The sequence below is a fragment of the Trichoplusia ni genome, unplaced genomic scaffold (assembly GCF_003590095.1).
Source record: "Trichoplusia ni isolate ovarian cell line Hi5 unplaced genomic scaffold, tn1 tig00004132, whole genome shotgun sequence".
Classification (NCBI taxonomy): domain Eukaryota; kingdom Metazoa; phylum Arthropoda; class Insecta; order Lepidoptera; family Noctuidae; genus Trichoplusia; species Trichoplusia ni.
Window position 1 is genome coordinate 1 of NW_020800519.1, and position 58,448 is coordinate 58,448.

At 38.7% G+C, this 58,448-nt stretch overlaps 5 protein-coding genes and 1 long non-coding RNA gene across 6 annotated transcripts; 2 read left to right on the forward strand and 4 right to left on the reverse strand.

The window, feature by feature from the left end:
* Positions 1-6,344: 6,344 nt before the first annotated feature.
* LOC113508218 lies at positions 6,345-7,192 on the reverse strand. Its single transcript, XR_003402000.1, has 3 exons — positions 7,095-7,192; positions 6,907-7,011; positions 6,345-6,735 (listed from the first exon to the last, which is right to left on the reverse strand). It is a non-coding gene; the product is annotated as an uncharacterized LOC113508218 (long non-coding RNA).
* Positions 7,193-7,312: 120 nt separating this feature from the next.
* On the forward strand, positions 7,313-8,887 carry LOC113508217. The gene is made up of 3 exons (XM_026891172.1): positions 7,313-8,020; positions 8,189-8,305; positions 8,392-8,887. Coding segments are annotated over exons 1-3 (462 nt in total). The 5' UTR covers positions 7,313-8,018; the 3' UTR covers positions 8,735-8,887.
* Positions 8,888-12,983: 4,096 nt separating this feature from the next.
* On the reverse strand, positions 12,984-13,619 carry LOC113508221. The gene has a single exon (XM_026891175.1). It carries the CDS (start codon positions 13,617-13,619, stop codon positions 12,984-12,986), a length of 636 nt encoding a protein of 211 aa, XP_026746976.1.
* Positions 13,620-26,927: 13,308 nt separating this feature from the next.
* On the forward strand, positions 26,928-29,624 carry LOC113508219. Its single transcript, XM_026891173.1, has 3 exons — positions 26,928-27,089; positions 28,377-28,509; positions 29,433-29,624. The coding sequence occupies exons 1-3, from the start codon at positions 27,040-27,042 to the stop codon at positions 29,601-29,603; spliced, it is 354 nt and encodes a 117-aa protein (XP_026746974.1). The 5' UTR covers positions 26,928-27,039; the 3' UTR covers positions 29,604-29,624.
* A 940-nt stretch (positions 29,625-30,564) lies between these two features.
* Positions 30,565-32,628, reverse strand: LOC113508220 (putative nuclease HARBI1). The gene is made up of 6 exons (XM_026891174.1): positions 32,192-32,628; positions 31,934-32,114; positions 31,616-31,806; positions 31,372-31,507; positions 31,119-31,260; positions 30,565-30,988 (listed from the first exon to the last, which is right to left on the reverse strand). The coding sequence occupies exons 3-6, from the start codon at positions 31,750-31,752 to the stop codon at positions 30,570-30,572; spliced, it is 834 nt and encodes a 277-aa protein (XP_026746975.1). The 5' UTR covers positions 31,753-31,806; positions 31,934-32,114; positions 32,192-32,628; the 3' UTR covers positions 30,565-30,569.
* A 2,219-nt stretch (positions 32,629-34,847) lies between these two features.
* Positions 34,848-40,352, reverse strand: LOC113508223. Its single transcript, XM_026891177.1, has one exon. It carries the CDS (start codon positions 40,350-40,352, stop codon positions 34,848-34,850), a length of 5,505 nt encoding a protein of 1,834 aa, XP_026746978.1.
* Positions 40,353-58,448: the final 18,096 nt, after the last annotated feature.

Below are 58,448 nucleotides of genomic sequence, written 5' to 3' on the forward strand. Positions count from 1 at the left end.
AAAATTAACAAGAGAAAATAAAGCATTTCTTAAAGCAATCGGTTTACTAAAATGAATATCTTAGATTTTATCCGCACCAACCTACGACAATACTGTTGAAGGCATCGAATACCATTCATATAAACCGTACGTGACTAGTTTTAACAGGAATGACGAGATACGCATACCTATCAACCAACAGGACTTGTATGTACTACCGTCAGCAAGCACTTTGTATTTGGAAGGAACCATAGTTGTTAATAAAAAGGATTCAAAAGAAGCCGCGAGCACTGTTCATTTTACTAATAATGCTCTACTCTATCTTTTCCAAGATATAAGGTACGAATTAAATGGCGTGGAGATTGATAAAATAAAAAATGCGGGAGTTACTACCACCATGAAATCATTAATATCGATGAATGAAAGTGAATCAAAGCTATCTCACGCATGGGGCTGGAACATTGATGGTATAAAAAATATTAATGGAGGTAATTTTTCCGTTTCTATACCACTATGTAACATACTTGGTTTTGCTGAAGATTTTAAGAAAATTGTTATAAACAGTAGACATGAACTGATATTGCTAAGAAGTAACACGAACTTAAATGCAGTGAAACTGAATACTGGTGAAGTAATTGACGACATAAAGATCAATAAAATTATATGGCGTGTACCGCATGTTAAAGTATCGGACAAAGAAAAAATAAGTTTGTTAAAATTGTTAGAAAAAGATCGACCTCTTCAGATGATATTTAGAAATTGGGATTTATACGAATACCCAGCTCTACCAAAAACTACGAAACACACCTGGTCTATAAAAACTTCATCGCAAATAGAGAAACCAAGATACGTAATTATTGGTTTACAAACAAACAGAAAAAATAATTCAAGTTCTGATATGTCACAGTTTGATCACTGTCACGTTCGGGATGTTAAAGTATATCTAAATTCGACTTACTTCCCGTATGAAAACCTTAATATTAGTTTCGCGAATAATAGAATCGCTTTATTATATGAGCAATACATCCGATTTCAACAGTCTTATTACGGACGCCGTTCGGAGCCATTATTAAGTCAGAAACAATTTAGAGATATAGCACCACTATTTATAATCGATTGCTCTAGACAAGCGGACAACGTAAAAACAGGGCCTGTTGTCGATGTGAGAGTAGAAATTGAGTGCGAAGCTGAGATACCAGACCAAACTTCAGCATATTGTCTCATATTGAACGATTGTATCATTGAATACAAACCCTTAAGTAATACTGTGAGAAAAATATCATGAATCCAAATACTATCATAATAGATGTTCAAGGTTTTAAAGATCTTTATAACAATTTCATAATAAAGGAATTGGCTTTTGCTACTCGAGAATATACTCAAACATTTTTAGTAAAACCTCCATACTTGTTTAAATATTTGACAAGCGACGAAAAGAGACAAGTTAAATGGTTGGAAAAGCATAAAGGTATTTATTGGAACGAGGGATACATTGACTACAGAGAGTTTAAACGAATAATTGTTCCATATCTAGAAAATAAGGAAATTATTGTAAATGGCTTTGAAAAGATAAAGTGGATAAATGATCTTTGTGAGGATTGTGTGGTATCAGACCTTGGAACAACACATTGTATCAATTTCTCAGAGCTGTATAAAAAATATTGTATTGGTCAATCTAATTTTAATTGTAATATACATGCAAAACATTGTGCACTTAAAAATGTGTTATGTATAAAAAAGTATTTAGAATGGTAAAATGTGTACCTACTCATTAAGTAAATAGTTTTGTAAATAAAAACTAATTTTAATTGTAGTGTACACACTAAACTATGTGCTCTAAAAATGTGTTATGTTTGAAAAAGTATTTGGAGTGGTAATTAAATGTATTATTTAAGATATATTTTTTAAATAAAACAACTTTTATCTATAATTGTATTTTTAATTCAAATTATACATCGTATACAAATTACAAAATTAAATTGAAACGAATAACCAATATAAATAAGATTAATAAAAAACTGAATATAATTCTAGATCGATATCATCAAAAATCACTGTCTATTAAAGATTTAGAGATCTTTTTAACTAATGATTCTGTTTCATCCATAACACTGTCCATGGCATCCCTGACAATATACTGAGCACTTATCACAACATTCTCGTTTTCACTATCGCTGTCATTTGTTTGAGAACTATTGTTGTTGCAGAGATCAATAACAGCAATTTTGATTAACTTAAGACCTCGTCGTTGTAATCGGCTGACAACAAAAGATTTCGTGGCATTCTGTTTTTTTAAAGTTTCTCTGCGACGCAGCTTCTGCTTTTTTTCTTTGGTTTTACATTGTTCTGGTTCAGTGCGACACAGCTCAGAGAATCCTTCGTAAGGATCCTGAGCATACTGGCTAAACACAATTTCTGAGTCAGATATCTGAAACAAGAAGATACGCAAAAATAAATAATCAATACTGGTGTACATAATCCACTAGTAGGTTAACGTTAGATTATAATATCTAACTTACCGTTGACATGATGATGTATAATGTCACATATACTATATTATAGTAATAGTCTGTAAATAATAAAAACGCAACCAACAATCAACTTTATATAAGGCTTTAAAATTGTTAGCTTTGCATTTATTTGGGTCTGTATATAAATTGTTTGAAAACCACTCTTTCGTAAATATACTTAGAGTTCCATATTACATAACGGTTTTAGACTAAAGTATAAACTACAATCTTGCATAATATTTTACTTGCAACATAGCACAAGTGTCTACTCGTCCTACTACAAACTTATGTATTATATTGAATCATTGCAATCACAAATATTACAAGACATATGGAAAATAAAACACATGTCAAAAGTACAGGTATTATATATTTAACTCTTCTAATTCAATAAAACAAGTTTGTACTCAACAAAATTTAATTTATACGTATTTACAATCTGTTTTACAAACAAGTATTTTATTTAATAACATATTTGTTTCTATAATATTACAGCTCATTTGTATCTTAAATAATATAACTTATATTATGTACGTTAAATGATAACACATTGAGATAACATCAAGTCAAATAACCTTTTAAGATGGAAGTATGTCCCCACGCTTGGGTTGCAACATTGCATTTGGATATTAAACGTTTATCATCGTTACTTGATAGTGCTATTTTATTCACACTTTGTGTAAATATTTCATGTTTAATTGATTTGAATAAGATATTTTTTCGATGGATTATGTCTCTATTAAATAATACATGCTGATAATTATCAATAGTTAAATCACGGACCACACAAGACTTAATACCTTTTGCTTTCTTAATGACATTGTTCATCGTTTTTATTGAATATAATTTTGACCTTAAACCAACAAATTCGGTAATCAGCTCGCCACCCATTTCGTCTTTAAATAATCCCGGCACTTTTTTATTTATTTGCGGTATCATAAATTTATTATTGATGTTATAGTTGCTAGTATCGAAGTACTGTAAAAAATTATATTTTATATCGTTATAGAAATCATCCGTGTATATAATATATACAAAAGAATCCGTGTCAGTGTAGCATAATTTTACTCTATCGCCGTAAAAAGGTTTAACTATGTTATAATGAAAATGATACATATGTGATTTAGATAGTTCTAATACAGTAAAGCCTATGTATATCGGTTTATCCAATATTAAACGGTCAGGTTTCATTTGTATTGCTACTAAGTTTTCCGATAAAACTGAAGCACTATGAAAATAAGGATTGCTTATGAGTTTTTCAGCACAAGTATATTTTTTGGTTTTATTATTTGGACTATTCCATGAGTTCACTAAATGAACAGTCACCCTTTTTTCTGTATTTTCTAAAGTTTTACCAAAAACGCTATTGTTTAATAACTTAAAGAAATCCTGCTCAAAAACACTTTTTGCGTTTTGTCGTAATTTGGTATTTAATTCGATGTACTCCTTTAAATATGCACTTTGTCGAAACGTAATGACTCTATGTATTTTACGTAATAATAAACCATGCTCAAGACATTTCTTTAAGTGTACATAATGAATCACGTATTTATACTTATTGTAGAGATTTGCAATAAGTTTTTCTGTTTTACCGCCCGGGGGTTTACATTTTTCAGCACAGAAAGGTAAGTCGTTGTGTAAATTATGTAACGTTTCAGGGTATAAGAGATCTACTTCAAGTATAAAACCCCATTCCGCGTTATCTTTAATATTTTCTACGACTAACTGATCTATTTCGTGTTGATTTAAAAATCGGAAACCTGAGTGAGGTAAATACTGACACATACTATAGCCGTAAAGATTATTACAGTCTAAATAACTTATAAAACACTGTGGTTCCACTGCATCATACGATGACATATATCTATTATTAGCTTTTGCATAGCGGTGGGAACACATACATAAACCTCCTCTTATACCGCTTTGAATCATCCGCACAATAGATAAGTCTGTTATAAGTTCTAATTTAACTCCCGTCTTTAAAAGCATAGCATCAAACGATAAACTAGGAGCAGTAATATAAAACGCAGGGTCGAGCTTATAATGCACTTTACAAGTTTTTCGAAAATTTTGAAATATGTCCGTAAGTAATAGTACATCAGTCTTTAAATATAAGTCAGTATATTCACCCATTGTTTTTATGCCAAATTTGGTCCATACCGAGTTAGCGTGGTTATAGTCCTCCTGTGAAATATGCTCATTACTTAACGAATTGAAAAATAAATGTTTCGGTGGTAACGTTTTTTCTTCATAGCAATTCCAATTGCTCATGTAATCGTAAGGATAAATGCCTTTTCGGGTAAGTAAATTAAACTGATCATTTATAGGGAAATGAAAGCGCAAGCTAATAAAATCCTCAATTCGCATAGTCTTTGATAGCTTGTCTAAACTAGTGCCTAAGAAATTAAATGAATCTAAAAATCTAATTTGTACGTATTCATTCTCGTCGATATGTATAAATTTGGAAAATGATATATATTTTTCTTTGGTTCTAGGGATGATATTTAATTTGCCAGGCGTTTCACCTAACTTTTAATAAAAAGGTGACAGTCGTATCCTGATAAATTATGAAAAAATATTGGTATGAACATAGGTAGCTTATGTTGTAAATTACAATGTCGATGAGCTGCACCGCGATATCGACCAGTAATATGACAGTGATCTCTTACTTTATTATTCCATAACAGATTATCGCATATGTGACATTTCCAAGCTTTTTTGTAATCAATTCCGTCTTTCTCAGAAAATATAATCGAAACATTTTGAGTTAATATGTTATAAATTCTTTGACGTCTTCAGTAAGGAACTCTATAAATTTCGATACACAATCAATTCCACGATAAGTTTTGATTCATTAAAATTATCATCGCACGATGAAACAATATTATACGCGAAGGCTGAAGGAACGTGTCGTTGTAAGCGTGACGTGTTAGCGGTGTCCGATTCATGGCCGGAAATCGGTTCGAGTAATGTTTCGAAATCAGCGTAGATTATGAAAGGAATGTCTTGTTTTTTTATTATAATTTTTGAATTGTAAAAATGTTCCTTTATCAGGCAATACAGTAATAACTCCTGCACACAAATGATTTTCAAAACGTTCTTCACTTGAAAAAAACACTAAACAGGTTTCGCAGAAATATATCTTACTATGATGTTTTGTTATTTGGGTTTTAACGAGGCGTGGTAAATCTTTAATGAGACAATAGTGAGATGAATTCGAATTTTCTAAAAACAGTAAATGAATTTTCTTAGATTTATGATTAATTTTCTCAGATTTGTATAGAGGTCCTGTTATAGTCTTACTACCTCTTAAACCGTAAATATAAATATTTAAAAAAGGATTGTTCCTTTCAAAAGTATCTATATCAGAAAAAGTGATTGGCAATTGAATATCATTTACGTTCAAGACATCGCGGAAATGAGGATACGATGTTATTCTTTCAGGATGTCTATTCGTTGGGTATAAAGCAGCAACTACACACCACAAAAAACAACACTCGTCATTATTTTGAATATTCAAACATGCTTTCTTATTTTTAATATATTTAGGTAAATCTATAAATTGCGATCCGCTGAGAGGTTGATATTTATTAATATTTATTTCTAGATGTGAATTATTCAAAAACGTCCATCCGCTGTCCCTTTCTTGAAAGTCATCAATTTTTTTTAATATTATCGATACAGCTTTTTCATAGAAAGATTTGAAGTTGTAATTTAAATGAATAATAAAATTTTTTGTTGCAAAAGACTTTAACTCTTGGAGGTCATTTTTAAACATTAAAAAATTAGCGAAATATTCAAAATTAATTTTAACAGAATAATGTTTTTGAAGCGAACTATCAATTAAAGATTTAACTTGATCATTAATAATGTTTAAAAAGCTTTCTGGGTAAATATTTATTTCCGTTTTAGGTGTAGCTATCCGGTAACTTGTAATACGTCCTTTCAAACAGGAATGTATTATTGCGACGTTATCATTGATGTGAATAGTACTATTATTTTTATGCTTATTAGTTCGCAAATGGTTACTCCAACGACGAAAATCCACTTCAATGTTGCAAACCGAACAGAATGGCATTTTATCTATTGAAACTTATAAAAGAGTAATCGTACCTGCAAGGTATATTTTTCGTGTAAATACTACTTTAAAAACTAAAACTTAATCACAGGATCTGTTGACTGCTGCTACTATTAGACTATGGTATATTTTCATCACAAGCACCAAAGTAACGGCTCTATTCTGCTTCTGAAAAACCATAAAACTTAGGTTAGAAATAGTGTACACACAAAAATGTAATTTAGACTAAAGTACGCGGTACAAGAACCGGGGTCATTTCTTTACATAAAAACCTGTGATTATAATATTATTATTTAAGATAGCTCAAATCTATTTTAAAAACCAAAAGAAAATCATTACCTCCTTTTTTATATCGTATTTTTAATCGTAAATTGTAAGATCTTATTCAATGTGCGACGATCTCTGTTTCCCAAAGGTATTAAGGAATTTTAACATTTAGGAGTCCTGAAAAAACAAAAATACATGAGCTTAAGTATCCATAGGTGTTAATGATCGTGAAGCAATTAGTTAAATAGTTAAAGACTTACCTTACAATGTTGAGACAAGAGTTTCTTCGAATTACAGGTAATTCATGAGATTTATTAATTTTAGTTAAGTTTAGTAAGTAAACTGTGAGTGAAAATTATTTATTATGACATAGGTCTAACATGCAGCAAAAATTACGAAATTATAAATGTACCTAAGTTTCAAATTGCAATTATTGTTGTTTGCATTGTTTTACGTAGGGTTGTCGCACAAAGAATATAAATAATATTATCATTACAGAAATAACAAGTTGTAGCTTGTTAAAAATAATGCAGAATGAATGACTAAAGTTGAGTACTTGTTCAAAACTAATTATTTTTAGCATATTAAAATCTGCGATCCGTTTGGTCAAATAGATATTAATAAATTTTTACTTTGGCAAAAAATCTCACAGACGGTGTTATTTGTCTACTTTAGATTTTCATATTCTCCTATCAGCCTAATAACTATAATTCATAAAATATAATCATAATATAATTATATCTATAAAAATGATAATCCTTACGAATTGCTAAATTAGCAATGAGTAAAAAATCATACGATGTAACGTGATCACATAAAGCGAACTATTGCATTACAATAAGAATCCCTTAGTCGATACTTTTTTGGATTTACACGAGTATAATACGTACATAATAAATTGTATTGTCGTTTATAATGTTTGCTTTGATTGCGAACGTTTTTAATTATTCGAGGTAACACTTCACATTTGCTTATAAGCAAAGACATGTTGGTTAGCGATCATTACTTTCTAGTGCTGATATAATATTTGGTTCAATACCATACCCCAGCTACTGGTTTTCAGCTAAAATCTAGAAAGTAAATCGTTCAACAAAACAAAAGTTTTACTTCTGAATATCTTTAGTGTAAGTTTAGTATACTCGTACTTCATCGCCACCTAATTTGCCAGAATCACACCAGTAAAGATGTAAGTACTATATTATTACTCGATTAATTTCTATCTTGATTTTTCAGTGTTTGATGTAATCGAACCTTGTTCAATTTTATTTAAAACAAACGTTTTATATGAAATTAATGTGTAAGTAACATAACGTTTAATAAATGTTTATAATTAATTGATAAATTAAACTTTCAGGTCGGACTGCGAGAGTGACATCGTTCCCTTCAACAATGAACGTAAAATAGAAAGTTCCCATAAACGGACAACATCGACAGGCAAACGCAAGACACCCACAAAATCTGCTATTATAAGGTAACTATACGGTACAATAAAATTACCGCTAAATTATAATGAATATACGAGTACGTGTTAATATTATTCTTTACTCCTTGTTGCAGCAAAAAAAACAAGACAGATATATTCGGGCTCCGACATGAACGGAACGATGAATGTGATGGCTCGTCAACGCCTGTGTTGTCTACGTTCTTCGTTACAAGATTAGCAAACGGCAACGAGCGCCGGACTGCAAACACCTCCGGCGAGTACTATATTGACCTCAAGGTGTATCAAACTAATGACGCTCGTGAAACAGACTCTCAAGAACTATGGAGGAAAGCGCTACTTCGATTAAAACTCCAGACTGACGGTGACACCATCCAGTGGCGGAAACTCCAAGCGTTCGTGCAGTCTGCAGATGAGCTGTTTATGAAGCCGCCAACGTTTTTTTCGTCTAATGCATAAGATCAATTACTTGTGTCATATTTTAAATACAATTTAATCAATATATTATTACACTTTTAGTTTGTTTTTTATTATGTGCCTTGCGATGAAAAAGCATACTGCGTACCAGTCTGTGTTACAGACGATTGTACCAGTTGTGAGCGCGCAATAGCATATTTAAAATACAAACATTGCCTGTTGGTTCCTATCGTTATTGCGATGAAAAAGCATACTGCGTTTGAGTCTGGACCAGACGACAGAACCAGTTGTGAGCGCGCAAAAACGAAAACATTACAAACATTGCCTGTTGGTTCCTATCGTTATTGCGATGAAAAAGCATACTGCGTTTGAGTCTGGACCAGACGACAGAACCAGTTGTGAGCGCGCAAAAACGAAAACATTACAAACATTGCCTGTTGGTTCCTATCGTTATTGCGATGAAAAAGCATACTGCGTTTGAGTCTGGACCAGACGACAGAACCAGTTGTGAGCGCGCAAAAACGAAAACATTACAAACATTGCCTGTTGGTTCCTATCGTTATTGCGATGAAAAAGCATACTGCGTTTGAGTCTGGACCAGACGACAGAACCAGTTGTGAGCGCGCAAAAACGAAAACATTACAAACATTGCCTGTTGGTTCCTATCGTTATTGCGATGAAAAAGCATACTGCGTTTGAGTCTGGACCAGACGACAGAACCAGTTGTGAGCGCGCAAAAACGAAAACATTACAAACATTGCCTGTTGGTTCCTATCGTTATTGCGATGAAAAAGCATACTGCGTTTGAGTCTGGATCAGACGACAGAACCAGTTGTGAGCGCGCAAAAACGAAAACATTACAAACATTGCCTGTTGGTTCCTATCGTTATTGCGATGAAAAAGCATACTGCGTTTGAGTCTGGACCAGACGATAGATCCAGTTGTGAGCGCGCAAAAACGAAAACATTACAATCAAGTCGTTTCGATGGTGTATCACCGTTGGAACGCAATACAACAAGTCGTTTTAATGGTTTAATATCATTTTAACGCAATTCAATGAATCAAGTCGTTTCGATCAAGTTGGAACGCTATACAACAAGTCGTTTTAATGGTTTAATATCATTTTAACGCAATTCAATGAATCAAGTCGTTTCGATCACGTTGGAACGCTATACAACAAGTCGTTTTAATGGTTTAATATCATTTTAACGCAATTCAATGAATCAAGTCGTTTCGATCACGTTGGAACGCTATACAACAAGTCGTTTTAATGGTTTAATATCATTTTAACGCAATTCATTCTTTGTTTCTTTTAATTCACACAATTTTTCAAAATTTGAGAATCAAGTGAATTGCTCAAAACCCATTGGGCGTTCTATTCCATGATATGTGTCGCTCATAACCTATTGGGCATTCTGTCCCACGACGCGAATGCGCATGCATGAGCGAAGGAGTGGGACAGAATGCCCAATAATATACTACTAACAACTATCTCGCCAATCATCTACGACGGTTTAGTGATCAATCTCAGCCCGACTATCAAGAATCTCGGCTTCTCGATTGACTCCACTCTGAGTTGGCGTGCACAAGTTGCTGGCGTCTCGCATAAAGTCACCGGCACACTCCGTACTCTATACCGGCTAAAAAAATTCCTCTGTCCAAGACTAAGGTAATGCTCTTGCAAACACTTATTATCCCAGTTGTCGACTATGGCGATGTGTGTTATTTGGACCTGAATGCAGATCTTCTCAACAAACTGGATAGACTTCTCAATAACTGCATTCGATTCGTTTTCAATCTGCGAAAGTATGACCATGTGTCTGCTTATCGCACCACCCTTGGCTGGCTTCCCATCCGCGAGCACCGCAAGATACGGGCTCTCTGTACACTTTTCTCTTTCTTAACGTCCCCCTCTCCCCCTGCTTACTTATCACCTTATTTCCGCTATCTGTGCGACAATCACAGCCGCGATCTCCGGTCTTCCAATAATCTTCTTCTCCTGTGTCCTTCCCATAGCTCTGATTTCATCAACTCTTCTTTCCCTGTCCAAGCCGTTTTACTTTGGAACTCTCTTCCCCCCGAAATCAGGATGTCCACCAACCGTTTGGCATTTAAAGTAAGGGTTCGTAAACTGTTGCTGGAAAGTCTAGCTGAGTTGTCCCTACAACCTTCATCTTCCTAATTCTTAAATTTAAGTATGTGTATGTAATATATCTTACGTATTAGTATCATTTTCCTTAGTATATAAATGAGTAAGTCTACATATTGCACTTTATGTATGATGTATAATTAGGATTTTATATTATTTTTTAGGTACACCTACCTCTTGATATCTCCGCATCACCCTATGGTTGACTGATAGAGAATGCCTCAGGCATTAAGTCCGCCAGTGTACAAATATTGTATAAAAAGTCAATCAATCAAATCAATCAATCAGCCAATCATAGTCCACTGCTGGACATAGGCCTCTCCCAATTTACGCCACAACACCCGGTCCTCCGCCTTCCGCATCCGTATAAAAAGTGTAAATAAATAAATAAAATAAATAAATAGAGAGTTTTACCATAAAATAAAACTTACCTCTTATTTTTTCATCAATATCCGGAATTCATCTTGAGTCAAGTACGCGTCTTTTTAGCCTTTAATCAGCAACTTCCGCTACCTCTCCGATACTAGCGCCCTCTATATCACACTCTTGTAGTGGGGATAGTTAGTGCGCGCGGTAGGTGATCACATTATTGTATGTCATTATGGAACTCAGGATGCACCAGGTAGCCCTTACCTGGATTCCGGATATTGATGAAAAAATAATAGGTAAGTTTTATTTTATGGTAAAACTCTCTATTATTTGTTTTGTATCAATATCCGGAATCCATCTTGAGTGATGTGTTTGTTATCACCTGGTGCGCTAAATACAATGATGCTATAATGTGTAGCTATGGTACCTTAGGGCAATGATCAATAAAACTGTAAAATATTGTAATTGTATTTATGTTCTTACTAATTACTTAATCGAGATCAAACATAAGCACATTACATATGTAATCATATAGGGAACAGTTATAAACAAAAATAATAATTATATATCCAATTCAATTAACTGGATCAAAATAATTTGATAGTGATATAGAGGCATTTGATTCATGGTTGATTAATTCCCTTTGGTAATACTTTTGGAAAGTATGAATCATTTTCCAATTACCAGTTGAGAGAATCTGATCGATTGGAAAGTTTTCCACAACATTGAGGGAAGCTACAGCTGATCTTACTGAGCCTGGAGTCGCATTGATACCAGCCATTCGCAAAAGAGACTTCACCCAACCGCCAATAACAGTTCTGGAAGCAGGCTTTACATCTCCTATAGCGGTAATAAATAAAGATTTTATTGTATTTCTTCGATTAGCAGATATTTTTAGAAGTTGTCGTAACCAAAATACGGCATCCAGATTTTTGTCTGGATGTACCTTAAGCCTCCATCCAGACTGTCTATGTCTAACGCTATCAGTCTTGGAACCAAACGCTGGCCATAGCACAATAGAGGAATCGTTATCTATTAGATTATTTCCGTCAATGCGCAAGAGTGTGAGGTCGTGTACCCTGCGGCCTGATGCCAGAAGCAGAAGAGTAGCAACGTGTCTGGATACTTGATGGATGTTATTCTCGTCAAAGCGATAAGTGCTCATGAATTGCAATATAGCCTTCGGGTTCCAAATAGGTGGTTTTGCTGGCGTTTCTTTTGCAAGAGAAATTGCTCTTAAGATATGCTTTATAAAGAAATTAGATGACAAATTTATATTAGATGTTAAGTGAGTAAAAGATGAAATAACAGACTTATGAACCAAAATTGTCCTATATGCAAGACCTATATCACAGTGCAAATGCGCTAAATATCGAGCTACCTGATCTGCATTAGGCTTCAGGTGGTTTACCGAGTCGGATTCACACCATTGCTTCCATCGCCTCCAAGCCGGTTTGTAGGTGTTGATAGTTGAGCCTCTCCAGCTTGACATCAGAAGCTTTTGCTCTTGATCAGTCCACTCTGTCATGTCAAATGTCCTGCCACCCGAAATCAGCCAGGCCTCCAGGTTCAGGTCTTGTACTTGCGGTGAATGCATTCCGGTTCTCGTGTCTATTAGATAGTGGACTAGGTCCGGGATCAGATAAGGAGGCTGTCTCGCTCGCTGACGTACGTCCGCCTGCCAAAACACCTTGTTCCAATTAGTATGTAATACCCGCTGGCTTGATTCAGATGTCTCAGAACTCGGGGAATTAGATTTGGGGGAGGAAACAATCACGCTAGGCTGTAGTGCCACTGATGACAAAAGGAGTTGTGGTGTATCGCTTCTTGATCGTTCTTGTCTAATGACGCAAATATTGGTACAACGTGAGCTGTCTTTGATGCAAACAAGTCTATCTCCGGAGTGCCCCACATTTGAAATATTTTTGATGTTGCCGTCTCCTTCAGATGCCATTCCGGACACTCTCGTTTTCGAGAAAGAGCGTCCACTTCGGCATTGAACCGGCCCGGAAAATAGTGCGCCGTCAAGTGAATGTTCTGGTCGTCCAAGATTGTAAAGAGTTGGCGAGTTTGAACTAGCAGCCTTTTCGATTTTGTTCCGCCCTCCTTGTTTATATATGAGACTACTGTCCAATTGTCTGTTTGCAAAGGCACATGCGCGTTCTGAAGTTGACATCGGTTCTGGAGTACAGCAGCGTAAACAGCAAACATCTCTTTTTGATTGGCATGCCAAGACTTCTGCCGTTCCGTCCAGGAACCCACAACGTCCGAATCGTTGAGTTGGGCTGCCCACCCTATGTCTGATGCATCTGTCGTTAACAGATGTGTTTCCGTGTTTAGGTGTATGGACATTGACCTCCTTATAGATTGATACCACCATTCCATCTCCAAGCGAACAGGTTGTGGCATGCAGATCGCTCGGTACGGGTGCTGCTTCGACAGCTGTCGACTGTAGTATTGCAGTGTACGACAGTGAAGCCGACCTCTCGGCGTAACAAAGGTCGCGAAATTGTGTCTCCCCAGTAGTGTTTGGTACTATTTGAGGGACCATTTGTCTTTCTGGAGCTGTTGGCGAAGTGCTTTGCGTAGCGTTAAGCACTTCTGCTCCGACAAGGACATTGCGTTGCGTTTTGTGTCCCATGTTACGCCCAGGAATTCGAGGCATTGTGTCGGAGCTAGTACAGACTTCTCGAAGTTTATTGTCCATCCTAGTAGCTGCAGTGTCTTTATCGCAAATGCCACGTCGTCTTCTAGCTGAGATTTGGAGTGGCTCACAAGCAAGAAATCGTCTAAATATACCACACATCTGATATTGTGACGTCTCAAAAACTCTGCAACCCAATTGGTTATTGAGGCAAAAGTTTTGGGCGCTGAAGACAGGCCGAACGGTAAACAAATAATTTGCAACAGTTGATGCCGATAAGGATTTTGATGGTAATTTAGTCTGAGAAATCTGCGATGGTGCTGAGAAATAGGAACGTGAAAGTAGGCTTGACTTAAGTCCAGTTTTGTCATCCAGTCTTCTTGTTGTAAAAAATTTGGAACTTTGAAGTGATTGAATAGTTGGAAGGGTTTGGCTTTTACAAAAAGATTTAGTTGCCTTAGGTTGAATATAGGCCTGTATGTCTGGTCTGACTTTGGTACTAGAAAGAACGTGGACAGGTAACTTGGAGTTAAGTCTGCCGTCTCTAGCACCCCTGATTCTATCATACCCTGGATTTGTGAAGTCATATCGGCGGTAGTTTTGGTTCTATAACACTTCATGACCCTGGATGTTGGGAATATTAATGGCGGCTTTAGAATAAACGGTATGCGGGCCCCGTTCAACAGACTGCATATCTTGTCCGGAGCTCCTAAATTGCTCCATGCAGATTGAGATTGCTTTAGACAGCCGCCGTGAAATAACCGATAGTCATTCGCTACGCTTGTTTTTAAAAGAAGAACGCGATTGCGTTTTGATTCCGCGTGGCTTTGCCCGGTGGTCATCAGTTTTTCTTTTACTTTGATTCGCATGTGATTTTTGTTTTTTAGTTGTAGTGTCTCGACGAAAATTCCTATCATCGGCCTGCTTACTAGTGGAAGGTTTTTGATTTTGGTAAAAAGAGTCAGAGTTAGAATACGATTGGGGAACCGGCTTACTTGTTGTGGCTAATTTGTCCACCCCCCCAATTTTTTGAAGGTAGGTTTCAACTGCCTGCTCATCGAAAAGGGTTTCGGTACTTGGTGGAATTTTGTGCAGGATGTCGCGGTGAAAAGATTCAGATATCTGGCGTAGTAACCCTTCTCTTCGAATATTTATTAAATCGGCTCTTCTACCACAAACTATTTGCAACAGGTCCTCGGTAACCTTACTATACGCGGAATCCTTCGAGAACAACGATTCTAACTTGTCAAATAAAGTATTTGGTGTCAATGTTTCTCCTGAACTAATTGCCCAATCCACTAATGATTTTTTGACAAAGAAGGGCATTTGTTAATCCAGCAAAGGAGCGTTCTAATAAATACGAACGCGAATCGTCTTTTAACATAGCAGATTCAAAACGTCTCCTGCGTCTGCGTCTCCTGGGCTGGCCGCTCGATGTTGAATCACTATCACTGTCACTATCCGAACTAAGAACACGCTTACGCGATTCAATACCTTCATTAACGACAGCCTCGGAGTCTAAATTGCTATTCAAATTTTCCATTTTTACGGAGAGGTAGCAATATTTAACTTCACTTTTCACTAAATACTACTATAAAATAGTTAATTGTAGGAACGAAGTTAAGTAGCTAATTTTTCGCGAAGTTTTATAGCGCTGCCGACTGAAAGGCGCGAAAAACGATGCTATAATGACATAAAATAATGTGATCACCTACCGCGCGCACTAACTACCCCCACTACAAGAGTGTGATATAGGGGGCGCTAGTATCGGAGAGGTAGCGGAAGTTGCTGATTAAAGGCTAAAAAGACGCGTGCTTGACTCAAGATGGATTCCGGATATTGATACAAAACAAATAATAAATATTTATAAAAATAAATTCATGCGAAAGCACAAAACATGTCAACAATCCATTCTTCCATACTTAATATTATAAATGTGAAAGTATCTCTGTCTGTCTGTCTCGCTTTCATGCCAAAACTACTGTACCGATTACAATGAAATTTGGTACATAGATTGATTAGAGCCTGAGGAAGGACATAAGCTACTTTTCAATTGGAAAAAGGGTTGTACCTAAGTAAGGTAAAGTAGTAAGGTCAAAAAGTTTCCGGCCTACCCGCATTGGATTAATCAAAGATATCAAACTTGACATTGAATGATTTTTATCGAAATACCCACAAAAGTATTAGTATATTTCATTTATATACAAAGTTATAACCTTTTAAAGTTAGAAAACGACAGAAAATTCGAAAGGGATAAGATTGAGTATCGAGCCGTGATTATTTTTTTTACTAAAGAGGGGAAGACGCCGGCCGAAGTCGAACAACGTTTGGATTCCGTCATATTCCACCATGAAAGAATGGGCGAAACGGTTTCGTTTAGGAAGACAATTTATTGAAGATGAAGCCCACCCAGGAAGTCCGTCCGAGGCCATTACTGATGAAAACATTCAATTTGTCGAAGATACAGTACTGAAAGATCGGCGGTTGTACAATTTGGAGCAATTGTGGATAGACTTTAAAGATGGCCACAAGTCCATTATAGGCCAGGTGACCTTGAAGGACAAACAGCATACATATTTCACGGAGGATATGTATGAAGAGTTTGAGGAATTATATGTATCATACAAAACTTTATTGAAAGAAGCCCTGCAGCCTTATCTCGCGTTATCGAGTGAAAATTCGTCCGTAACACCAAAAGTAAAGGCTGAACAAACGGTCAGTGAGTGCGAGGTGAAATTACCACGTGTGCAGTTACCTACATTTAGTGGTAAATATGTTGAGTGGCAATCGTTTTACGATATGTTTGATTCGCTTGCTCATACTAATAAGAATTTGTCTCCAGTGCAAAAATTGCATTTTCTTAAAAGTAATTTGTCAGGTGAGCCGGAAAGTGTGTTACGTAATTTTTCTATAACTAATGATAATTATGACGAAGCTTGGAAACAGCTACTTAAACGTTATGATAATAAGCGTTATAATTTTAATGCACTTATGAGATTATTGTTTAAGCAAAAACCGGTTATTGGCGAATCTTCTAGTGCCATTAGACATTTATTGGATACAACTACAACTTGTTTACAATCTCTGCGTAATATGGGTATTAGTACCGAGTCAATTAACGATGCGTTTGTTATTTATTTAGTGGTTTCTAAATTAGATCCTGAATCCGTAAAGCAGTGGGAATATAAGTTAGGTGTACTTAGTGACAATTTACCGTCATGGACACAATTAACTGAGTTTTTTTTTTTGGAATCGAAATTTAGGTCGTGTGAGATGATCGATTCTAATAAGGTACGTACCAATACTAACACAAAGTCGAAGTCTTTTCATGGATCTATTGAAAGTGAAAGGAATATTTATAACGTAACTACTAAATATTCTAAGTGTAAAGGTGAACACTATATATAACTTAATGTAAAGGAAAGGCAAGATTATGTTAAGAATAATGACTTCTGTTTTAATTGTTTCTCTCCATCTCATCCAGTTATTAAATGTCGCAATCCAGCGAGTAGCAAACGATGTGGTAGGAGGCACCATTCTCCGGCGATGGCTTCGCCTTTAGCCACAGACTCTCCTGAAGAGGAGACCACCGATGTCCCCGAGGTGACGCAAGCAGAGACGGGAGCAGCCGTGTCGCGACTCCGGGCGAAAAACACGGCGCCCGGACCCGACGGAGTTCCCGGTCGAGCTCTCGTCCTAGCTCTGAAGGAGCTAGAGCCCCAGCTGAGGGGGCTCTTCACGGCATGCCTCGAGCGGGGTCAGTTTCCCAGTTTGTGGAAGGAGGGGAGGCTGGTCCTGCTCAGAAAGGAGGGGCGCCCCGCGGACGCGCCGTCCGTATACCGGCCCATAGTGCTGCTAGACGAGGCGGGCAAACTGTTTGAGCGAATCATCGCAGATCGCCTCGTCAGCCACTTGTGCAGAGAGGGGCCGAACCTGGACGACAACCAGTTTGGTTTTCGTCGGAGGCGCTCCACCATAGACGCCATCATGCGCGTGAGGGCCCTGGCGGAGGAGACAGTGTCCCGGGGTGGGGTGGTGCTGGCGGTGTCGTTGGACATCTCCAACGCCTTCAACAACTTAACAACTAAACAAAATATCATCGTGTGCCTCCCTACCTCCGCCGTACAGTAGGGGCTTATCTGGCTGGCGCAGACAAGCCCGCCTCGTCGCATTCCGAAATAGGGAATTAAGGCTCGCCAATCCGACGGCGGGGCGGGCTACGGTGGAGGCAATCCGCCCACATCTCCAACAGTGGGTGGAGAGGCGGTACGGTGTTTTGACGTACCGCCTCACGCAGATGCTGACCGGACACGGTGCCTTCGGGCACTACCTGTTTCGGGTGGCCCGAAGGGAGGTCACCCCAGTGTGTCATCAGTGCGGTGACGCGGATGACACCGCACTTCACACACTGGCCGCGTGTCCGGTCTTTGCGGAGCCTCGCGCCGAACTTGTGTCTGCGCTGGGTGGAGTGGACCTCGCCGAGTTGTCGGCTGTCATCGCTGCAGCTGCTGATCGGCAGCCGGGCGGCGTGGGATGCATTGGCCTCCTTCTGTGAAACAGTGATGTCACAGAAGGAGGCGGCGGAGCGCGTTCGGGAAACTGACCCCAGCGCGCCCGCCATACGCCAACGTCGAGTGGGGCGGCGCAGAGCCGCGCATGAGCGCGCTCTCCCGCCCTAACTAGGGTTCTGGGCGACGGCACGGGGGTGTTTGTCGTCCGAGTATATTACCCACGGCGGGGGGACACATTCGGTGCTATGGATGCGGTCCCAATATGAGGCGAGGAGGCCGACGCTCTTTACACGTCGGCCTCCACACAACACAAGAAATTGACCTACCGGCCCACATTACTGGCCGGTGGAAGCCCGCGGTGTATGAAGGATAGCAACGCATTGCCATACACCGACACAAAAACGCGGATGACGTAGCACGGCGGTTCAGGTTTAGTCAGTAAAAGTCTGACACTACCCATTTCCTCCCCCGAGGGAGTGGGTGTCCATGAGGATTCCCCCGCCTAAACAAAAAAAAAAGGGGCTTATCTGGAGGATAGGTGCGTCACCTATCAGGGACGAGGCGGTGCTGGTCGGCACCTTATGTCGTGCGGTGTTCCGCAGGGATCGGTTTTGGGGCCGCTCCTGTGGAACATCGGCTACGACTGGGTGCTGAGAGGCGAGCTCCCGTCGGGCGCCGACTTGACGTGTTACGCGGACGACACGCTGGTCACAGCCCGGGGGAGCTCGCACAGGGAAGCGGCGTTGATAGCCACGGCTGCGGTGTCACAGGTGGTGAACCGCATCCGGCGCCTAGGCCTAGAAGTGGCCCTGAATAAGTCAGAGGCCATGGTGTTTCATGGCCCCCGACGTGCGCCGGCGCCGGGATCACACATCGTGGTCAGTGGGGCCCGGATAGCTGTCGAGTCCACCATGAAGTACCTGGGATTGGTGCTCGACAGCCGATGGGAATTCGGACCCCACTTCCGGCGCCTGGCACCCAAGCTGATGGGCGCGGCGGGCGCGCTCTCAACGCTGCTTCCCAACATGGGGGGCCCGAGCACCGCCTGTAGGCAGTTGTATGTGGGAATCGTGCGGTCCATGGCCCTGTATGGGGCCCCTGTGTGGGCGATGGACCTGATGGCCGGCACACTCGCCATTCTGCGTAAACCGCAGAGGGCGATGGCCGTCAGAGTCGTTCGCGGGTACCGGACAATCTCCTACGAGGCGGCTTGTAATTTGTAATTTGTGTTCAGAGAATAAACGTTTATTATTGCTATTATTATTATTGTATCTCTTTTTATTCACGGGTTAACTTCATGAGAAGAGACCCGGTCCTTTTTAAAGGCGTGAACGGGGACTGTTAGCGACGATGACAACTACGTACACCTAATTTCAGTATGTAATAGTTTTTGTTTGACTAACGTTTCAAGTTTCTTAAAGTTAATGAGTTTGTTTACGTTTGCAATCAGTTATAGGTGTACGTAGGTATATATTTGAAACATTGTTTATGTTATGTTAAGGTTTGTTTGCAAATGTTTAAGACTATATGATATGTGCTAGGGACTTAGACTATGGTTAAGAACTAAGATTTAGTTACCTAAGTGTTGTCCATATACTATTTAACCCTGAAAAACCTAGAAATAGGTTTTATTTAGAAACAATTATTGATAGGAGTTGTTTCATAAGTACCCGCAATTATTTAGAATTTGTTGTAACTAACTCTCGGTAGGTGGCGACGCACGTAGATTAGTTTTAAAAGTACCTACATAAAATTCACTTTTTAGTTACCGATTCTGTCACAGGGGGCAGCACCATGTTGTTGACATGATTAAGGTGCGGGTTTTTGCAATTATCTTTATTTTAAGACATTATTTTATGTAAATAAAGGTATAAGGATAGGGTTAAATAGGGTAAAAAGGTCTAGAACATTTGTAAGGGACGCCTAACTGCCGGGATAAGCCTCTGGAAGGGTTTCTTGCTGGCCAGCGCGGGAACGCGGCACGCCATGATTGGCTGGCGCCAAATACGCGCCCCCGTGATTGGTGGGCAGTCACTATAAATAGAGGGCCCTCCCGGCGGTTAGGCATTCCACATCCAGTAAGCATCCGGAAAGGAACCTTGGAAGACTAGGAAGCCTAGAAATACTGGGGAGAATAAAGAACTATGTAAGTACTACACAATTTCTTTTACTGCGTTGAACCCCTGCTTCTTTGTATCCCGCCAGTGCTCGGTCCGAACCCATTGGACCAACGGACCAACCAACAAATACAGTCCACTCGCTGGCAACAGGGACACAGGTCCAACGTGCGTTCTTGAGAACTTTAATCTATAGTGTGAAGGGGCATCTACTAGGGATCATTCACCTCCGCTCTATGGGAGAACAGACATAAAGAATCCAAAGTAGATGCAAAACTATTGCAATATATATGTAAAAATAATTAGGCTATTATATAATGACACATGTTATGTTGACCAGTTCCTTAGATAATTCGGATTGGCAGGCGGTGACTCGCCGCTCACTAGATGGCCCCCCTATGATACGGTCACGATTGACAGCAGGTGGGCAACACCAGTGCGAGCGGCTAGGGGTGTAGAGAGGTACGACACCGATTTCACCATCGCGGGTCACAGACCCGGAGCGGGTTTCCTCGTTATTACGCCATTAGACACTTCCACCCCCGAGCATATAGTTCTAGCGACCCCTCTATAGCCAGCCAGTTAAGGCAAGAAAGAGCTGGGAGTCCCCATAAGTCCCCAGGTTCCGTTGTGTCGCTACTCACAAACAGCTCGCCACAAGCTGCCCTGCGGATGTATGCTCCTACATAGACCTTCAGATACATTTTCTTTTTTTTAAATCTCAAGGTTTGAAAAAGCATACTAATAGCCTCTGGCTCTCTGGTCTTGCGTTATTCCCATGGAGAGAGAGAACGACTAGCCCCGAGGGGTTTATTATTATTATTATTATACGATTTATCCTTCATTTTATAGATCAGGTCGGACTTTTGGACTTTTGGACCTTACTACTTAAAAGGGCGTATTGGTTCGATATGTAGTGGGTTTTAGCGAGTAACTAGCTGTTGCCCGCAACTTCGTCCGCGTGGTTAGAAGATATAAGTTATTATTTGTACCTGCCCTATTTCCAAAAAAAAAACGGAACGTAACGTTCGGCCGGAACACTGCTCTGAGTAATGTAATTAAGTAATAAAATAGTTTAAGTGTGTTAAAAACGTTTCTATGGACTAAGGGTGTGCAAAAACTCAAGTGTAAATGTTATCTAACAAAACAATTAACTGTTGACCTAAAAACAATAACAACTCATAGTGTGTTTATATCGGTGAAATACTACAATAAACTAAACTTATAAGTGAAAACATTAAGTGAATTGAAAGCTTCTTACGCTATATTATACAATTGATTCGATATTTCTACTTAATAAAGCCAAAAACACAATTATTTACTATTATAAAAATAAACTAACAGTTGCGAATAACATTTTGAAATATTTTCATAAAGTAAACAAAGATCGTCCTTCAACATTCACCAATCACAGATCGAATACGGCAACTTGACAGAACAATATTCGTTCAAAAACTTAATTTTGTGTTTTGGACTCGTGGCTTTTGAGCTACGTTTCGTTACGCACAGATTTTTCACCAAGAGAAAAATATTGAATACAATGGAAATAAATAAATATAAATAATAATGGAATTAAGTGATAACAATAACATAACATTAAGAAACACGCGAATTGTGCGTTCTCAGTTAAGCAATTCTTAAGCAATTTATAAATTAACAACAGTGAGAACCATAAAAGTGCAAGAAACAAAAATTTTCCTTTTTGTTTACATAATTTTTAGTCAACCGTAAAATTCAAATTACGGTCGAGCGCAACAACAAATAAAAATAAAAAAATAAAAATACAATTTGGATACTATTTCCCTATTTCGTTCACAATGTTATACACTTCATAGCCCATTATTCAACAACGTTGCCTTGAACGAGGAATGCTCTGAGTTCAAATCACCTCATCGAATTTGTCTTTTTCAAAGTTTTAAATTCCAAATAAACATTTGCCAAAATGAATCTAAACTTCTTCGAAAATATAACATTTCGTAAATCGAAAAACAAATCCCTGACAGAGACTCATAATATTAGTTCTGATGGATCAGAACTAGATGGTAGCACTAGCAGTCTACCAAACATATCTTGTGAAGAAATTACTATAATACAAGAACTTAAGAATGAAATTGAACAGCTTAGCTCGAAATTAATTTCGGCTCAAGAAAAAATTAGTACTCTGTCTACAGAAAACCAAGAATTGAAAACAAATGTTTTAGAGTTAAAATCAGAACTTAGCTTATGTCAACCACTAAATAAAGTTACGGAGACAGTTTCACGCAAAAAGAAAAATAAAGTAACAAATTCCTCACGCATCAAGAGTCCGCAAACGAAGACAAACCAAACACCTAATACTCAGCAAGACAGCTCGGAACTAAAGACAACACAAAGGACTAGAAAACCAGATACAAATGATGACATCAATAAACAATCACCGAAGAAAAAAATATGCATAATAAGCTCAAATTCCACCAACAAAGTATTTTCCATCGCACAAGACACTTTTAAAAACACAGAGATTTGCCACCACATCTATCCAGAATGCGGAGTACTTCAGCTGGTTAACAACTTAAACTCAAAAATTAGAAACTTATCTAAAAACGATTACTGTGTTATATTAATAGGTGAAAATGACTTCTCTAGTACCAAAAATTATTTAAATCTTGTAATGGAAATAAGAAACTCGCTATTAGAGATACAATACACTAATTTAATACTCTGTTCATCAACTTACAAACTAAGCAATTACTCCTCTGTTTTTTTAACTGGAGAGTTGAAATTTTTGCTAATTTACTGTACTTAGATATTAATACACATAACTATGCAATGTTGCTAGATTCTAATCTAGAATTAACTTATGATTACAGCATGTTCTCAAGATTCAATGGAAGGCTAAAAAATTTTGGAATGAAAAATATTATGTGTAACCTACAAAATTTAATAAATGACAATATTACAAAAATAAATCTAAATGCATATGATACTAAATTGTCTACAAACCAAGATTTTTTTCTTTAATAACTTATGTATAATGCACCAAAACATTGCTGGTCTTCTTAACAAAATTGATGAGATGACTGTCCATATTCAAGAATTATTGTTGAACAATAATATTGATATAGATATATTGTGTATCACAGAACATTTTATAATGTCTGGGCATGAGAAAGTATTACATATCCCTAATTATAATTTAGCAACAAGTTTCTCTAGAAAAAACAGTAAACGTGGAGGCGCTTTAATATTGGTTAAGAGAGGACATGAATACAAAGAACTCCCAGACATTGTGAAATTATCTATACCAGGAGTCATTGAATGCTGTGCCATACAATTGATTAAACATAATATTGTTATAATTTGCATATATAGACCACCTATTATAACGAACATTAATAATTTCTACGAAAACATGGAGCTAATATTGAGAAAAACATGCAAAAGTAATAAAAATAAAGTTATAATATGTGGTGATTTTAATATAGATATATTGAAAAAAACTAATATGTCAAAGAAATTTGAATGCTTTCTATTGAATTATAATTTAAAGCTTGTAATTAATCAACCGACGAGGCTTGTCAGTAACGCTTGCCTGGACAATTTCGCTCACAACCTAAAACAAAAATGTAAATTTGACGTAATAGATTTAGCCCTCTCGGACCACACTGCCCAGCTAATTAACATTAAAGTAAACAAAACTACTCATCTTAAATTCTGGCGTAAAATTATAAGAGACACATCACAATACAATTTAAATTTTTTTTATAAACATCTGCAAAATTTATCCTTCGCGGACACTTTTAGCAGCGAAGATCCTAATCAAGCTTATGATAACTTCATTGATACATTTTAACTTATATTTAACTTATGCTTCCCACAGAAATCAGTCATTGTCCGCTCGGATAATCCTATAAAATGGGTATCTAAAGGTATTCGAATTTGTAGTAAACGACAACGTCAACTTTTATGGCAAAGACGAAAAAGACCTACAGACGAGAATAAATTAACTCTAAAAATATATACAAAGAAATTTAGAAAAATCATTAAGTTAACCCAAAGAGTTCAAAATAACTATCTCATAAACAATTCTAAAAATAAATCTAAAACCTCTTGGCAAATAATTAATAATCACAAAAAAATCCCAGAACCTATTTCACAAATAACAAACCACAACGTAACAATAACTAATCCTAAACAAATTGCAGAAAATTTTAATAATTTCTTTATTGACCAAGTATCAGAAATTCCTAGAACTTCAAATGAGTATAAACCTATGATACAAAATAATCCACACTCTATGTTCATGCCCCCAGTAACACCTCAGGATGTAATAAGCGTTATAAAATCCCTTAAAAACACAAAAAGTACTGGTTATGATGGTATTCCAACACAAACCATAAAATTTGTTTCAAATGTAATTGCTGAACCTCTTAGCCATATTATTAATAGCAGTATTACAGCTGGTATCTTCCCAAAAAAATTGAAATCAGTTATAGTTAAACCAATATACAAATCTGGCTGTAGAAAAGACATGACTAATTATAGACCAATAACACTTATTCCTATCTTCTCTAAAGTTATTGAAAAAATAATATATAGAGCTATTTATAATTTTCTAACAAAATACAATTTACTCTGTGAAGAGCAACACGGTTTTAGAAAAAACACAAGTATTAATATGGCCATTTTTAATTTAATAAAACAAGTAATGATAAATGTAGATAAAAAAATCCCTATATGTTCAATATATACGGATATGTCTAAAGCCTTTGATCGGGTGAGCCATGATTTACTATTGAAAAAACTTAACGCCTATGGTATCAGAGGCAACGTCCTTAGTTTAATCCAGTCATATCTTTGTGGTCGTCAACAATATACTGAAATTTTAAATGTTTGTAGTAATTCCAAATTTGAAGAAAAATACGTATCGTCTTCCAGAATAATTAAATACGGTGTACCTCAGGGAAGTGTATTAGGACCTCTTTTATTTTTGGTGTACATCAACGACCTCCCACGTCACGTCAACCATCCAATGATCCTATTTGCAGACGATAGCACAGCACTAATAAAATGTATAAAAAAAGAATCATATGAAGATGATGTCAATAATACACTAAAAACTATAATCAACTGGTTAAATAATAACAACCTTTTGATAAATATAAATAAGACCAAAATAATGCACTTTCATCAAAGATCACTCCCTGATACCCTAAATATTCATTTTAAAGGAACATCTATTGAAGAGGTAAATAAAACAAAATTTTTAGGTATTCATATAGACAGCCAACTGACATGGAAGACACATGCTGATCACATATGTCAGAAATTAAGTTCATCTGCCTATGTACTATTTAACCTATCTAAAAAAGTAAATGTGAAAACTGTTTTGATTGCCTACCATGGGTTAGTAGCTTCTGTACTAAGATTTGCTGTAATATTCTGGGGCAACTGCAGCGAAAGGGACGCAGTCTTCAAAGCCCAAAAACGCTGTATAAGATCCATCTTCAACATTAAAATAACGGACAGTTGTCTACCTTTTTTCAGATTGTATAATTTAATGACTTTCCCATGCATATATATTTTCAAAGTATGTTTATTTGTTAAAATTAACTCTCATTTATTTCCTACATTAAACGAAACCAGGAATAGAACAGTCAGCTTAAGATCGCAATATAAATATCTGCTTCATACAGGTACATATAAAACCGCATTATTAAATAAAAAAATTATTGGTATAGCACCTGTAATTTATAACAAATTGCCAAATAATATAAAAGAAGAGCCTGTAAGATTATTTAAAAAATATTTAACTAATTTCCTGATACAGAAATCTTACTACTCCGTATCAGATTTTCTGCAAGATAACATAAATATTTGTGTACTTTTGTAAGCGTACTTCACCAGTTTATATAATGTTTTTAATATTATTTAGTTAGTAAGTTTATTATTAAGTTTTTGTTATCTATATCTATATCTATACTTCTATACTAATATATAAAGCTGAAGAGTTTGTTTGTTTGTTTGTTTGAACGCGCTAATCTCAGGAACTACTGGTTCGATTTGAAAAATTCTTTTTGTGTTGAATAGACCATTTATCACGGAAGGCTATAGGCTATATAACATTACGCTGCGACTAATAGGAGCGAGATTGAGTATCGAGACTATCGAGACCTCGATACGATTTCGATAGTGACGTCATACTAACGTAAGTAAGGAGGGACAACATTGAACGAAGGATCGTAAAATTGATTGAACGTTTCGTTAAAAAACTATAACGTATTTTGTTCGTAGTGATTTCACTGCCTTTAAAACTTTAAAACCATTAAATATTGATGCCTTACAACGAACCAGTAATAAAAGTTAATATTAATTTAAAATAAATGGTGTATTTAATTAATATAATACTGAAACTTTGTTTATTTTGAAACTGTGTTCCTAAACGAACGACATGACATTTGTGCCGCGAAGCTCATTCAAGGACAACTTTGTTTTGAAGTTAAAACTCGTATTACTTTACATCTAAAAGTGTTAACGAGGTTTACAATCGCAGTTACAAAACCACTGAAGTTTAGAAAATGAGAACCAGCCACCCACAATACACAATTATGGTGGAATTCATGGAAAAGTAAGTAAATTTCATTTAATATGTTGTAAAAAAACTTTAATGAAATGGCTGCAATCACAAACGTATGAAGATGTGGAAAACTTACTCGTAACTCTAAAGTGATTTAATTTATCGAAATTCTGTACCCAGACCCAGCATACCTTTAAATACCTTAGTTTTCCTTTTAAATAAAAATTACAATACTCATGCGCTAGGATGTTGGCAAACTATCACTATAGTTAAATCAGTATACATAATTATCAATCAATATATTTTTGCCAATCAAATAAAGTTGGAATATACACTATTGTGAACTTTTGAGCATACATATTTTTTACCTACAAATACATAAGCATAAACTGTTTTCCTAAAATTTAACCTTTTTCTTTGTATTAGGTACTTTAGTAACATTTATTGTATCAAAACAAATTCATGCTCTTCTAATATTAAAAAAAAACATATAATAATATTTTTTTTAAATATTTTAATAATAGCAAATAATTTTTATAATAGCAAAATTACTTTAAATTTATCTACTAATATTTAATTCAAACATTCGCATTTCATATACTTACTCATGTAACTATCTTACTCATTATTGTATTAAAAATAAATGTGCCGAAGTTCATAGTCTTTGTGTTCAATATACGTTGTTTGTGTGTTTGTTGTAAAAATGACGGTATTATTGAAAAATACAGGTTGTTAAAATAACTCCTCACTGTACTATGATTAAGTTATAAAGAACTTGTTTTTATATTTTTACCCACAAATACAAATTGTAAAAGTTTGTATGATTAAGTTAATTAAGAATATTCGATTAAAGTAAAAACTACTGTTGAAATAACGGAGTAATGTACATGTTCGTGTGTTGTTTCATGGGAAGTACTAGCGTCTAAGATACAGGCTCGGCCTAGTTTAGACGTTAGTGTTCACTCAGACCAGTGCTTGTGGAATTGTATTATCGGTTTAAGATTATTGTGTATGTGTGTTTTGGTTGCAATAAAGGTTATTTTTATTTTATTTTTTTTATTTTATGTTATTGTAAACATACCAGTTGATAAATGATATTTTAATGGAAAATTTAAATATACATATTATTATGAATCAAAAGGTAGTGTATTTATACAATTGGGTCATAAAAAATGGTAAGCTAAATTGATAGTTCTTTAACAAATTTGAATCAAATTGAAATAAACTTCCATGGGGTATGTATTTAATTTATGATATTTATGTAGGTCTAAAATTAAGTGTATACCAGATAGAATGGGAGACAGTCGTTTAATTATAAAATTATTTAAATTATTATAGGCATGGAGACTTGTCTAAACCCAGCGGAGGCCCTCGTGGGAGACACTACGTACAGCTAAAATGGAAGGAGCTGTCGGATATGCTCAATAGTGATGGCACAGGCGACTCTAGAACAGAGGAAAAGTGGCGAAAGGTATGTCTCAAATCTTTATCCATGGTTATAGTTTCATCTCACAAGTAGAAATTCATTGCATGCATTTTATGTTGGCGTTGGGCATCCTTCTCTATTATTGGTGTGGTGTTTTTTATTCATATTAAGGTTTGGAGTGATTTCAAAAACAACGTGAAACGAAAGTGGGCCAAAATAAATAGGTCAGCTCATGGTACAGGTGGTGGGCCTGCGCTTCAATTAACATTAACCGACTTAGAAACCAGGGCTATGAATATAATTGGGGTGCAGGCTGCTACTGGAATGCCCATACAAGAAGCTGGCTTCATACAGGTGTGATTAATAATTTTTCTTTGTAACATTTAAAATGAGTTTAGTTTCAATTTTTGATGCACATAATTATACAGTCACAAGCAAAGATAATTATGTTTATTTAAATAGTTACTAAAATTATAGTTTTTACCTCAGACTGATATAAGTCAAGTGTTCAACTTTTGGATTGTGTACTCATCATATTGCTCATGACTGTACATATAGTATATTTTCATAGAAATACAATAAGCTTGGTAACCATTGAAGAATTATGTAAATATGATATTCCTAAACGGGACTGAATGTGGTCAAAAGTTTTCTCTATGAGAAGGACCTACCTCTTTATAAATCCCCAGAATAACAAAAAAGGGTCACCACTTAAGCTCTTTTTTGTTAGTATAGTTACACTTAAAATTCTTTTGCAGTGGTGCATGACTTAATCTCATGCTTTTGTTTTTGCCACATTATTTATTTGAATTATGATGCTTGTTAGTCTCTTGAAGTTTGATGTTATCTGCATTATTGATTATCCTCAAGAGCAGACTTTTGATAAAAAAATAAACATAAGTAGTAGTTAGCACTGCTTTGAAACATATGATGTGTGTTCCCTAATGTAATTTTTTTATGAAAATTAGGTTGATGTTGAGGAGGAAGAGAGCTTGTCAGGTACTCATCTACAAGAAACAAACACAAAAACAATAAATGAAGTTATTGTTGATGACATACCTATAAAACTAACACCCGTTGCTGACGGTTGGTATATTTTTAATTTAAATACTTTAGATTACCTTTTGAGTTTGAAATAACTAGTACTAAATGAATTATAATTCAATCATTAAAACTAACACATTAAGTCGAGATAACTACCTAAATGCCCATCATTTTGCCAGATACTTAGAATACTCCGGGAACAAGTAGCCAACGCTCAATCGCTCCACCTCCACCTCCCGCGCATCCACTACCACCTTCAATAGCTTCAATGGACACACATTGGAAGCCGCCGAAGAAAAAGAAGAAAGCCGACGATGAAATTTTAAAAGTATTTAAGGAGTGTGAGGGGTCCGCAAGGCAGTATGAAAGAGAGCGTGATCGAGTTGCGGAAGAATTAGAAAGAGAGAGGATTAGACAGCGTGATGTAGAGCTGCAGTTGCAAGCTAAATGGCTGGATTTTTTTTTTGAAGCTTTGAAGGTATTGGATGCATATTTGGCGAATAAAAGTGAATAAAATCGGACATTATTTGTTTCGCCAAATATGCAACTAATAGTAAGTTATTTGGTTAGGCTTATTGTTTTGTTTGTTTATTGTTATTAAGTTTTATTTGTGTATGTAGATAAAGATTAGCTTAATAAATAACTTAGACAATATATTATTTTAAGGTCTTTTAATTATATTTCATAGAGAAATACTTTTTATTAAATAGTGGAATAGTATCTGGAAATTTTAATTTATCACAAAAGAAAAACCATTTCTACATTCAAAAACCATTTACTAAAACTTGGCTGCAAAACAGCTCTTTATGACCGTCAAAAATTCAAATTAAAATAACAGCACATGTACAGTCTCTTAGCGACAACACCGTTCTATAAAATACAATATAGAGCTTAAAAGTAACAACACGAAAATACAAACAAAAAACAATTAGCTAAGACCTAACACTCTGTGCAATGAGTTTAAAATTACAAATAAAGAAAAAATAGTACAGACAGAGTTCTCATACAATTATTCTCTTATGACATATGGTAACACAAAACCTAAAAAATGCAAAATTAAATTAATTATTAACAATGTGTAGTCTATTGATTCTATCCACTAATATTTGTCTTAGTGTTCTACCGCGAATCAAATCATCTCTAGAACCATGGTCGCGAAGAGGTTCTTCTGAAGAAACTGCTGATATTCCTAATTCTAAAGAATCTATGACATCTTCTTCAGGATCGGGCACCATAAAATCTATCGCTAAGTTGTGTAGAACGCTACATGCCATAATTATAGTTGCACATCTTTCGGGGGTGTAGTGTAATGTCCGGTCCTTACAAAGGCATCTCCACCTATTTTTAAGTCTACCAAATGTATTTTCTATTACAACTCTGGCTTTCCCATGGATGGTATTATATTTTGCCTCTGGCGTACCTTCAGCAGCATCTGGGATTGGTGTCATCATCCAAGGCCTCTGTGGATATCCAGAATCACCTGGATTTTTTTTTATTTAAAGAATAAGTTATTAAAAAAAATCTGTAAATTTTAATTACTGGAACTTGCCTGCTGCCCTAAGTATTTTGCAACATATCTTTTTCTAATTGGTTAATACATTTTTACCTACCTAAAAACCAAACTTGTTCATTATTTTTATTTATGTCCTGGATATATCTATTGGCTTGACTATTTTCCCAAATAAATGCGTCGTGGGTAGCACCTCCATATTTTGCATTAACATTAATAATTCGGCATTCACTGTCACATATCTGAAATGTAAAAATGTGGATGAAGATGCAACTGTACAACATAATTATTGTAATTAATTAATTGTTAGGCCATCGGTGCTGAGTGAGGTATATTAAAATTTAATATCTCACCATTTGCACATTCAGTGAGTAGAAATGCTTTCTGCAATAAAATAAATGCTCAATGTCTCTTTTTGGAGTGAATATATGAAAATGAGACCCATCTATGCATCCTATTACTCCAGGGATGCCAAATTTTGTATAAAATCTGTAAATAAAGGATTTTTTGTAATTTAATCTATTATTTAATTTCGCTATTCAATACAGTCCACTCAATTTGTGCAAACTTAGTTATTATAATTTGATTACTACTTACTTGTTTTTTATAATATTACGCTGCTCTAGCGTCGCAGGAAATTTTATAAAGTAATTTAATATTGAGGGGGTTACAAGGGCGTCAGTAACCTGTCTCACATATTTACTAACTGTGGTTTGCCCTAAACATTTAGCCATTCCTACTATTCTTTGGTAGGAGCCTGTAGCATAAAATGATAAAGCACACAGTACCTAGAAATACAAATAATAAATGAATATGTGTTTAAAAAATATTATATCCATTAAATATGTAGAGCACCCATAAAAATGTACCTATTGGTTAAAATTTTGGGTAAATTCAAGTATTTACTACACTTACTTTATGTTCCAGGCTGATCCTTTTACTTGGTCTTAGACTAGATTTGACCCTTAATTCGCGACATAAATGCAAAAATGCTTCCTTACTGAGACGAAATCTATTTCTAAATTCTGTATCGCTTAGATATTGCACGTTAATATTGGCTATATTTTTTCTGAGGAGAGCTCTCCTCGAGATTTCTCTGACATTACAATAGTACATTAATAAACCAACTTATTTTCTATTTATCTACATAAAGTATTGTAGTAGATGACTCACCTAGTTTCTCTTCGTACATTTCCACTTTCAACAATCAATCGCGCCGCAAGATAATGGTACAACGTCGATGGGTGCTTCTTGTTAATCTAAGCATTTTTCAGCAAAATTCGGTCACACAATCACTTAATTACTATTTAAATCTTCCAAGAAACTCTGACGAAAGTTTTGTCACTGTCAAATTTAAAGTGAATAAACTTTCGTAAAACTCGCAAGCCAGCCTTCGACAATCACGATACGATACGTCAATTTATACCTTCGTGCTTCCTATCTCCATACAAACGACTCAAGGTTACGATAGTTACGTTACGAATACGATACGAAACTTACTTGACTTATGTTCGTGCTCACAAATTTAGTTCATATTACGCACACTAGAGGCGCTGTTCATGTTTCCATACAAAACGCTCACGTTAACGATACGAATACTTTTCGCAAGATGTTCGTGCTAGGGGTACAGGCCTGTCTACAAAAAATGCTATATTGGGACTTAAGCACGCTCTGAAATACTACACAGACCGCAGAACAACTGTTTACGCATGCTTCCTTGACCTGTCGAGTGCTTTTGATCTGGTTTCCTACGATATTCTCTGGAAAAAAACTTAATGACACCCAGGTACCATTAGAAGTGATTAACATTCTTAAATATTGGTATGGGAACCAGATCAACTGCGTTGGATGGGCTGGGTCGTATTCTAGTCCTTATGGACTGGAGTGTGGAGTCAGACAAGGGGGACTAAGTTCTCCTACACTGTTCAATGTGTACGTTGACCAACTGATTGTGGAGTTGAGCAGCACCAGAGTCGGATGCTATATTGATGGAATATGCGTAAACAACTTAAGTTATGCTGATGACATGATGCTGCTCAGTGCCTCAATATGTGGTCTAAGGAGACTAGTTAGCACCTGTGAGGCCTTTGCCGAAGCACACAGTCTCATGTATAATGTAAAAAAGAGTGTCGTAATGGTCTTTAATGGTGGAAATCCCTTAGAAACGATACCTCCTGTCAGACTAAGGGGTGTGTCCTTAACTAGAGTACCAATTCAAGTACCTTGGGCATGTGTTGACATCTACCATGGCAGATGATGATGACATTGAACGGGAGCGAAGGGCGCTGTCGGTGAGGGCTAATATGATTGTCCGCAGGTTTGCGAGGGCCTCTAAGGATGTAAAAATTACACTCTTTAGAGCCTACTTCACCTCATTCTACACCTGCAGCCTGTGGGTAAATTTTACCCAAAAATCGCACAGCGCCCTTCGCGTCTAGTACGATTCGCTACTGTAGCGCATCGGCTATGTTCGCTGAAATGAGAGTGGATTGTTTCTATGCCATGATAAGAAAAAGATGTGCATCTCTGGTGCGCCGGGTGCGGGCCAGCTCCAATAGCATCCTGGGCATGATTGCGGTTAGGCTGGATAGCCATATATTGAATCGTTGCTCCAGGATTTCATCGGGAATAATGAAGTAACGGTTCAGTAATAAATGTTGTTATTTTATTACATACCCATAAATTGTGCATTACTAACATAGAATTAAGTTAATATTGTTACTAACCCATTGAGTCTTGTTACTTTAAATAAAGATTTATTATTATTATTATTATTTACAAAAAATATACTCGTAATGTAACACAAGTTAATGTTATGGTTTTCTTAGTGATGAGTAAAGTACATCTCTATGAGTTCAATCCATACTTCCATACTTAATCATATTATTATAAATGTGAAAGTATCTCCGTCTGTCTGTATCGCTTTCACGCCAAAACTACTGAACCAATCGCAATGAAATTTGATACATAGATTGTTTAGAGCCTGAGGAAGGACATAGGCTACTTTTCAACTGGAAAAGGGTTGTACCTAAGTAAGGTAAATGTTGTGGAGCTAGTGGACTGTATATTTTGAAGGTTTCTGTTTCGGTTTTCTTTCTTGTTCTTATTCTTCAATAAAACTCATACGTTATCCAGTATACATTTATTGCACAAGTTTCGAGTGATTGGGGTCCATTCACAGGAAACGACTGATCGTCGACGTCTGTGAACGACTGCTCGATAGAGGCTACCATGAGCGACTAACGCGAGCGACTGCCTTAGGGTCTATTCACAGGGAACGACAATCGTCGACTTCTGTGAATGACTGCTCGATAGAGGCTACCATGAGCGACTAACGCGAGCGACTGCCTTGAAGTCTATTCACAGGGAACGACGATCGTCGACTTCTGTGAAAGACTGCTCGTTAGCTACTACCATGAGTTACTAATGCGAGCGACTGTCCTTGAGCTACTCTTGCGAGTGACTGTCCTTGAGCTACTCTTGCGAGTGACTGTCCTTGAGCTACTCTTGCGAGTGACTGTCCTTGACCGCTCTGAGGCCTCCTTTTATAGGCGACAACGGCCAATCAGGACGCTTGAATTTCCATACGGCCCCGGCAACCAATCAGAGAGCCGGATTCATTCTGACTTCTAAAATTCGTGCCGTATGCAAACTCTCGTTACTTAATCTATACAATTTATAGTTATCCTACTTTCAATAAGGTTTTAAAACAACTTAATCAATTTTATATCTAGTAAAAGTAGTCCTTGTTGCCGGTGAAGCCCGATTTACAATTTGTTCACCGGCAGCGCCATCTAGTGTAATATTTACAAACTATGCTTGAGTTAAATCAACTCGGCGTCCGTAACAGCTCTCCCCCCGGCGCAGCCTGCGTAGCCTCTTCCTTCTTCAGCAGGACGACGAGTTTCCCGACGGGGCGTCGGAAAGTCCCGGTCCTCGTCCGCACCTCGACGACTCTGATGCTGCCGTCCGGTCCGCTGTGCGTACGCTCGACGACTCCCATCGGCCACGTGTTACGTGGCAACGTGCTGTCGACGATGAGGACTACGTCGCCGGTCTGTACGGGTCGTGCGTTGTTTCGTGGCTCGCCGCGTGGGATCAGAGTGGGAAGATACTCGTGAACCCATCTCCTCCAAAAGTGGTCGGCGAGCGCCTGGCTGACTCGCCAGGTCCTTCGGTCGGCTTCGTTGCAGGGTCCCGTCGTCGGCAGTCCGCCCGACGAGCCCAACAGGAAGTGGTTCGGTGTCAGCGCTTCCGGATCGCTTGGGTTCACGCTGACATGAGTTAGAGGTCGAGCGTTGATCGAAAACTCGGCCTCGGTCAGCAGGGTCAGCAACACTTCCTCTGCCGGCGCCTTCTCGCGGAGCGTCACACTCAGCGCGGTTTTCACAGAGCGTACCATACGCTCCCAAGCACCGCCTTGGTTGGGCGCACCAGGAGGAATGAAGCGCCACTCCATCCGATGCAGCAGTCCCTCGTCTCGCAAGGCAGGCGCCCACTCGGCGTAGGCGATGCGCAGCTCTTGGTCGGCCCCACGGAAGTTGGTTGCGTTGTCGCTGTACATTAGTCGAGGCCAGCCTCGTCGCGCAGCCATTCGTCTCAGCGCCATGATGGCCGAGTCGGTGGACAGCGACGCGACGAGTTCGAGGTGTACAGCGCGGCAGGTAAGGCACGTGAAGAGTGCACCCCATCTCTTCTCTCGGCGGCGCCCCACCTTGACCATCATGGGCCCGAAGTAGTCCACTCCGCAGTTGGTGAACGGGCGGTGGAAAGGGTCAAGGCGGGCGCGTGGCAGGTCTCCTGTGGCTGGCGTTCGTGGCGTAGCTCGACGCCGTCTGCAGAACGCACAGCTCCTCTCCACGGCGCGTACTGTGGGTCTAATATGAATTATCCAGTAGCGCTGACGCAAGTCGTTCGTCACGCGCTCTCTATTTGCGTGGCCTGCAGCGCAGTGCTCCTTCTCTACCAACAACTTGGTCAGCGGATGGCGGCCGTCCAATATGACAGGTCGCTTGGTCTCTGTCGGCGCGAGGGAGGCTTCAATCCGGCCCCTCACTCGCATGACTCCGTCTTCAAGCACGGGGTCTAGCTTGTATAAGCGACTTCCTCTGGCGAGCGGTCGAGCCGATCGTATTCTGTTTAGCTCGTCCCCGAAGCTATCTTCTTGAGCTCGCCGTATTAGCTCGGTCTCGGCGCGTTGGATATGACGGTGTTCCAACTTCGTCGCTCTCCGTCGGCAGATGTCAGTGAACGCCAGCACTCTCGCTGTGGCCCTCACTAACGTCTCGTATTTCGAGAAGCGGGCAGGATCGGGTAGCCAGCTCTCGGTCGTTGGACCGTCGGTGATATGTAACACCTCCTGGTCCTGTTCTTCATCGCATGGTCCTTTCTGGGGCCATTGCTCTTCTGGCAGGTGTAGAAAGCCGGGGCCCATGAACCATCGGTCGGTCGCGCAGATCGGCGCGTTGGTAAGTCGTGTGGCGTCGTCGGCTACGTTGAGGTCTGTAGGTAGCCAACGCCACTCCTCCTTAGCGGTAAGCTCACTGATCTCACCCAGCCGGTGCGCGACGAATGGCGTGTAGCGTCGCGCGTCGTTTTGAATCCAATGTACTACTGTAGAGGAGTCTGTCCAATACACTGTTCGGGTTATTCTTATTCGGTGTTCCTTACGAATGGTATCGGCGAGTCTAGCTCCGATGACTGCTGCTTGCAGCTCCAGCCTAGGAATCGTCTGCGTCCTCTTCGGTGCCACTTTAGCCTTGGCGGCGACTAACACGACGCTCACGGTTCCGTTACAGTTTTCATGTCGCCAATAGGCGACGGTCGCGTAAGCCTGTTCGCTTGCGTCACATAGAACGTGTAATTCTAGGTCTTCATATTTTCTCGGGGCGTAGCACCTGGGCAGTCGGATTTGTGCGATAGTTCCGAGTTGAGCAAGCCATGCTGCGAAGAGCTCGTTCTCTCCCTCCGGTATCGGCTCGTCCCAGGTGATTTGAAGGCGCCACAAACTCTGGAGGACTATCTTCGCTCGGACGGTGTAGTGGCTCAGCAGTCCGAGAGGGTCGTAGATCGACATCACGGCGCTGAGTGCTTCTCGTTTGGTCGGCGCACGTATTCGATCTCGTACGGCGGACGGAACTCGGTTCATGGCCGTGTTGAAGCCGAGCTCGTCCCGTGCGGCGCACCAGTACAGTCCGAGTATTTTATTCGTCGTGCCTTCTCCTCCCAGCTGCGTAGGTGTGGCGGCGCGCAGCTCTTGTGGTACGTCGGTCAGTACTGTCGCGTCGCTGGCGCTCCATCCTCGCAGAGTGAAACCGGCGACTGCGTGTACCTTACGTATCTCTTCTATCGCTTTCGTTGCTTCCTCTGCGGTGTCATAACTGATAACTAAGTCGTCCATATAATGGCTCCTTTTTATGGCATCCAATGCACGTGGGTATTCAGTCTTGTGCATGTCTGCGTTATAATCACGCACGTAGTGAGCCATATATGGTGAGCTGGCCGCGCCGAAAATCATGCTGGTCATCTTGTAACGGCGCGGAGGCTCTGTTCTGTTGTCGCCTCGCCACAGGAATTGCTGCGCCGGTTGGTCTTCCGGTCGGATCTTAATGCGCAGGAACATTTCCTGTATGTCGGCGGTGACGGCTATCGCCTTCTCCCGGAACCTGTATATTATTCCCGGGAGTGACAGCAACAAGTCCGGGCCTTCCAGAAGCCTATCGTTCAAGCACACGCCGTGGCTTCTCGCCGCAGCGTCGAACACTAGCCGTTGCTTGCCTGGCTTATTCGGATTCTTCACAGCGAAGTGAGGTAGGTACCAGCAAACGGCGCTTCTTACTTCTGTACCATCGCATGGCACTGCGTATCCTTTTTCTAGCAAATTATTTATTTGCGTGCTGTATTGCTCGGCGAAGTCAGGCGCGGCGTCCATCTTCTTTTCAATCGCCTTCAGTCGGCGCAGCGCGGCGTTATAACTCGGTGGCATGGTGACGTCATCGTATTTCCACGGCAGTCCGACCTCGTAGCCACCGTCGATCTTCTTAATAGTTTTCTTGACTATAGCGGTTGCTCGTTGGTCGGTCTCGCGCACGCGTGGTCCTTTTTTGACGCCGAGCGCTTCTATTTTAAAATGTGCTTCCACCAAGTCGTGAAGCTGCTGATCGTAATCAACAATGTGTAGCACATTGTCTTGGTTCACGGTGATGGCTTTTCTCGGCGCCGTCCCGTGTATCACCCAGCCGAGTTGCGTACGTGATGCCGCTGGTTGATTCGGCCCGCCGACTCGGAGCTCTCGGGACACAATGGGGAGTGCATTGTGTCCCGAGAGCTCTGAGTGGTCTGTCCCCACTAGAAGTCCTGGGCGTGTCAGTTCATAGCATACTTCGTTCTTAGGGAGGTCACGCAGGTGTTCGTACTCTAGGACGGTGTCGGGAATCGACTGTCGGTGAAGCTTCAGGTTCTTCATGGTTCGCGCATGAAGCTTATGCGACGCGCTGTCCTTTCTTACGCCCTTCACTCGTACTTCGACGATTCGACTTTTCTGCTCCTGCGAGGACATGTTGACCCCCTGGATACGTAATGGGAGCATCGAACCTTCAGCGCCGATGCTCGTGGCCAGGTCCTCATCGATGAGAGTAACGGTGGCTCCCTCGTCGAAGAGCGCGAGTGTTTTCACCTCCCCCCGTGGACCCGCGATGACTACCGGACACATCTTCAGCATAACGGTCTTTGGGCCGGTGGCTGTTCGGGTAGCCACTGACATGACCGCCTCCTTGTCCGCAGGCTCCGTGGGTGTTCTTTGAGTCACCGACTTGTCCTCGGGTGACTCTGCTCTCTCTTGGTGTAAGGTAACATGATGAGGTCGGCGGCACTGGTCTACACCGCACGACCTTGCCTTGCAATTGATGCGCCTGTGCTTGCGTTGGGCGCACTTGAAACAAATTTTATGTAGCTTTACAATTTCCCAGCGTTGATTAACGTTCATCGCCTTGTACTTCGGGCACTGAGTCAGCACGTGAGTCTGTCTGCAGCAGGGGCATTGATAGTCTTCTTCGCTCGTACTGTAGACCGCGTTTGTTTTCTTCTTCCACGTCACGGCTGGCCTGGTCTCCTTTCTTGCTGTTGCAGGGGCGGTACTGGTCGGCGGGGCGTAAGTATAACGTAACGCCCTGTCCGCCTCGCGCATCAAGAATCGCGACAACAGCACGACCTCGGGCTCTGCTGCGCCTTCGTTGTCGCAGGCGAAGTCGCACCACCGTGATCGCAGATGTGGACTCAGCTTTTCGAGTATTTCCCTTGTTAGTAAAGGGTTGTACAGATAACCTCTTCTGTCTATGGTATTAAGTACGCAGATCGTGTTCTGTACTTTTATAGCGAAGCTATTTAGATCGCTGGCCGATGCACTTGGCTTTGGCATTTTCTTCATTTCTTCCAGCGCCTTGTCTATTATTACTTCTGGTCGGCCGAAGCACTGCTCCAATGTTTTAATTATGGTGTCAGGTTCGGTGGCCGCGTGCAGAAGTGCTGCCACAGCTTCTCTCGCCTCTCCCTTGAGGCAACTTCTCAACCGCTGCAGGTTCTCTGATGGCGACACACAGTACATTTTCGTTGTGTCGTAGTAGGCTGCTTTGAACGGCAGCCACTCGCTGACGGCACCGGAGAAAGTGGGAAGGTCTGTATGGCGTATTCGTGGTCTAGCCATCTTCTCAAGTGTCGCTGCTAGCTGCTCGATACTATTCCTCGCCTTAGTCGGCGTAGGTGACCTTCGGTGCGGCGCGTCGGAACGCTGTTGCATTCGTTCCTCGCGAGTTTCTGTGTCACGGCCCCCCTCCCCCCGTGACTCAAGAGGGTTGGTGCGTAGCCACTGACCCACTCTATATTGCTGGCATTCTTCCTGCATTGGATCGTGAATGCTTTCTTGATCATCTTGGATCACTGATACCTCGGCAGCCAATCTCTTCTTCACTAAGTCTGCCTCGAGTTCCAGTTCCTTTCGGCGAATGTTCGCCAACTTTTCTGCTGCCTCCAATTCGGCTAGCCGTAGCCGCGTCGTCGCACTGGTGGTGGACCTCACTGACCGCGGCGGCGATCGGGTAGGTCGTCGCTCAGACGATGGTCCCGCCGTCGCGACGTGCGTGGTCGTCGTAGGTCCGGTCATACTCTCCGCCTGTGGCGACGCCGGAGGGTTAAGCGACACTCGTCGTAAGCGCTCCCGTTCGATTCGTTCCGCTTCCCGGCGACGAACTGACACCAGCAATTCTTCGTCCCTTCGTTCTAGGGCCCGCCGTTGCTCTTCCAACTCAGCCAAGTCACTTTGACTGCGGGTGACGACCATTTTGTTCCGTAAATGGCTGGCACAGTGACTTGTTGGAAAGTTCTCGACGCACGTAGAATTGCAGGTCGTAACCGGTTCGGACTTCTTCGTGCTCCCAGTCGCAGATTCTTCAAACCTCGGATCCGGCTCGAAGGACCAGAAAAGACTGTTGTGGAGCTAGTGGACTGTATATTTTGAAGGTTTCTGTTTCGGTTTTCTTTCTTGTTCTTATTCTTCAATAAAACTCATACGTTATCCAGTATACATTTATTGCACAAGTTTCGAGTGATTGGGGTCCATTCACAGGAAACGACTGATCGTCGACGTCTGTGAACGACTGCTCGATAGAGGCTACCATGAGCGACTAACGCGAGCGACTGCCTTAGGGTCTATTCACAGGGAACGACAATCGTCGACTTCTGTGAATGACTGCTCGATAGAGGCTACCATGAGCGACTAACGCGAGCGACTGCCTTGAAGTCTATTCACAGGGAACGACGATCGTCGACTTCTGTGAAAGACTGCTCGTTAGCTACTACCATGAGTTACTAATGCGAGCGACTGTCCTTGAGCTACTCTTGCGAGTGACTGTCCTTGAGCTACTCTTGCGAGTGACTGTCCTTGAGCTACTCTTGCGAGTGACTGTCCTTGACCGCTCTGAGGCCTCCTTTTATAGGCGACAACGGCCAATCAGGACGCTTGAATTTCCATACGGCCCCGGCAACCAATCAGAGAGCCGGATTCATTCTGACTTCTAAAATTCGTGCCGTATGCAAACTCTCGTTACTTAATCTATACAATTTATAGTTATCCTACTTTCAATAAGGTTTTAAAACAACTTAATCAATTTTATATCTAGTAAAAGTAGTCCTTGTTGCCGGTGAAGCCCGATTTACAATTTGTTCACCGGCAGCGCCATCTAGTGTAATATTTACAAACTATGCTTGAGTTAAATCAACTCGGCGTCCGTAACAGTAAAGTAGTAAGGTAAAAAGTTTCCGGCCTGAACTATAAAATGAAGGATAAATCGTCCCCCTTAATTTCAATACACTTTTCGCATCGCTTTATTGACATTTCAATTCCTTTAAAAAAATAGTCTGAAGTTTTATCTTCAAAGTGTGCTAAAACCGCGGGCTTCATCTCTTCATCCGTTTTAAACTTTTTTCTAACTTTCTCCTCGCAAGTCGGATTTCAATTTTGAAAATAAATAATAATCGCTTGGGGCCAAGTCGGGACTATGAGGTGGATGGTCGAGCTCAGTGAAACCTCATTCTTTGATGGCGGCCTTGGAAACACCCGATGTGTGGACCGGCGCTTTGTCATGAAGCAGCAACACTCCTCGCGACAGTTTCCCTCGACGTTCTTTTTTGATATCTCGCAATTGATGTAGGAAGGAAGCGTAGTACTCGCCCGTTACAGTTGTGTTGCGTTCTTTAAAATCCGCTAGTAAAATTCCTTCGGAATCCCAAAACATTCTGGCCATGATCTTTTTTTGTGACTTAGGCTCCTTGGCTTTTTTGGGCCGCGGTGAGCTGGGACGACGCCACTCCATCGATTCCTTTTTAGACAAAGCATCATGATAAAGAACCATAGTTTCACCTCCTGTTACAATTTAATCCAAAACATCTTTCCGTCGGCCTTCACACAAGGATAAAAATTGAGCACAGCACTTACACGTTCTTGCTTCTGAACAGCAGAAATAAGTTTTAGGACCCACCTTGCACGGACCTTATTCATACCCAAATGCTCATGTAGGGTTCTAAGCACAGTTGTGTTCGAAAGTCCCGTCATACTTGCTAATTCTTTTGTCTTCAACCGCCGGTCTTTCAGTACTGTCTCCTCGACAAATTGAATGTTTTCATCAGTAATGGCCTCGGACGAACGTCCTGGGCGGGCTTCATCTTCAATTGATTGTCTTCCTAAACGGAACTGTTTCGCCCATTCTTTTATGGTGGAATATGACGGAAAGGATTGTCCGTATACAACATCTGATTTAATCAAAAATTTAATCAGGGGTCGATACTCAATCTTATCCATTTCGAATTTTCTGTCGACTATCTTTGCATATAAATGAAATATACTAATACTTATAGTCGTGGGTATGTCGATAAAAGTCTAGTTATTCAATGTCAAGCTAGTTTGATATCTTTGATTAATCCAATGCGGGTAGACTGGAAACTTTTGGACCTTACTAAGTACAACCCTTTTTCCAGATGAAAAGTAGCCTATGTCCTTCCTCAGGCTCTTGACAATCTATGTACCAAATTTCATTGCAATCGGTTCAGTAGTTTTGGCGTGAAAGCGAGACGGACAGACAGACAGAGATACTTTCGCATTTATAATATTAGTGTGGATTTTGATCAAAACCTTATATGAATAACAAAACATAAAAATTATTAATGAGTCGACAAAACAAACCCTCAAAATTTAGATTATGGATTAATTTCGTTAAATTCCAATGGTACTGACAAACAAATCGCTGTCGCCATCTTTACCGTTGACTTTTCGCAAAAATATAGTTTAATTGTCATTTTGTTTCACATAGTGATTAATTTGCCTTAAAAAATAATTCGGTTGATGTAGATATTCGAACTCTTTTTGTAATTGCAGCGTACCGTCGCCTTGATAAGTGTAGGAGAATTTGAAGTTGTATTGACAGGTCTGCTGGAGGTCATGAGAACATGTCTGTATTCATTGATTAAAACAAGGTGTAGACTAGGTATTCGTCAACTTCATTCAGAAATAGAAATATATCTTCCCATAGACGATTGATATCACAAATTGATAGGATGTTTTCTTCTTGCTCTTTTGGGTTTTAGTAATTTTTCGTTAATAAATTGAAAGCGGTGTCGTAGATACCTAGGTAGGGTTATGTGGTATGAAAGTTTGCAACGCATTGCCATACACCGACACAAAAACGCGGATGACGTAGCACGGCGGTTCAGGTTTAGTCAGTAAAAGTCTGACACTACCCATTTCCTCCCCCGAGGGAATGGGTGTCCATGAGGATTCCCCCGCCTTACCAAGAAAAAAAAAAAGGTCAAAACTAATATGAAACTCACAACATTGTTTGTTAAAAGTAATGAAATATGTGCACAAGGGTAGTCTGAATTCAAGGGGTGTAGTGGGTGTCAAGGCTACATTTTATCTCGGCATTCCCATGAAAACGGGGACCATCGAACACAACTGAAGTCCACGCGGACGGAGTCGCGGGCAACAGCTAGTTACGTCAATAAAAGTGATAAAATTTAACTGAAGGTAATTTGAAATTTTTCAAACAGAGCGTGTTTTAACCAGGGACCGGACAACCCCACTTTAGAGTTAAGCCGTTTGACAGGGTAACCCGTACACGGGGTAACTCATATCGCAGTGTTACCTTTTATTCGAGTTACATCCTCGAAACCCAGCGAAATGGTTAACACCTTCATTATGGTAACCACGTGAAGGGGTTAACCCCTTCAATAACTTAACCCTTTGAAGTGGTTACCTTCACGAAAGGCTTTTATTCGTGTTACCCTGAATTACCCACTAAACTTGAGCTGCATACTTGCACCCTAGCGGCCCCTCATTGCTTTACTAAGACTACAGCTGATTTTCTTCTATCGCCGATGCGTCGCGCCGCGACTCGCGCCTCTCGGACAAACTACCTACGCGCGAAACGTCGCATCATGTCAGCATGATAAGAAAACCAGCCATATAGGTAACTAGCTGTTGCCCGCGACTTCGTCCTCGTGGTTAGAAGATATAAGTTAGGAATTTTTGAACGAAAGCCCTCGAAGATTAATATTTTTCCCCGTATTTGCCACATTTTCCATTAAATCTTCGCTCCTATTAGTTGCAGCGAAATTTGAAATGGAATCCCATGGATTTGGAAGCAGGAATCATAGGGGGCAAATGCTTGTCAACTTCCTCGAACGCGAGGGGCTCTTTTTGATGAACTCCTTTTTCAAAAAGCAGCCTCAAAGGAAGTGGACGTGGCCAAGCCCCGACACTATGACTAAAAATGAGATTGACTTCATCATGACGAACAAGAAGCACATATTCAGAGACGTCTCTGTGAAATAGGTTTAATACCGGGAGCGATCACCGACTTATCCGAGGCTCTCTGAATATCAACTTCAAGGCCGAACGTTTCCGTCTGATGAAGGCCAGGCTCCGACCAACACTGCTCCAAACCATGACAGGATCTGAAACGTTCCAGTCTTATTTGGAGAACCGATTTGCCACCGTGGAAACCACAACAGACGTTAACCAGAACCACGAATACGTGGTTCGGATCCTCAGGGAGGAAGGTTCGAGATTCTGTAACATGCAGCGTAAGGGCAGGAAATCAAAGCTTTCGGAAGAGACATTAGGGCTTATGAAGAAACGACGTGAAAACCCGCCTGTCACTTCGTCAGCTAAGCGGGCTCTAAACCAAGAGATCAACAAGCACGTACGACGCGACCTCCGGTACTCCAATACTCTTGACATTGAAAGAGCAATTGAGCTGAATCGGGGGTCAAAGGTGTTCGTACAATCTCTTGGAAGAAGCCACTTGACGAAGCTGACCACAACAAGTGGAGAAGTCGTTTCTTCGGTGCAGGCAGTCCTTTCGGAAGTGGAAAATTTCTATGGCCGGTTATACGCATCGCATGCATCTCGACCTGATCCCGGATATGAGGATTCCAGAGCCACATTAACACGCCATTTCACCGAAGACCTGCCAGAAATCAGCAGTGGCGAAATCGAGATCGCTCTGAGACAGCTCAAAAATGGAAAAGCCCCTGGCGAGGATGGCATTACAACAGAGCTATTAAAAGCAGGCGGAAACCCTTTACTAGCGGAGCTCCAAAAGCTTTTTAATGCCGTCCTGTTTGAAGGGAGAACTCCAGAGGCGTGGAGTAGGAGTGTTGTCGTCCTGTTCTTCAAAAAGGGAGACAAAACCCAGCTGAAGAACTATCGACCCATTTCCCTCCTAAGCCACGTCTATAAGCTGTTCTCAAGAGTGATCACGAACCGACTTGCGCGAAGACTCGACGAATTCCAACCACCGGAGCAGGCTGGGTTTCGGAGCGGATACGGCACCATAGACCACATCCATACAGTGCGGCAGATTATACAGAAGACCGAAGAGAATAATCAGCCCCTGTGTCTAGCATTTGTGGACTATGAGAAGGCCTTTGACTCGGTTGAAATCTGGTCTGTTCTGGAGTCCCTGCAGCGTTGTCAAGTAGATTGGCGATACATCCAAGTGATGAGATGTCTTTACGAAGCCGCTACAATGTCCGTCCAAGTACAGAATCAGCAAACAAGGCCCATACCGTTGCATCGAGGAGTGAGACAAGGGGATATTATTTCCCCGAAATTGTTCACTAATGCAATGGAGGATATGTTCAAGACGCTGAACTGGAAAGGACGCGGCATCAACATCAATGGCGAACACATCTCTCACTTGCGATTTGCTGACGATGTCGTCATCATGGCGGAAACGCTGCAGGACCTACAACAGATGCTGAACGGCCTGGCTGAATCTTCTCTACGCATCGGCCTACGGATGAACTTGGACAAAACCAAGGTCATGTTCAATGAACATGTTCTACCGGAACCGATTGCGATACACGGCGCCGTTCTCGAAGTTGTTCAGAAATATGTATACCTCGGGCAGACATTGCAGTTAGGTAGAAACAACTTTGAGGACGAGGTGAATAGGAGAATTCAGTTGGGTTGGGCTGCATTTGGGAAGTTACGTCGAGTCCTAACATCGTCGATCCCACAGTGCCTAAAGACAAAAGTCTTCAATCAGTGCGTCCTACCTGTCATGACTTACGGAGCCGAAACGTGGACACTGTCAGTACGGCTGGTTTACAAGTTGAAAGTCGCTCAGCGGGCTATGGAAAGGGCTATGATCGGCATTTCTCTGAGGGATCGCATCAGAAATGAGGTAATCCGTCAGAGAACCAAGGTCATCGACATAGCCCACCGAATCAGCAAGCTGAAGTGGCAGTGGGCTGGCCATATTAGCCGAAGAACCGATAACCGTTGGGGTAAACGAGTTCTAGAGTGGAGACTACGCCTCGGCAAACGTAGTGTAGGACGTCCTCAGGCACGGTGGAGTGATGACTTGCGCAAGACGGCTGGCAGGAGCTGGATGCGAGAAGCCGAAAATCGATCTCAGTGGCGTGCACTTGGAGAGGCCTATGTCCAGCAGTGGACTGCGATAGGCTGATGATGATAATTTGATATTGGTCTATTGAACACAAAATGAGATCAAATTTTTTAGATGAAATTATTTATAATAATTTAAAAAAAAATCGAATGCAAGTTTTTTTCATTTTTTGCATTTTCTGAGAAGATTTGACGGGTGAATTTTCGATTGAAAATTAGAGTGTTTTTTATATTTATTCAAAATAAGGTGAAAAAATAAATATTTTTAATCAAATAAATTACAGCGTATTTGGGACACAAAAAAGTAAGTTTTCACCAAATTTCGTTACAAAAATAAATTTTTGTAAAGGATAAAAATAAAAAACCACAATCTTGGTTTTTTGGATTTTTCACATAAATTTTGAGGTTATGTGAAAAAAATGTAAACACAAAAGTTTAAGATCTTTTTATTACCTACAACTTTGCCATTTGACTTTTTTCGATACGAATTTTAGTTTTGCCGGAAATCGAGAAAAACCGTTTTTTACTCTTCAAACGTCACCCCCACCCCCTTCCCGACCTCAGATCGCCCGTAAATTATTTTTCCGTTCATATTTATAATATTCCCCTCCTTTTCTAATGGGTTTCATCCTACTATTATTTTTTTTGGTTTTAAAAATTATCGACCCTGGTCTACAAGTATAGACACGAAAAATATATATCACAACGTTTGAAATGTGCGACAAGCAAAATTAAACTGTAAGATCATATCCACAATGATTTTTATTCCATGTTTACAAGTCGCTCGGTAAATGCAACAATGTCGCCGCTGGGCGGTAAGATGTCACGTGCGCTCGTGGTTATACTATTTTCAAACTAATGTCTATGATAAAGAGTGCATATTACACTGTCTTAGGTTGGAGTGGGTTACCCTGTTACAGTGTTACAGGGTAGTGAAAGGGTAACCTGTTCGGAACAGGGTTCCAGTAATCCGTTCGAAGGTGTAACATATGTCATAGGGTTTTTTCTTGAAGCGCTTAAAAAAACCCCTTCAAAAACCCTTTCAATGAGTATCCGGCCGGTCCCTGGTTTTAACGTATTTGCCAAACACAAAAACAAAACACCTATTTTGTATAACAGTCGTAATACACAGTGGCGTTGCGGCTATCGGAGAAATACTACAATGCCAAACAACACATGTTTACAGTTATGGAAGAATACATGGAATATGTCAGAGTTCGGAAACCTGAAAGATAACTTACAATTAATTCTGATGCAGAATCGTTCATGTCATCAAAATCAGATTATGTTAGAGCAAGAAGTCTGCTGACTTATCTACGCATTGTGCCGAAACTTTGATGCAAATACAAGACGAAATTAAAACATTACAAATAAAATTGAATAGTTTTAATGAAGAATTAAATTATTTGATTTTAGAAAACAATTATTTGAAAAATAAAATAACTGAATTAGAAAATAAAATAAAAACAATGAGCAAAATTTGCTACAGTCCTTCAAATAACCCTAAGACCTTCGAACTTAAGAACTTTGACTGCGGATATAACAACGGGAAATACTGCGCGCACTCTTTTTACACCAAAAACTGAAGAATTATTGTGTACAAATAATGAGAATGGCGTCAATGGAGGAAAGAAAATGAAAAATATATTTCTACTAATATAAATCCTCCTAAAAGGACAACAATGTGTGCGATTATCGGATTATAAATTCAATATATAATACTCGATATACTCGATATTATTAATATTGAAGATTGTAAATTTAATTACTTCATTCTTTCAGTAGGAGAAAATTACACCAATTTCACTAAAATGTTCTACGAAATACTTGCTGCAATAAAACAGTTAAAAAACTCGAAGTTTATACTACTAAATAGTAGTATATGATTGGGCATTCTGGACCACTTTTCGCTCGGCGAAACAAGTTCGCCATCGCGGTGGTCCAGAATGCCCAATCGTCAATGGTCGACTCGATCAATACCAGTCAACAATGGTGCGGTTTATAAATATTCATGTAAAAAATATATATGTCATTATTAATCGAACTGTTTCACACAGTAATCATGAAATTTGTAAAACAACCACAATCGTTGAATGTTAATATAATACATGATGAATTTTGTAAAACTGATTTCCGTCATAGTGAATTGTTGCCTAATTCAGTACGCTGTATAATTTGCGGACCGTCAAATTGTGGAAAAACTAATTTACTTATTAGTCTTCTTATACACAAAAATGGTTTAAGATTTCGAAATGTATATATTTATTCAAAAACCCTGTACCAACCCAAGTACATATTTTTAGAAAAAGTATTGCAACGAGTGCCAGGGGTTTCGTTTCAGAAATATCAGGAACATGACGAAATACTAAGAGTTCAAGACGCAAAACCTGACTCTGTGATTATATTTGATGACGTTGCTTGTGAAAATCAAAACAACATGCGTGATTACTTTGCAATGGGAAGACATAAATATATTGATTGTTTTTATTTGAATCAAACGTATAGTAAAATTCCTAAACAATTAATAAGGGATAACGCAAACTTGATCATACTTTTTAAACAAGATGAAATTAATTTAAAGCACATATACGAAGAACATGTCAACACTGATATGTCATGGGTTGAATTTCGTCAAATGTGTTCTAAAATATGGAACGAACCTTTTAATTTTGTTGTGATTAATAAAGATTGCTCAAAAAATAAAGGCTGTTATAGAAATAAATTTGACAGTTTTGTAGTTTTTGATTAAATCATAGGTATTTAAATCCGTTACCAAAGCTTTTCTAATTATTCTACCTGGAATACTTAATCAAGCACGATCTAATTCATCAATATGGAAAAATCTTTGAAAAGACAAATCGTCGAAGCCACAGAAGCCGTGAAGAAAAAAGTTAAAAAAATGAAGGATATTGAAATAAATAATAAAGAAGCGCTGGAATCAGTTTTCAAGCCAGTGACAGAACCTTTAAACATGATTGCCAATGTCAGTAAACAATCTGTTCCACAAAATATAGAACAAGATGAAATTGAAGTTCCATTTATTGATAAAACTTTTGAAAAAGAAGTTCTTAGTGATAAAGAAAGCAGTGATACAGACGATTCTGATTCTGAGGACAATAGTGACTGCTCCTATAAATCACTGGTTGATAAGAAACAAGATTGTAACACAACATCTTGGTCAATTTCTCCGAGGAATTTGCAGATGTTCCATTTGGAGTTAGGTACGAACATGGAAAGTTGATGTTGGGTTCTGCTCGCATAATTATCAATGACGAAAATATCGTTGTGGCAGACCGCAAATATCGAAGTACGCCTGGTTTGAAACAGTTGCTTCTGAAAAAGAATGTAGATTTGAGTTTAGTCACAGAGAGTGATAAGCAACATTATAAATCAATGCTGCTTGATACTAACGCACATCGTCGAGATTATGATCCAAGTAAACCGATAAAAAGTAATAAGGGTCTAAAATATTTACAAATTATTAAACCACTTTTTCTACAATCTCAAGGGAAAGGACTACCCTTAACAAAAATGTGGAAGAAAAATGTAGATTTTATATATTGGGATGATCCTAATGAATTGGTGGATCGGCTAAAATTGTTAATTGCGTCTCAAGATGCTGGTAACACTGGAGTAAACAACGAAATTATATCTATAATAGAAGAATTACGTGAAAGCAATATAATTAATACATAAAACGTCCGTGTTTCATTTTACTGTGAACCTTTCAAAACAGTACAACCTTAAAGATGAATGTAGACAAATTCGGTCATTTTATTCACAAAAGATTGCGTTTATCAGATTTATTTGAATTTAATGATAACGCTTTAATAAAATCGGAAAGCGGTCATTTTGATTTAAAATCGACAAGGCTCCGGGGAATCCGATCTCCCGTAGATGGAGACGATGCCGTGAACAAGGATTACGTAGATCGAATAAGTGCTAATACGATACACGAATTGAATAAACTAATTGGCGCATTACGTTCTCAGCTCACGTTAGATGCACAAAAGACTGTTCAAGCTACTTTAAAAGCAAAGATACCTGAGGCTTTAATTCATTTTGAAGATAAGTTTTATACTAAAGCAAATGTTGATAAATTGCTTAAAAAACTGTAAATCATGTCAAAACAGCAAATTGTAAACGAAATACACAAAACTGCACGAAGAAATTTCCTTCGATGTTCTGTTGTTTTAAAAAATATTGACGATCTGTGGCAAGCTGATCTGATGGATATGCAAAATCTAAGGAAATATAACAAAGGCTATAATTACATTTTAATAGTGATCGATTGCTTCTCAAAATATGCTTGGACGCAGCCGTTAAAATCTAAAAATAAACTTGATGTCTCTCAAGCATTTGAAAGAATATTACTTAACAGTCATCGAAAGCCTAATAATTTACAAACTGACATGGGGACAGAGTTTTATAATATCACATTTCAAACGCTTATGAAAACTTACAAAATTAACCATTACTCATCGTTTTCTAGCAAAAAAGCATCAATTGTTGAACGACTAATTAAAACCATAAAAAATAAATTATACAAATATTTTAGCCTTAATGGAAACTATAAGTGGTTGGGTGAACCACTAGAACTTACTCTGGAATCGTATAACAACACAAAACATCGAACTATTAAATTAAAACCAATCGATGTAAACAAGTCTAATGAGCTAGTAGTAAAAGAAAATATTTTGAAAGCACATAAACATATATCTGTTCCATGTAAAAATAAGTTTAAAATTGGTGATTATGTTCGTATCAGCAAATACAAACACAATTTTGAAAAAGGCTATACTCCTAATTGGTCAACAGAACTTTTTACTGTTAAGAAGATTAATAATACAATACCAGTGACATACCATTTCGAAGATCAACATAAGCAAGCTATATTAGGAACCTTTTATGAACAAGAACTTCAAAAATCAAACTTTCCTGGTGTTTATTTGGTAGAGAAAATTTTAAAAAAGAAAGGCCGGAGACTTTACGTGAAATGGTTGGGTCTTAGCAATAACGAAAATAGTTGGATTGACAAAAGTGCATTAGTAGATTGAGTTAATAAGTATATAATCAATTCTTTGTCATTATTTATCCATTGCGCTTTGTACAATGCAAGGTGGTGGACTAGTAAATAGTTTAATAGAACATTTACCATTCGAACTTCATTTGCCTGGCTATAATTATTGCGGACCAGGAACAAAACTCCAGAAACGCTTATTACGCGGTGACCGAGGTATTAATAAGTTGGATGAAGCTTGTATGCACCACGACATTGCATACGCTAACCACACAGACTTATCACATCGTCACAAAGCTGATTTACAACTAATAAATATGGCAAAACAAAGACTTAAATCAAAGGATGCTGGGAAAGGTGAAAAACTTAGTTCATGGCTGGTAAGCAAAATTATGAAAGCGAAACTAAAGTCCGGTGCAGGTGTTAAAACGTTTCATAATTTTGTATCAAAAATAAAATCAAAAATTAAGAAATTTAAACACAAAGATAGCAAAGCTTTAATTAATGCTGCTTACTTAGCAGCAAAAAAGATATTTCCAAAAATGCAGAAAATTCAGGTACCACGAATCATACCCATACCAAAGACTGGAGGTATTTTGCCTTTAATTCCAATTTTTGCTGGCTTATCAGCTTTGGGTACTTTAGCTGGTGGTGCAGCGGGTATTGCAAAAACCGTTAATGATTACAAATCAGCCCAACAAAATTTGCGAGAAACAGAACGTCATAATAAGACTATGGAGGCTTTAGCATTAGGTAAAGGTTTATACATTAAACCGCATAAAAATGGGCAAGGATTATTCATTGATCATCCAAAAAACTAATAAAGAAGCTACCTAATCGGCCACTGTCTAATATAGACATCCAAGAACATGCACGAGACATCCCACACTTTCGAGGAGTATACATGAAGGATCGATTGCCAAGAAAGCCAAAACAGATTGAATGTGGTATTGTTAACTTAGATGACTCTATAAATGAAGGAACGCATTGGGTAGCTTATGTTAAAATAGCTAACTATTGTGAATACTTTGATAGTTATGGGGACTTGAAACCTCCATTAGAATTAATGCGATATTTTAAGAATTGTACTGTTTACTACAACTACACAAGATATCAAAAGTTTAATACGGTGAATTGTGGTCACTTATGTTTAGAATATCTATGGAAATTTTGGAATAAATATGTATAAAATCAATTTATTTCTTTCATTTCAATCATTTGCATGATGTCACTCACTTTATCGATAACCGGAAACTCATCTACCTTGTCCACGTACTATCCTAATACGTTACAACTAAATGGACAGTATGAGTGTGCATTATTGCATTTCTCAACATTTAATTCTATTCCAAACATTGATGAAACGAATAACAAGTTTTACTGTGGATCCGAAATCATTGAAATACCGGAGGGAACCTATGAATTGCAAGATATTAGTGATTATTTAAAATCTGAGATAAAAGGCGCATCAATTAAACTACACTGCAATAACAATACTTTAAAAACTACTATACACTGTACGAAAGACATCGACTTTGAAAAAGAAAACACCTTTAGACGTTTGCTAGGGTTTGATAAGCAGATATTAAAAGGGAATAAATGGCATATATCACAGTTTCCTGTCAACATTTTACCTACGACCGTGGTCCGGATCGAATGTGATATCATAAGTGGATCCTACATAAACGGAGAACCGAGTCACATTATTCATGAATTTGCACTCAATGTGCCGCCTGGATATAGGATCATAGAAATCCCGAAGAACGCAATATACTTTCCAATCAATCAAAACAACATAAGCTGTATACATATCAGACTGTTAGATATTAACAATCGTTTATTAAATTTACGTGGTGAAGAAGTACAGCTATATTTACATCTTAGACGAAAAAATGATTGACTACAATAAATATGAGCATCCCCAGGTCAAAAATATCAGTGCCAATTTAGCAACCAAGAAAATAAGAGCTCGCTCTAATAAAAAAAAAAAATTGACCGATAATAATAAGGCATTCCTGAAAGCTATCGGTTTGTTAAAATGAATATTTTAGACGTACTATCCGCTCCGACTTACGACAATACTGTTGAAGGAATTGAATTTCACTCCTACAAACCCTACGTAACAAGTTTTAATAGAAACGATGAAATTCGCATACCCATCAACCAACAGGACCTATATGTACTACCATCTGCTAGCACTCTGTATTTGGAAGGAACTGTGATTGTTAGCAAAAAGGACTCAAAAGACAAGGCGTCTAGTGTTCAATTTACGAATAATGCTCTCCTTTACTTATTTCAAGATATAAGGTACGAACTGAATGGAGTAGAGATTGATAAAATAAAAAATGTTGGCGTTACTACCACCATGAAGTCATTAATTTCGATGAATGAAAATGAATCAAAGATATCTAATGCTTGGGGCTGGAATATAGAAGGTACAAAAAATATTAACGGAGGTAACTTCTCCGCATCCATACCTCTTTGTAATATCATGGGTTTTGCTGAAGATTTTAAGAAAGTGGTGATAAACAGTAAGCACGAACTAATATTGTTGCGTAGTAACACTAACCTAAATGCTGTGAAACTCAACACCGGGGAAATTATAGATGACGTCCAAATCAATAAAATTATATGGCGAGTACCACACGTTAAAGTATCAGATAAAGAAAAGATAAATTTATTAAAACTGTTAGAAAGAGATCGTCCGCTCCAAATGATTTTCAGAAATTGGGATCTGTACGAATATCCAGCTTTACCTAAAACTACAAAACACACCTGGTCTATTAAAACTTCATCGCAAATAGAGAAACCAAGATATATAATTATTGGTTTACAAACAAATAGAAAAAACAATGCAAGTGCGGACATGTCCCAGTTTGATCACTGTTATATTCGTGACGTTAAAGTGTATCTCAATTCAACATACTTTCCATATGAAAATTTAAACGCTAGTTTTACAAATAACAAATTGCACTAATATACGAGCAATACACACGATTTCAACAGTCGTATTACGGCAGGCGCTCGGAACCCTTACTAAGTGAGAAACAATTTAAGGACCTAGCCCCGCTATTTGTAGTTGATTGTTCCAGACAATCAGAAAACCTTAAAACCGGTCCTGTGGTGGATGTGAGAGTTGAAATCGAGAGTGAATTGGACATACCCGATCAAACCTGTGCATACTGTCTTATATTAAACGATTGTATAATTGAGTATAAACCTTTGAGTAATATTGTAAGGAAAATATCATGAATCCTAATAGTATGATATTAGATGTACAAGGATTTAAGGATCTCTACAATAACTTTATAATAAAGGAGTTAGCTTTTGCCACACGTGAATATACACAAACGTTTTTAATTAAACCACCGTACCAGTTCACATACTTAACAAGAGATGAAAAGAGACAAGTCGAGTGGTTGGAAAAAAATATGGGTCTACGTTGGAGCGAAGGCTATATTGATTATAGAGAATTCCAACGCATGATCGTACCATACTTAGAAACATGAATATCTATGTAAAAGGTTTAGAAAAAGTAAAGTGGATAAAGGACATATGTATGAACTGTAATGTATTAGAGCTTCACGAAGGAAATTGTCCCAAACTTTCTGAGTTAGCTAAAAAGTACTGTGATAGCAAAACTAATTTTAAATTGTAATCATCATTTAAAACATTGTGCTCTTAAAAATGTATTATGTATAAAAAAGTTTTAGAGTGGTAATTGTTAAAGTTTGTAAGTTAGATATGTATGTATGTAATAAGGATGTTAAATAATAAACCATTTTTATGCAGAAAACATGCTTTTATTTTTTTGAGTAGAATAGTAGTATACAAATAACATTAAAATACAAAGACATGCAATATTAAAGTATAAAAACATTAGAGATTAAAAAATAACTTAAACTAATGTGTCCTAATTTAACTATTACGATAGCACAAAGCTATTAAAAATCACTATCGATTAACGATTTCGATATTTTTTTCACTAATGACTCCGTTTCGTCCATAATAAAGTCAACCGCGTCTTTGACCACGTATTGTGCTTGTAGGATAACATTATCACTATTACTGTCACTATCGCTGTCTGGAGAATTGTTACACAGGTCGATCACTATAATTTTTATTAATTTACTGCCCCGCCGATGATGCTTGCTCATGACAAAGATTGAGTCGAATTATGTTTCTTAGATTTTTCCCTGCGTCGTGGCATAGACTTCTTTTCCTTCGGAACCTGATTGCTAGCCTCGCGTTCGCATCGGAGTATCTCATTAAACTCTTCATAAGGATCCTGAGCGTATTGACTAAACGCAATGTCAGATCCTGCTATCTGAAACAAAGATTAAATTAGGTTACTTAAAACAACTGCGCCTGATGTAAATACCACAACTAGTTATAAATAATCAATTAATGAATACAAATAACACTCAGACTCAGATAAATAATAATTTTGAGACCATTAAAATTCTATTTCTATGTGGATCAAATGCACAACACTCGACGGAGTACAAAGCGGCGCAGTGATCACTTAACTCACTGCGCTATAAGTCTAACCACAAAATTTAATCTATATCTATCTATACTTATAATAAATCTGTAGAGAGGTCAATTCTGTACATAAAATATATTTAAAAAATAACTATCAAGGGGTGGTTAGGGATCGCTACTGATGCCAAAAATGCAATCAGTAAAATTTTTGTCTGTCTGTCTGTCTGTCTGTCTGTCTGTCTGTCTGTCTGTCTGTCTGTATATTCGTTATAGAAACAAAAACTACTCTACGGATTTTAACGAAATTTGGCACAATTATTCTTCATACTCTTGGGCAGGTTATAGTATACTTTTCATTACGCTACGACCAATAGGAGCAGAGCAGTGAAGGGAAATATTGGGAAAACGGGGTAAGTTACTCCATTTTTTAAGCTTCCGTCACGTGTGCAGGCTTATAGGTTAAAGCTACATAGAAATCATGTATGACGGAAATATTCTCCCTAAAATTATATAAAAAATATTCCTCGACAGCATATGTCTAACTTTTATGGTTGACTCACAATAACACGTGAAACTCCCGATAGCTTAGCAATTCGGAGATTTCTGATTGTATTTGTCTACTCTAACGTTTACAACACTATCACTCATCCCCAATTAAAAAAGTTAACATTATTACCTATTCAATAAAAAAAGAATCATGTAAATCGGTGTAGAAACACCAAAGTTATACATGAAATAATAAGAAATCGCGCGTGAATACAGAGTCATGCTATAAGGATTATTTTTGTGTATCGGTTGCCGCGCTCGACGCGCGTCGTGGCGGGAGGTAAAAAGGCGGGGGGTCCGCGCTCGAGCGTCATACAATATTTGGCTGTTGATGCGAATAGACGTTCAGACTGTTCGACCTTATTGACAATCAATAATTGTTATTTGCAAACCGTGCTTATCAGCACGACTTTTAGTCTTTGAATAGTTTATTTTTAGAATTGTTTTGTTGTTAGTTTATATAATAGGTATTAGATTAATAGTATTAGTAGTAGGTACACCTATTAGTTATTTTGGTAGTGTTTAATTGTATTAATAGTTTATTTTCGTAATTGGTAGTGTTTAATTATATTAATAGTTTATTTTCGTAATTTTTATATTATTTATTTTGGTAGTGTTTAATTGTATTAATAGTTTATTTTCGTAATTTGGTAGTGTTTAATTAAATTAATAGTTTATTTTCGTAATTGGTAGTGTTTAATTAAATTAATAGTTTATTTTCGTAATTGGTAGTGTTTAATTATATTAATAGTTTATTTTCGTTATTATTATATTAGTTATTTTGGTAGTGTTTAATTGTATTAATAGTTTATTTTCGTAATTGGTAGTGTTTTATTATATTAATAGTTTATTTTCGTAATTATTACATAATAACTATATATAATTGTAAGTGTAAGGTAGCTTCAGTTACCGTCGATTAAAAATACACAATGCCACCTAAAAAACGACCATCTTTATCTCGAAATTCGAGAGATGCTAAAAGGATGAGAAATGCGCGTTCTCAAGAATCGGCAGAGGAAAGAGCACATCGGTTAAACTCTATGAGAGTTAGTGCCTCAACCTCTCGAGCCAATGAAAGCTCTCCAGAGAGAGAGATGCGATTAGCAGCTGACAGAGCGAGACGAGCTACATCACGGGCGTCTCAAAGCTCTTCTCAACGAGAGCTGAGGCTTACCATTGACCGAGAACAACATGTGTTATCCCGAGATGCTGAAACTGCGTCACAACGAGAATTGCGTCTCACTGCTGACCGCGAACGGCATACATTGTCTCGCGAGTCAGAAACCTACACTGAGAGGGAATTGCGTCTCACAGCTGACCGCGAACGTCATATATTGTCTCGCGAGTCAGAAACCTTCACTGACAGAGAATTGCGTCTCACAGCTGACCGCGAACGTCATATATTGTCTCGCGAGTCAGAAACCTACACTGAGAGGGAATTGCGTCTCACAGCTGACCGCGAACGTCATATATTGTCTCGCGAGTCAGAAACCTACACTGAGAGGGAATTGCGTCTCACAGCTGACCGCGAACGTCATATATTGTCTCGCGAGTCAGAAACCTACACTGAGAGGGAATTGCGTCTCACAGCTGACCGCGAACGTCATATATTGTCTCGCGAGTCAGAAACCTACACTGAGAGGGAATTGCGTCTCACAGCTGACCGCGAACGTCATATTTTATCTCGAGAATCTGAAACTTTAACTCAATATGAAGACCGTTTGACAAATGATAGGGTGCACCATAATGTTATTCGATCTCTCGAAGACGCACATGAGCATGAACAACGACTAGAGTCGGTACGCGAATATTATAATTCTTTGAGACAAGAACGATCAGTAAGTTTGTCTAATGAAAGATTAAGAATCGAAAATATTCGGTCTCTTGAACGGACGAACAGCGAGAGGCCCGTCTTACTG

What these genes read in the sequence shown, in the direction of transcription:
- LOC113508217 (XM_026891172.1), top strand. An exon ending in ACAAAATCTGCTATTATAAG is followed by an intron (nt 8,306 to 8,391) that starts GTAACTATACGG and finishes TCCTTGTTGCAG; the next exon opens with CAAAAAAAACAAGACAGATA.
- LOC113508221 (XM_026891175.1), bottom strand. Translation starts at nt 13,619, where the DNA reads ATGCCACAACCTGTTCGCTTGGAGATGGAATGGTGGTATCAATCTATA.
- LOC113508219 (XM_026891173.1), top strand. Translation starts at nt 27,040, where the DNA reads ATGAGAACCAGCCACCCACAATACACAATTATGGTGGAATTCATGGAA. An exon ending in ATGGTGGAATTCATGGAAAA is followed by an intron (nt 27,090 to 28,376) that starts GTAAGTAAATTT and finishes AAATTATTATAG; the next exon opens with GCATGGAGACTTGTCTAAAC. An exon ending in CAGAGGAAAAGTGGCGAAAG is followed by an intron (nt 28,510 to 29,432) that starts GTATGTCTCAAA and finishes TATGAAAATTAG; the next exon opens with GTTGATGTTGAGGAGGAAGA.
- LOC113508220 (XM_026891174.1), bottom strand. Translation starts at nt 31,752, where the DNA reads ATGGCTAAATGTTTAGGGCAAACCACAGTTAGTAAATATGTGAGACAG. An exon ending in CGTAATATTATAAAAAACAA is followed by an intron (nt 31,508 to 31,615) that starts GTAAGTAGTAAT and finishes CTTTATTTACAG; the next exon opens with ATTTTATACAAAATTTGGCA. An exon ending in TGAACAAGTTTGGTTTTTAG is followed by an intron (nt 30,989 to 31,118) that starts GTAGGTAAAAAT and finishes AAAAAAATCCAG; the next exon opens with GTGATTCTGGATATCCACAG.
- LOC113508223 (XM_026891177.1), bottom strand. Translation starts at nt 40,352, where the DNA reads ATGGTCGTCACCCGCAGTCAAAGTGACTTGGCTGAGTTGGAAGAGCAA.